This window comes from Populus alba, chromosome 18 (genome assembly GCF_005239225.2).
Source record: "Populus alba chromosome 18, ASM523922v2, whole genome shotgun sequence".
Classification (NCBI taxonomy): Eukaryota; Viridiplantae; Streptophyta; class Magnoliopsida; order Malpighiales; family Salicaceae; genus Populus; species Populus alba.
Genome location: NC_133301.1, coordinates 8853866 through 8925954, shown reverse-complemented (window position 1 = coordinate 8925954; position 72089 = coordinate 8853866). Strand labels below are relative to the sequence as shown.

General features: G+C 30.8%; 5 protein-coding genes across 6 annotated transcripts in view; 2 read left to right on the top strand and 3 right to left on the bottom strand.

Annotated features, from left to right (window-relative positions):
- The window catches only part of LOC118054125 (serine/threonine protein phosphatase 2A 57 kDa regulatory subunit B' kappa isoform), a 4826-nt gene extending 513 nt beyond the window's left edge, over positions 1–4313 (top strand). Inside the window, exons 2-3 of the mRNA XM_035065571.2 lie at positions 1268–2450; positions 3645–4313. Coding sequence (XP_034921462.1) covers positions 1302–2450; positions 3645–3989 — 1494 coding nt within the window. The 5' untranslated portion in view covers positions 1268–1301 and the 3' untranslated portion in view covers positions 3990–4313. The remainder of the gene's footprint in view (positions 1–1267; positions 2451–3644) is intronic.
- Positions 4314–20247: 15934 nt separating this feature from the next.
- On the bottom strand, positions 20248–25472 carry LOC118054124 (protein PGR). Its single transcript, XM_035065570.2, has 4 exons — positions 25101–25472; positions 24801–25023; positions 20790–21038; positions 20248–20678 (listed from the first exon to the last, which is right to left on the bottom strand). The coding sequence occupies exons 1-4, from the start codon at positions 25358–25360 to the stop codon at positions 20547–20549; spliced, it is 864 nt and encodes a 287-aa protein (XP_034921461.1). The 5' UTR covers positions 25361–25472; the 3' UTR covers positions 20248–20546.
- A 4179-nt stretch (positions 25473–29651) lies between these two features.
- On the bottom strand, positions 29652–33879 carry LOC118054126 (uncharacterized). 2 transcript variants are annotated; one of them, XM_035065573.2, is made up of 8 exons: positions 33504–33879; positions 33225–33389; positions 32913–33159; positions 31363–31515; positions 31303–31332; positions 30729–30905; positions 30114–30379; positions 29652–30022 (listed from the first exon to the last, which is right to left on the bottom strand). In XM_035065573.2, exons 1-8 carry the CDS (start codon positions 33774–33776, stop codon positions 29855–29857), a joined length of 1479 nt encoding a protein of 492 aa, XP_034921464.1. In that variant the 5' UTR covers positions 33777–33879; the 3' UTR covers positions 29652–29854. The 2 variants fall into 2 exon arrangements, with proteins under 2 accessions (XP_034921464.1, XP_034921463.1); XM_035065572.2 differs by having other exon boundaries at positions 31303–31515.
- Positions 33880–45337: 11458 nt separating this feature from the next.
- LOC118054122 (ABC transporter G family member 32) lies at positions 45338–56964 on the top strand. The gene is made up of 24 exons (XM_035065568.2): positions 45338–45862; positions 46631–46751; positions 46894–46982; positions 47078–47162; positions 47957–48116; positions 48316–48392; positions 48489–48542; positions 49545–49635; positions 49737–50038; positions 50115–50396; positions 50675–50991; positions 51122–51282; positions 51355–51458; positions 52461–52620; positions 52736–52858; positions 52957–53048; positions 53134–53466; positions 53539–53829; positions 54043–54126; positions 54243–54376; positions 54486–54713; positions 55439–55610; positions 55701–55955; positions 56423–56964. The coding sequence occupies exons 1-24, from the start codon at positions 45588–45590 to the stop codon at positions 56693–56695; spliced, it is 4263 nt and encodes a 1420-aa protein (XP_034921459.1). The 5' UTR covers positions 45338–45587; the 3' UTR covers positions 56696–56964.
- A 9624-nt stretch (positions 56965–66588) lies between these two features.
- Positions 66589–72089, bottom strand: part of LOC118054193 (sodium/pyruvate cotransporter BASS2, chloroplastic) — a 10254-nt gene continuing 4753 nt past the window's right edge. Inside the window, exons 7-13 of the mRNA XM_035065680.2 lie at positions 69908–70035; positions 69061–69142; positions 68665–68716; positions 68432–68529; positions 68160–68318; positions 67016–67105; positions 66589–66843 (exon numbers count right to left, since the gene is read on the bottom strand). Coding sequence (XP_034921571.1) covers positions 66766–66843; positions 67016–67105; positions 68160–68318; positions 68432–68529; positions 68665–68716; positions 69061–69142; positions 69908–70035 — 687 coding nt within the window. The 3' untranslated portion in view covers positions 66589–66765. The remainder of the gene's footprint in view (positions 66844–67015; positions 67106–68159; positions 68319–68431; positions 68530–68664; positions 68717–69060; positions 69143–69907; positions 70036–72089) is intronic.

Genomic DNA, 72089 nt, shown 5'->3' with positions numbered 1-72089 from the left:
CATTGATCATTCACTTATCTTGTTATCATAATTTTCCCAGATCTATGACTTTATATATCCTCTGATTTTCTGCTGTGGGATGATTTGCTACTTTCTTTGTTTCTTGTTTCTCTTTAATAGAATGTTTGCTATGTAAATGTCCCCTTGTTGTGATCACTAGTTTGTTGAGTTCCCCCATTAGTGTTTCTGGTGTCAAAATGATTGTTAGCAGGGTTGATCTGTATACTCTTTTTTTTCCTACTTAGGTTTTTGCAGTGGCTTTCTGAGTGACGATACTGTAACAAAGTATGCTCATAAATTAATCTAGTTGACTGGGACAATTTTGGGATTGTCAGCTTTGATGCCGAAGCTAAATATTAATTGTAAGGAATAGGGAAATGTTGTAATGGTGGTGGGAGGGATCTCATCATCTATGGTTCTATGATAATTCCAAGAGCTGGATATGAAATATTTGGAAAAGATGAGCCAAGTGGAGATGGTCTATGTTTCTAACGAAATAGTAACACAGAATAGTATTTTCAATTTGTTAGGTATGCAATTTATCAATAATGCACCTATAATTTTGTGCTCCAAATAAAACAGAATTGTTAATATTTCCAATTTCAATTTCTACTTGGAATGTCGTTGGCATAATGATGAGTTGTGGCCCTCTCCCAAACAGCTTTTGTGTTTGAACCTCTCCTCTCCTTTGCAACAAAAATAAAAATGTCTTTGGCATCAATCGTAGTGTAGTTCTTGGAGAAATATAACAATGGGGATAGGCTCACCTACCCTGTTTTCCCTTCTATAAAAGCAACAAAATGCTCACCAAACCCTAAGAAAGTCCTTACACTCCAGTTAAAATTAAGAACAGTAGTAACCCAATTTAGAAATACCAAATAATAGGAAAAATACTGCATAATCCCTGATTTTAGTTTACTTCTCCATCAAACTGGATTATATTTGGTGGTTATGAAAATTTTATGTTTTTTTCTTCTTCTTTGGTATCAAATTTGATCTGGATTTTCTTTTTTAAGGGTTTTTTAGTTGCAATTCAAGTGATGAAAAATTTCTTTATAGATTAATTTATTACTTATAATAGTTTTGGAGGTGTTAAGATTTTGAGGTGTATTTTGTTTAAAGGCTTGTTATTACATATAATCATTTACTGCTTGTGGATTATTTCCTAGTTGATTTAAGAAGCAAAGAGCCGATCCTTGCCCTTTCCTCTCTTTTTTTATCTTCATCTTTGTTATATTCTAATAAATTGCTTTTAACTGCAATCCAGGGTTTCGTGTGCCGAAAATTGTTGTATTACTGCCATGCTCAAGCAAATCCTTAGCAAAATTCCCCGCAAGTTCCCCAAATCTGATCCTTTGGATTCTACTGGGATTGATTGTGGCAATGATTCTACCTGCTCGGGCCCACCTACAAATGGTGGGAATTCTTTTTCTAGTCGGTTGAATGTTGTTAAACGGGTTTCTTCAGCAGTATTTCCTGCAAGCATAATGGCTGGAATGGAGGCAGTGGATCCCCATCTATCCTTCAAAGATGTCTCAAACCTGCAGAAGCAAAACCTTTTTGTCAGTAAATTAAACCTTTGTTGTGAGGTTTCTGACTGCAGTGATCCTGATAAAAATGCTGTTCAGCAAGATCTTAAACATCAAGTGCTTATAGATCTTGTTGATTTTGTTTCATCCGGATCTGCTAAGTTTACTGAACCTGCAATTGCTGCAATCTGTAAGATGTGTGCAAATAACCTGTTTAGGGTTTTTCCACCCAAGTATCGTACTGTTAACACAGGTGGGGAAACAGAAGATGAAGAACCAATGTTTGATCCTGCTTGGTCACATTTGCAAAGTGTGTATGATCTACTCCTTAGGTTTGTTAGTTCTGTTGATGCCAAGGCTGCTAAGAAGCATGTTGATCATGCCTTCATTTTGAGATTACTTGAGCTTTTTGATTCTGTGGACCCAAGAGAAAGAGACTGTTTGAAAACCATTCTACATAGAATTTATGGAAAGTTCATGGTGCACCGGCCTTTTATCCGAAAAGCAGTTAGCAATATCATCTATCATTTTGTCTTTGAAACTGAACGTCATAATGGAATTGCTGAGCTGTTGGAAATTTTTGGGAGTGTTATTAGTGGGTTTGCATTGCCATTGAAAGAGGAACACAAAATTTTTCTCTGGCGGGCTTTGATTCCTCTGCACAAACCAAAATCAGTGGGTATTTATCACCAGCAACTAACTTATTGTGTTGTACAGTTTATAGAAAAGGATCCAAGGTTGACTAGTCCTGTGATTAAGGGACTGTTGAAGTATTGGCCTGTGACTAACAGCCAGAAGGAATTGATGTTTATAAGTGAGCTAGAAGAAATATTAGAGATGACTGGTATGGATGAGTTTCAAAAGATCATGGTCCCACTATTTCGGCGAATAAGATGCTGCCTCAATAGCTCTCATTATCAGGTAAAGACCTCTTTAAATGAGTCGTGTTTGTTAAATCTTTTGACTCAATTTTCATGCCATATTTCGCCAATCAGTTAAATTTTTCATGTGATGCTATTTGTTTCTTAGCCTCCTATTCTCAATAGTGTAGAACTGCATTCTTGATAACTTGCTTTAGGTAAAGAAGCCTATGAAATCCATTCAACCGATGGGCATTGTGCCCAGGCCCCATCATAGAAGTACAAATTTTGTGGTGATAAATCTTCAAACTGATGACCTTATTAAATTGTTCATTCAATGAATATTCTCAATATTATGCCTTGAAAAGGACTCAAACGTCCATGCTCTTTAGCACAATGGGAAATGAGGAAGGGATTGTAGGATTAACATTCATTATTTAGTTAATTATTCATGGCTTATATTATTTCTAAAGAATTTTACTAATTTGAGTAGTTTATTAGAAATCTATTTATATTTCCTATTTGGTGGTTTTTCAATTCCTTAATGCAAGATCATGTACTTTGATTGATCCAATGAATGGAGTTTTCAAAGAATTGTTTCTTTTTTGTTTCTGCATTTTCCTTGTCACTTCTTGCTTCTGTGTCAGTTGGATAATTGTATCTGCAATCAGAAAGATCTTTAAAGCTCTGCCACTTGCTCCTTTTACTAAAATGGTAAGACAGGCTCTCTGATAGAGTGGGATAATAGTTCCATTACATAAATAATTTGAAGATAAATGACAGGTTATCCTGGTAGTTGATACTTAACAAGTCTTGCATGTTTCAACAGGATAAAGGGGAACATTATCCGGTACAGCTTATTTTGAAAACGTCTCCAAGTTTACAATGTGAATGATTTTTTATAGTTTCTATTCATGCATCATATCTGTAATTATTCATTGTTGTTTGTATGTTTTTATGTGGAAATTGCAAAAGGAATGGTGCTAAATCAGAGATAGCTAGAAAAATTGCTGCATCAAAGAATAAAAATAACACTGTTTTGGAACATTGAGATTTTTCTGTACTTTAAGTGGTAAAAGGTTACATTTTCATTACGGCAATGGGATGAATTCCTAGTCATTGGCATTTTCTCGGACATTAGCCATTGTCCTATCCTATACTTGATGAGGAATTTTCAAATCCGTGAAGATGTTCTCAAGACATGTTATGTATTTGTGTACAGACAACAATAATGAGGTTACTCTCACCTTTCCAGGTGGCTGAACGAGCTCACTTGCTATGGAACAATGAACGGATCCTTAAACTTATTGAACATAACCGTCAGGTTATTGTGCCTCTTGTCTTCTCAGCCCTTGAGCAGAACACCCAGAATCACTGGAACCAGTCAGTACTTATTCAGACACAGCATATTAGGAAGATGTTCTGTGAGATGGATGAAGAACTAGTGCTAGCCTGCCAACGTAAGTTGGAGGAGCAAGACTCTTTGTCAAGTGTGGAAGCTGAGAAGCGGAGATTGACTTGGGAGCGCCTGGAAAATGCTGCTGATCTACAACCTAGAGCTGATAATATTTTACCTGTCTCGTGCTCTGTTACCTGCTAGGTGTTTGAGGGATGTCATGTGGGAAGCTAAAAAAATACATATATATATATATATATATTAGCAGCTCTCATTGCAATGTTGCAAGAGGAAGGAGTTTGGGATGCTAGAAGGATTGGTCTGTGCTAAGGTGATGTATTATAGTGTTATTAAGTGGTAATACAGCTGCCTCTTGAAGGTTTGTTTGGCACATGGGGGGGAGTTCAGTTGGATTGGAAGAGCCTCGTAGCGTGCAATTATGCATGTGTATTGACACTTCTATCATTATCGAAGGGCTCTTTATTTTGCCTGTATTTTATTCTTTAATTGAAGAGTTGTGTTCTTGTTTCCGAGCTGTCGATCTCGAAATGGAGACCCTATGTCATCTCTGATTGTAGCAAGAGCGAAACCCACCGACAAATTAACAAAAACTAAAAAAAAAAACTAGAAAATGGGGAGATTTTGATGTATTTCTCCTCACAGCTCACTTATTTATTGGGATGGTGATTTGTTTTCTTTAGTTTTTATTTTATTTTATTTTTTAATACTAGTTTATTGAAAGTTTAAACTTTATAAATTTTTTAATTTATTTTTCACAAGGTTATCCAAGTTTAATGATTCTAAACATCAAGTTTTGATAAGTTAATTTGATTAATTTGAGTTTTTTATCTTGTTTTTAAATTTGTTTTTATTTTTTAATTTTATCTTTTAACATTAAGTTATTTAGAAAATATATCTTATGATTTGTTTTGATTTGTTTTTCATAAGGTTATTCTATCTCATGATTTAAATCATGAGTTTGATGGATTAACTGGAGTTGTTTTGTGTTTTTTTAATCAGATTTTAATTTTAATTTCATCTTTTAATATTAAATTTATTAGGGATCAGACTTCATCATTATTTTAATTTATTTTTTATGAGATTATCTTAGTCATGATTCGAACTATAGATTTAACGAGTTAACCCAGTTAACTCGAGTTTTTTTTTTCAATTGATTTTTTTTTTTTAATTTTATCTTTCAACATTAGATTGATTGGGGATTGAGATTTGTGGTTTATTTTAGGTTGTTTTTTATATGGGTTATTTTTATATCATGACTCGGGTCATGAGTAATAAATTAACTCAAGTTGTTTTTTATGTTTGATTTTTAATTGATTTTTTTTTTCAATTTGATTTTATAATACTAAGCTAATTAAAATTTGAGATTCATAATTTATTTTCATTTGGTTTTTATTGGGGGTTAACCTAGGTTGACCTGGGTAATTTTTTTATCATTTTTATCTTTCAACATTAGATTTATTCAAAATGTGAATAGAAATGCATATTGGTATGTTAATACAAGTTGACTCAACTCAATTTAATATATTACCGTTTTAATATTAATAAATAAAAAATAGCATCTTGAATATTTATTTTAAATCAAATTATTTTTTTATTGATCGAGTTTTTTTTAAAACTAGTAAAGTTAACATAATCAAGTTAAAATAATCCTTTACATAATTTAAAATATTTTTTTTGCTATAAAAAATATTAACAATCCTTACATTCTTGTTATGTTAAAAATAAGTTTTGATTATGCACGTGTAGTGGTACAGTGCTTACCTATAGGGCAGCGACTGCAGGAATCGTGATTTTATTTTTTTTTATTTATTTCTTTTCCTTTATAAACTCTTAAGTAATGAACATTTAAAATGGCAACAGGTCATAGAAAGTTGGGAAAAAACTAAGACGTGTCTTAAGGTATTAGTTTAAGTATTGTTTACATGAATTTATAATGAATTATGTTAAAAATATATAAAAAATCAAATATTCAAATAAAAATAATGATATTGATTAAATACATTAAATAATTATTATTTTATATTGTAATGAGTTTAAATGTTTAAATAAATTCTGAAAAAATAATGATGTTTAAGTATCTTAAGTGCATCCAGTGAAAGGTTTGTTTTTTAAGAAATTATGGTTTTAAAAAAGCTCTATGGATCAAAAGAAATAACTAAGAGACATATTAGCAAAATAGTTAAGGTTTTTTAAATAGAAAAATCAAATAAACTACAAATATTTTTTAATAGAGAAAACTTAGAAAAACTAGGTAATACACTAGGTAAACAGTAAATAATGCAATAAAGTGTTGGGTTTATAAATCATATAAACTGTAATCTATTTTTTAAAAGATGAATATAACTAAATTTATCTAACTAAAGTTGATTAATAATTAAATCTAAGAACACAAAGCAATACATAAAAATTAAAATAACATGCCAACAAAAGATATTAAAGACTTAAGATTATTAACAAATTAAATCAAAGCTTATATTATATGATATTACAGAAAGAGTTGATTATTTTGAGAGTTATACCATTTGTACTTTAAAAAAAATTTACATGCCAATTAGTGCAAGTGGTAGATGCAAATTTCCTCATATATTCAACAACCACGCTACTTAGTGTTGATGTACTTAAGAAAGCTTACTCATTTTCTCACACAAAAGACTGGAATAAAAACAAAAATTAAAAATAGAGGAGGATAATTCAGGAAAAAAAAAATTGTTGATATTTCATAAACCAATAAAAGCCTCTAAATATAGACCTTTAAAGAGAAGAATAGTTTCTTTTTTTTCAATGTGCAACAAAGACCATATAAACAAATATATAGACCTTAAAAGACAAGGAGAATTTCTAGTTTTTCAATGTGAGACAAAGTTTGATGGTTGAATTTTGGTATTTGCCAACTCCATCAAAAGTTTTTTAAATCAATTTCTCATTCACTCACAATTGATTTTAGTTATTTTAATATTTCATGTTATATTATTCATGTTGGATAATATTTACTAACAAAGTTTTAACCAGAACAATAGATAGATTCCACTTTTAATTAGGCCTTAAATGTACCTAAAAACCATGTCTAAAAATCAAATTCTTCAGAAGTTTTCTACATGAATGAAAATTGATTGAACAATATACGAATACATATTGAATTGTAGAGACAAAGTGAATCGGTAGGTCATTATATCAGACTAGAAAGCTTTTAGCTTTGAACCTTACCCAATGAAGTACTATCAGATTTACTTGGCTAATTAGAATATGAAGTCTTGAATTATTCAACCTTTTTACATAAATCAAGACAATAATACTCATATAGTTTTTTTTTCCTCATAATTGTGTTTGTTTTGGGCCCAAAACAACTCATGATTTTATGATTGTTTTAGAGAATTTAGCCTTTTATAATTCTTAAAGAAATGACAATATTTTTTTTTCATATAAATAATATTTCATTGGACCTATTTTATTATACTCCACTTGGTATACCAAGATATAAAATTATTAAAAGCACAACCCACCCTCATCACACTGCAACTTACATCCTTTTCATCAAAGGAATAGACATAAAATTATTATTTTTCAGTACTAAAAAGAATGTTATATGACTTATTTTTTCTTTAAACTTGGATCTTAGAATCTCCAATCAACTAGGTAGGGTTTACCATAATAAAACTTTTTCATCTTTAAATATTTTAAAACCATTTGACTTTACATAATAAATAAAAAAATATTCATTTAAGAGCAAGTATGTCTATGATATATATGTCTAGACTTACCTTTATACTATTTTATATCATCCCAATTGCTAATTGATTGTCACAAGAGGCATAAATTAATGGCATTGTTTTTGGTCAACATGGAATATCCTCTAAGAAATTTCAAAACCACATGACTTTCTTTGTATTTTTATCAAGAGCAATAAACTTTGATTTCATCATGGATCTTGTGATGAATGTTTGCTTATAAGACTTCCAAGATACAACTGCTCCATTGAGTATAAATACATATCCACTAGTGGATTTTGAATCATTGGTATTATATATTCAATTCGTATCATCATACTCTTCCAATACCATCAGGTATTCAGTGCTGTGTAACTTATAATCTAAGGTATATCTCAAATATTTGAATACCCTATTTATCACTTTTCAATTATCCATGTTTGGATTACTAGTAAATCTAGTAAACTTGATAACTGAGTATGCAATATTTAGTCTTGTACATTTCATAACATACATAAGCTCCCAATATTTGATAATATTTCAATTGGTGTATTCTTTCACCTTTATTTTTATTTATTTTTTGATAGATCTACACTTATATCTATTAGTGTTTTAAAATTACTATTCATCTTGAAAAATTTATCATAATCTTATGAATCTTATCAACATAAAGAGATTAGGACAATGACAATCCATCAAATGACCTAGGAATTTTTATTCCTAGAATGACATCTGCAATATCCAAGTTTTTCATGTTAAACTTTTAGTTAACATTTTCTTGGTAGATTTGTTCATATAATTATTACTATCCAAAAAGAGACATAATGATGTAACTTTTATCTTTGTTTATATATATATATATATCAACTTTGTTGTTTGTAAACTTATTTTACAATATAACCTGTTAATTTTTTATGATATTGTTTAGGTACTTGTTTCAAACCTTTTAATGACTTGACAAACTTATAGACTTTATTTTCTTGTTCATTAATAATAAGCCCCCTCTAATTGTACCATATAGATATTTTCATCAAGGTCACCATTTAAGAAAGTTGTTTTTGCATCTATTTGATACATTTCAAGCTTGTTAATAGTTGAAAAGGCTATTAATATTGGTATTGAATTAATTTTTAACACAAGTGAATATGTGTCAAAATATTACACACCTACTTGTTGCTTGAATCTTTTTATAAGAAGTCTTGCCTTATATTTTATTAATAGTCCCTTAGCTTTTATCTTCATCTTGAAGATTTACTTATAACCTAATGGCTTATTTCTAGGTGAAAGATACACTAGTTTCCATATATGATTATACATAATAGATTCATTTTCACTATTGATTGTCTACTTCAGTAGGAAACTTCAAGATAGGACATTGCCTCGATGTAGATTCGAGGTTCTTTTTTTAACAAGTACATTAGAAAATCAAGATTGAATATTTTGATTATTTTCACTCTATTAATCCTTCTTAATTCAGTTTTATCATCTTCTAATTGATGATGACTACTTGGGATAGATTTATTTAGCCTTTTAAATGAACAAATTTCTTGTGTTTTCTTCAATGAAAATACATCTTTAAAGAATGTAGCAATCTTTGATTTTATTATTGTTTTGAAATGAATATCTTCAAACTTAACTTGTGCAAAATAAATCAATATGCATTACTAATGTAAGCATATCCATTAAATACATATAATTTTGTGTCCTACATTGATCTTTTTTGGATAAAGTCGCTACTTTCGCAAACCACCCCCACACTTTAAGGTATTTATGAAAATATATTTTACCTTTCTAAAACTTATATAATGTCTTTTCTAACTTTTTGATATTGTACTTTGTTAAGTATATAGCTGGTAGCTAAAATTTCCCCTCTACAAGTTTTAAGGTGCTCTCAAACTTACCAATATGGTATTCATCATTTCATTTAGAGTTTGGTTCTTATGTTCTATAATACCATTTTTTGAATAAAATTAACCAAAAGATGTCTTGTATTCTTCACCTCTATCATTTTTTTATTGCCTTTATTTTCTTATTGAGTTTATTCTGAACTTTATTATTGTAATGGTTAAACATTTCAAAAGCTTCAACTTTTATTTTAATAAATAGGTTTAAAAATACCTTGTGTAATAAATATCTATAAAGTAATGTAATACTTTTTTTTTTCATATTTAGTTTGCATAAATTCTAAATCACAATATCATAGTGAATTAAACTTAGAGATTCACTACTTCTATCAATCATTTGAAATGAAGTCTTTTTTTTATTTTCTTATCTACATAAATTTTACACTTATGATTTTTCTAAAAAAAAAATAGTTGATATAACTCAAGTTTTACCAATTTTTGCGTAGAATTACAATTCACACATCTTAATTTGTCATGTCACGTCATAGACTTAAGCAAATAAAAGGAAGAGGTAATTTTATATACAAGTTAAATAAAATATAAGAAGATTAATATATAGTAAAGAAATTGTTTGTTGAACTTATAAAAGCATATAAGAGAATAAATAAAAATAGTAGATTTACTCCTTTTTTTTAGGCATATGGAAATTGAAATATCTAACATTTAATAATTCTTCTTATAAAATGGAAAATTTAGCCATCTTTCATTGATTTGTCAATATTTCATTTGAGTCAACTAAATATAGAAATAGGATGTTGATCTTTTGGTGATGTAAACAAGATTAGTATTATTGATGGAAGTAGCTTAACTTTTGCTTTCTATTATTATATTGTAACTTAGCATTCAATTTATTCTTGTATATTAAATTAATTATACATGCAAATAAATTATAATTTTTTTATATGTATAATTATTAATGTTATCTTCTAAAGAGTTATAATGTATTTGTTGTATGGATTGGGATGGATAACTTGATGGAGTAGAAGATATCTATTCTTAACTTGTGTTATGAATTGATGAAATTCAAGATGATTGGACAAAATCAGATTATGATGTTGATATGTATGCAAATATCAATAACTTGAGAATATATTGTTTTAAAGAAAACTTTATCAGAATTTCGATAACCTTAAGGAGTTAAGAACCACAAGAATATGGAACTGCAGTTAATTTTAAAAAAAATTATGCTATTTTTCATTGAGTTCAAAGCTCAAAAGCTTTTAGAGTTGTAGGCTATTACAATGCATGTGAACAAAGTATCATCTAAGATTAAAATGAAGTTATGACAATTTAACGGAGTTCTTATTGGGTTTCTCAAAACACATATACACAGTAAAAACAATAAATTTAATATTTTTAGGAGTTCTAAGAATCTCATTACACATATAGAGTTGTTTAGGATTTATACGAAGATTACCTAAATATTAAATATTCTTTTCGGTTTTGAATAATTACTTCAAGGTTGGGTTTATGTAAACCAAAGTCGTCCAAGTGTTCAGCCTTTATGTTAATGTATATGTCATATAGTCAATCAGTTAATTACACATGGTATTAATTTTATTCATGTAAACATATTTAATTTTAATAAAGGTTTTATTTATCTTTAATATTAATAAAGTATTTAATTAATGAGTATAATATTTGATTAGTAAATCTAGAGTAAAGATAACGTTTTTGAGATAAAAATGAATTGCAAAGAAAATTATAAGATTGTTATAATTATAGGATTCATATTGCATCAGAATATTGTTCCTAAAAGTTTCTAATCAATAATCTATCTATATCGAACATTAACTAGAGTTATTCAAACTATAAATGTTATATTATTTCCATTATGAAATGAAGTAGTTGTTCTTATAAAATGAGGTGTAAGGGATACATAAAAGTAATATGTGGATCCTTATTAGATCTTAAACTTGAAATCACTAAGTTATCTTATATATAAAATGTTATGTTTTTCTCCTAGTACACATTAAACTAATCAAGGGTAACAATCTTCACGTGAGTATTTTCATATATACATTTGATCTTTCCATATAGAACTCTCATACAGGTCAGTTTATTGTTTATGTCATCTGATAAGCATATTATTCTTTTTATATATACATATTAATTCTAGGTATCTCTTATACCTCTGCTTATGAGAATAGTTGTTTCTTTTTTATAAAGCAAAGAACATATCATGTATCAATTTCAATAGCTCTAATTAATGTCTGGTTTTAATAAAGCATTGACTATGAGCATTTAGAAACAATGCTTTAATGCAATAAGAACTCAAAATTATAACAACTTTATTAAAAATAAATAAAGCTTTTATTAAAAAATAAATATATTTATATGAACAAAATCAATGTCACACGTAAACAATAAATTAACTACAAGATATATACACTATCACCTCTTACATAACTATTTCTTTCTTTCCTTTTGTCATCTTGCAAATTAATAAAACTATGAACCATTTTTTTATTTTCTAATCTCTCTAGTCTCGACTAATCTTTCTCCTAATTCTCTAAAAAAATCCTAGATTTTGGCATATTTAGACAATTTTAGTATTTGATAGACCTTTCGATTCTCTATTCTTTCTCCACAACTTCATGTCGTTCTAAATAATCATTAGTATTGTTCATAAAGGAAAGGATTCCTTTCTTTTAAGATGTTATAGCACACAAGATGTTCTTGTTAATTCTTAAGGAGTATCTTAATGAATATTGAAGCATACAATCATATCTTACTGAACGTTATAGTGCATACTTTTCATTATGTTTGTATTATTATTATTATTATTATTATTATTATTATTATTATTATTCAAAGACAAGAGTAATTTTAAAGTTAGATGCACACCTTTATAAATAATATGGATGAGTAAAAAAATCAAAAAATCGATTAAACCGAGAAAATAAAAAACAAATTAATTGAAAAAACCGAACTATGAAAAAAACCGATTAAAATATTTAAAAAAACATTTGGTTCGGTTTGGTTTTGATTTTGTAATGCTAAAACCGATAAACCCCAACCAAACCGAACTAGTTCAGATTAAAAGAAAAGGTAATATAAACCCCAACCAAACTAAACCAATTTAGATTAAAAGAAAAGATACTATAAATTCAAGAAAAAGGCTTTCTATTCTAACCTAGTAACCCTAGCAGTCACCCCCTCTGACACGCCACACGATCCACACCTCCTCAATCCTCACAACCTCCCATAGCAGCATTCACAAGTCCACACCCAGTTCTTTAATCTTTAATCTTCATTTCATTCCATAATCTTTGATTCTTCATCAGTCATCACCATATTTACCAAACCAACCACCCCCACCCAAGCTCTCACACACCACACCTAACCTTTCAATCTTCTTAATTTGCATCTCCAAATCTAGTATCCCAGCAACACCCCCAAGCCCCAGCAGCAGTCCATTTAAGCATCCCTTCTTTAGTTCTTTATAGTAAGATTTCTCTTTCTGTTATTTTTTTATTTCACATATGTTTTTTATTTCTTGATATTTCTCCCTAAAAAAGAACTTGATTACTACTTCTTTGCTTTCTTTGATTCCATTTGTCTTTGTCTTCCTTTTTATTATCTCCACCACCAGTTCCTCCTGTCATATCACCTACTATTGAACTTGTAGCAAAAGCAGGCACTAAAGTTGGTGCCTTAGAGATTACCTGATTACTACTCTTTCCAACACTTTTGTCTCTGTTAAATGGCTGGAATACACCTCTAGCCCCATTTATTTTTACTTTTGTCACCATTGCCTTTCTTGGCAAATCTTGCAATTATCAAACACATAAAATAAAACCCTTTTTTTTCATATCATTCTCTAAACTCAAAAGTGTGGTGGTCATTAGATTACCTATTTTTGAGGTGGATTTGGGGATTAATTCCATAACTTGACAAATCTAAGCCAATCATATTTCTTCTTGTGATCATTGTTGTTGATGTTGTTGTTACTCTTGTTTCTCTTATTATTATTCTATGATTCAGTGATTCTTGTTTCTAACTATAGATATGAAACTTTGATTGTTGCTATAGCAATAAATACTTTTCCTTCTTCTCTTTTTTATGCTCAAATATATATGGTATTTAGACATGACTTTTTTGTATATGGAAGAATTGCTTTTTAAAGGTGCTCACCATCTTTACTTTTTAGTTGGATAATTTAGTCAAAGAAAGTTCAGTAGATATGGATTGGAGGCACTCATTTTACTTGAATTTGATGCATATGCATCATACACAATAACTGTGGCAATTTACAGGTATTTCATTCCTCACATCATTTCTTAACGTTCAACTTTATGTATACTACTTGCAGTATTGCTAAATACATAAATATTGCTCTGGAACTAAAGAAAAAGAATTGAAATTTAAGATTTTTCACCTGCTTAATAAAAGTTTGTGATGTTGTAAATTCAAAATAAGTATTATATGATGAAGCATGAGGTGATGAATTGTGTTTAAAATGATGAATTGCTTTACTTAATACTATTTTATTCTTGGCGAATTATATTTGCTTGAAAGATGGAGAGATTGACTTAAGATGTACTCAATTTTGAGTAATGAAACTAACCTTATAAAAAGCATGAGATTGTCACTATGCCTTAGTAAATGTATATGCACTTCACCATGTATCCTTCATAATTAGTTTCTATATAGAAAGCATCTTAATCGTGGAAAGCATCTTAATTATGTTTCCTTCATAATTAGTTTATTCATTAACTAGAATAAAAGCATCTTAATCATGATTAATTTAATTGGAAAGTGCTTTCATTTTCTTTTCGAGTTTAAAATGAAAGGATAGAAATTAAATGTTGTATAATTCATGTCATCCAGTGGGTTGTGAGTATTGTAAGCTTCTTATATAACATTGGCTTAGTTTAGGCCTCTTCTCAATTGACCCATTGAGCTAAATATACTTCGATAAAGAAACTATTTTTACATTTAGCTTTGATTAATATCAATTATTTGTTGCTGTCATGAACTTAATTTAAAGAAAAAAGGACTCAGTATATTATATTAGTTTCTGTGTGTGTGGAAAAGTGTATATTATGTTTCAAAAACTAGGCATGGAACAAGAAAATATAATATTACCTTGTAATTCCATTATTTCAATATGCATAAATATTAACATGTTTTTATTTGGTAATTATAAATGGAAAACCTTCAAAATCAAAATATTTCATCTACTGACACTACCCCCAACATCAACCAATGTCCTAACTTCAAACATTAACCTAACATTAACTACTGCAGGATCCGTCATGGATAATAAAGGTAAACAACCTCAAGTCCTTACATCAAGGAAAAGAAATGTTAATGATAGAAAAAAGTCATAAATTTAGAATCCCTTTACAAAACTTGATGGTGATCCTAAAACCCCTAAAGCTTAATGTAATTATTGTGGAAAGAACTATGTATGTCATACTATTCTTAATGGGACAAGTAATATGTGGAGTCATTTAAAAATATGTAAAAAGTTTCCTTTGTAGTTGATAAGAAGCAAAAAAAAAAATATATATAGGTATTAAAACTTAAAAAAAAAAAGGTGAATCAGGGGATGAAAATGGGGGCAATCTTAAGATAATAGGTTATAATTATGATGGATGTAGACAACCACCAATAAAAATGGTTATAATTGATGATTTGCCTTTTAATTTTGTGAAGGGTAAGGGATTTAGATTATTTTCTAGGATCGTGCAATCTAAATTTGACATTCCTTCTCGTTTCACTATTATGAGAGATTATTTGAAATTTTATATTGAAGAGAATGAAAGATTAAGGACAAATCTAAAGGGTCAACAATTATGCTTGACAACATATGCATGGACATCAATCCAAAACATTAATTATATGTCCTTAATGGCCCATTGGATTGATAATGAGTGGAATTTGCATAAAAAAATTCTTAATTTTTATCAAGTTTCCAATTATATGGGTGATATAATTGGTCAAGTTATTGAGAATTGTTTATTAGAATGGAAAATTGATAAACTTTTGACTGTTATAGTAGACAATGCAAGCTCTAATAATATGACTTTTTCATATTTAAAGAATATGATGAAATATTGGCCAACTAATATATTGTCAAATAAGCATTTGCATGTTAGATGTTGTGCACACATTGTAAACCTCATTATGTGTGATGGCTAGGTTTGTGAGATCTTCACCTTCTAGGTAACTTACATGTAAGAAGTGTGCAAAAAAGTTGCATATAGAGTGTAAGAAATCATTGTGTTTGGATGTTGCAACTCAATGGAATTCAACTTATCTTATGTTAGAAGTTGCTGAAAAGTTTGAAAAGGTGTTTATGAGGTTAGGTGAAAGCGAACCTAGGTATATGAGTTACTTTTTAGAGGTTGATTCAAAGGGAAATAAAAAAAAAACAAAAAAAAAACATAGGGCCACCTAGTTTGGGGGATTGGAAAAATGCTAGAACTTTGGTAAAGTTTTTAAAGATTTCTTACATGGTTACATGGAGATTTTATGGCTCATTGCATGTCACATCAAATTCATTTTTCAATGAATTGGTTTATATGCATACAAACTTGTTGCAATTGTGTAAAAGTAAAGATAATATTTTAAATAAAATGGTGATGAACATGATGTTAAAGTTTGAGAAGTATCGGGGTTGTGAAGTAAATAAAAAAAAATTATTGTATGTAGCTAATGTTTTGGATCCATGTCTCAAATTGAAATATGTGCTATTTTATTTTGGTGAGTTATATGATTATGACAAAGCACAATTGCTAACAAAGAAGGTGAAAGATAATTTGGTGAGCTTATATGAGTTTTATTTGAAAGTTGATGAAGTGGTGAATGATAATAGGCATAAACAAGATGTTAATGATGTTATTTATGACATGGAGCTAGATGTTAACACTTTAGCTCGATTCAAAAGGCATTTATAGAAGGAAGATAGTGTGGGAAAGTAAAAATGAGGTTTAGAGGTATTTGGTTGATGGTTGTGAGGATCTCAATGATGATAAATTAGATATTTTGAGTTGGTGGAGAGTAATGCTTCAAAATATAAAATACTTTCGAAGGTTGCATAACATGTTCTAGCTATTCATATATCCATAATGGCTTCCGAATCAGCCTTCAGCACAGGCGGTCGTATACTCAACTAATTTCAAAGTTTTATATCTCCAGCAACAGTTCAAGTACTTATTTTTTGTCAAAATTAGTTGTATTATGGACCAATTTCAACTGATAGTAGAACCTTGATAAATAATTTTGAAACCTACAAAAACCTTGAATCAAGTAATTTTTCTTATAAACCTACACCTTTTATTTTATGATTTATTAATTAACGCATTTTCATTTTAAAATGTCTAATTTTTTATTTTGTAGAGTTTGGTGAAAAGTTACATCTAGCAACGAATAATAATTAATTCAAAAATTGAGATATTTATTGAAAATGTACGGTAAAAATACTACTTTTTTATTCTTATATCTTATAATTTAATTTAGCATATTATAATTCTAAATTTTAAATTCCAAGTTTTGACGTCAATAGCATTAACTATTAAGGAATCAAAGTGCAATATTGTTGATGTACGTTTTGATTGAGATAGTGATTGTTTTTTAAAGTGTTTTTAACTTGAAATTATCAAAATAATATTTTTTTTTATTTTTTTAAATTATTTTTAATATCAGCATATCAAAATGATCTAAAAATATAAAATAAATATTAATTTAAAATATAAAAAAAAAATAGAAAAAAAAAAAAAAAAAAACCTCAGAGTTTGCGTGTTGCATTTGCTTTTATTGGACGCTGCCGTTAAAATTAAAAATAAAGAATGAAGGACGATGCATCTCATCTCTTGGTGATGCGTTTTACCTATTTACCCTTGTTCTTAAAAACCCAAGGGTAAGTTACATGGTCGAGGAAATTTCCAGCTCTTTTTTTTTTTTTAACGCGTGCAGGTGTGGATTTAACCTCTATTGTTACAACTATTCATGGCATACTATTGACCATGGAATATATATTAAAAAAAAAAAACTGTTTTCCTCCCGACAAAATTGCATGAATTATTAAGCCTGCACCGAAATAAATTTCTGGTGGGTCTGACAGTTAGGGCCCATATGTTGCATAAAGTTCCTCGGTCTGCAGCAAAGATTGAAGTCTTTGAATTGGGTGCAGGTCTGCCCTTAAAACTTTTTTTTTTTTTCAGTACATTGTGTAAAAATATTCTGGGTATCTGTAATATTATTTACAATTAAAAATAAATAAATAAAAGAAGAGGAGAATTTGCTGTGCTGCTCTTCCCATAGCACATTATTCATATTTATTTTAAAATTTATTTTTAATGATGTTGTCTTAGGCTTGTAATCAAGGATGAGGATTCGATAAATTAACTCGTTTAATTTAGATTTTTTTAATTGATTTTATTTTTTAATTTTATCCTACAATATTAGATGGATTAAAAATTAAATTTTATGATTTGTTTTATTTGCTTTATATAAGGTTATTATCATCTCATGATTTAAGATCACAAGTTTGACAACCCTAGTTAGCTCGAGTTATTTTAATTTTTTTTTAATTTCATCTTTAAACACCGAGTTAATTAGGAATTGGACTTCAAAATTTATTTTAATTTGCTTTATATTGGATTATCTCAATCTCATGACTCGGATTGCAAGTATGGCAAGTTAATCTAAGTTGACTTGGATTATTTTTTATCATATTTTTTAATTGATTTTTTTTAATTTCATCATTCAATATTGTGTTTATTAAAAATTGAGTTTCATAATTTTTTTTTATATGCTTTCTATAGTGTGATCATGGTTTCATGACTCGGTATATAGATTGAAAAGTTAACCTGGATTAACCCGAATCGATCCAACATGTTGTTGTATTAACATTTATTAAAAAAATCACCTTAAATGTTATTTTGAGTCCAATTACGTTTTCACTCGTCATCTTGGTTATCGTTGGACCTGCAAGATTATCAAGTCTCATAACTCAATATGCAGATTAACAGGTTATCTAAGTTAATCTGAATTGATTCAATATTTTATCATCTTAATGTTTATAAAGTAAATCTCATCTTATATATTTATTTTTATATCAAACTACCGGTCATCTAAGTTAAAAAAAACAAAAAAAATTCTTGATTTGATCTATAATGGAGCACCTATAAGTGTTTAAAAATGCAGTTGAAATCATATTTTTTAAAACATTTAAATTATTTTTTGTATAATTAAATTTTTTTATGTTTTTAATTTTTTTAATATGTTAATATTAAAAATAATTTTTAAAAAATAAAAAATATATATTATAATATATTTCTAAACATAACCTAGATGGAAAAAAGATCACATGAATAATAAGCCCCTCCTCCGTACGGGCGGCCAACCATACATCCCACTTTGCTATTCCCTCGAGAAAGTGACGGACCACTGCCCCTTTCACACGTGGGCGGTCGGTATCAAAGAAAGTTAATAAATAAGCAGCGACGTCCAGGCAATAAGTTAAGTGTATAATAGAGTAAAGGCAGCAGCCTATCCATCCACTTAACACAGTACGAGTAGAAAGCACAGTTAGATATTTAATGATAAAACAATACTGTTGTTAGGTACAAGCCGTTCTCATTCCACACTTATACTTTTTAAGTTTAATGTTTGCTGTATAAAAAATATAATTAGATATTTGATAATACAATAAATTATGTTTTATATTATAAAACCTATTAAAAAATTAAATTTTTTTTTATAAAATAATTTTTACATATTTTTTTAACTAAGTTTGTATTTATGATTCAAAAACATTTTTTTAAAATTTAAATTTTTTTTACTTTAAATTAATTTTTTATATATATTTTCATATCTTTTTAATATGATGATATCAAAAATAATTTTTTTTTAAAAAAAATATTATGATCATTTTCAAATAAAAAATACTTTTAAAAAGCAATCATTATCAAATATTTTATACATATTTTTTGCTCCAAATATTTTGTTATAAATATTTTATACATATTTTTTTCTGTATATAAATCTCAATTATAAATTTTTACCAAATATATATCTAAATCCAACTAGCCACACCTAATCATACTTTTTTAAATTTTATTTTTTAAAAACTATAATGACAAAAATTACCTTAAAAACAAACAACAAACACATTTTTCATTGATGGACCATTCTGCACAGAGTTTCCTCAGACTTCGTTAACTAATAAATAAAAATATGATTTTTATTTTTAATATAATAAATTAAATGACATCTAAATAAAAAGGTTAACCTTTCTAGTTACAAGGAAAAAAAATGTTTTTTTTTTTTATGAAAACTTGTCTTTTTTTCTTTTTTGTTATGCCAGAAATATGGTTTGTTGAAATCTCTCTTCTTTTCCTTTTCAACATCCTTTTCTCTCCTCCCTCAATATCTATGGACCTAAACGTGAGAAGATAAAGTTTTATGACTAAAACGTGAGAATCTATAGCTGTAAGGACTAATATGCAAATAAATCTACAGTGACCACATTGAGCTCTTACAAAACCTTCAAGGACTAATTGAGCTCCTCAAACATCCAAGGACCAAAATGTAAAAAAAAAAACCTTAGGGACTTGATTGAGTTTTTCTGAAAACTTCAAAACCCAAATTAAACTTCTTGCAATATTCAAGAACTGAGATTCCAGAAAAAAATGAAGTTTTATGATTACCAACCAAGACTACAAGGACCAAATCTTGAAAAATAAAAAACTACAGGAATCAAAGCTTAGTTGTGCCTCCGTGAAGAGGTGGGTGAAGAGGAAAAGACCCACCTCATTTAGTAGTAAAGTAAAGGCATGCATGCAAATCAGGTTTTCAAGAGATGTTACCCGGTGATCAGGTTAGAAGTCGCCAAGAGGAGAAAGGCTGCCTCCATGCTTGGTCTGTACCAGCTATTATATTCCATTATTGCTGCTTAATTTGTCTCTGTTTAACAAATGTTCCTTCTTACTTGTTTTGCTTTGCTACTTCTCTCCATATTTTATTTATATTTAGCGCTAACACAACTGTTTGTGGACTAATAAATATATTCATGCCTTAGAAACGACAGTTAATCAACAACCAGTTTCTCAAGTGCCACGAGTAAATTGTAGAGAAGGAATCACCATGACATGCTACCAGATCGGAAAACACATTGTTCAGAAAATGTATGCGCAGCCAACGGAAGTCAGCAAGGCGGTCAGCAGTATAGAGACAAGGTTCACAGCATTGTTGTCGAGAATGTCAAGTCCTGAAATTTTCCTCACTGTTGGTCCAGGTTTTCCAACAACCTGCGTAAGACAGGGTCAAATGTTATTTCTTCATTTAAATGCACATGGTTATGGCATCACACTGCCAGTACCCGAGGAGCTCGATGATAACTAGTAGAAGGAGCAGCTTACTTTGTTCCGAACAGTGCAGAATCCACTGAATTGCAAAGTAGCTCCCAACAGAGAATCTATCAGACTCCCACATAACCCTGCCAGTGCAGCAACCGGTATAACTAAGAGCTGCTTGAGTGCTACATCAAACACACATTTCGTTGTGAAAAACCCTATGAGCACGAATGCAAGCCCAATAACACCTCCTGCTGCTGCAGCTGCTAGAAGACCTGCTAACGTGACTCCACCATTTGTACCCCTCCGAACAGGCTGGTAATCAATTATATAGGAACCTAGTCAGGATACAGTCTCCAAGATTTACAAATTCAATTCCATCAGTCTGCATATCATATGATGATGCAAAATATCTGAACCATTAATGCCACTTATTCTACTTCACTCAAGCAAAGAACATAATATATATATATATAGCTTGTGATACATCATTTACTAAATGACGAAGCAGTGAAAGCAACTTTACATATGGATGGCCAGCATACATCACTCCTTCCTACTGGATCAGAAGATAAACAGACAGGAAAAGCAGGTCAAGCACAAGATGGTTGCTTACATCCAAAGAGTCATCTTTTGTACCAAGGAACTACATAGATGACTAGGCTGGTCTCTCTTGAATTTCCCTTGAGCAAACTCCAAGAATCAAGCTAACGAAACTTACCAATTCAGCCGTATATAGATCAGGCTGGTTTTATTTTGGCATTGTAATGGAATGGGATATTTTGTAGCTGAAGATCAGGCGGATTTCATTTCGGTATTGTAACGCAATGGGATTCTTTGTAGCTGCCATATAAAGATCAAGTCTTGCAGAACACAGGAAGTTAACATCAAGGACAGATTCAAGCCTGGGAAAGCCGTTGGCATTCAAGTAAATACAGAAGCTCGATCTTATGGGATTCTTTCATTTAACACTACTCTGTAAGTAAAGGTAGCTGTTGATGCAGAAGACACTCTATCAAGGAGGGAATCATGGAATTAAGGAGGTTGTTTTTCTCTCAAAACAAGCAGCTAATTTTCTCTGAAGCCATTTATAAATAACTCTTCTTATTATCATTAGGCGGGGAGGCAGAACCACTCTGAGATGCTCTTTTTCATCAAAGCTATATATGAGTTCATCTTTTCTAAATCCCTATTACAAACACATAGTAATTGAGATGTGTGTAACCTTGTGAAAAGTGCTTGGTCTACTGTAACTTGTGTAACATCTTGTTAGCAAGATCTAGAGAAGGTACGGTTTGTGGACAGATTATTGTAACAAAGAATACTTTTTGATACTGAATTTCAACAACTCTCAGAACCACTATAAATCCTGTTTCGCATTATCCTAGTGATAATTTGGAAGAAAATAATATATTTTCTTTCTGTCAAGTTGTTTGCTGTGCACGTAAATCCCTATTTATTGCTATACAAGAGTCAATAAAATCCCTTAATTGACAAACCAATCCCTTAGTTATGCTAATTAATTAAGTCCACCATTATATATCGATTACAATCACAATCCCTAATCAGCCCATCACAATCCCTAATTTATAGCACAAATGTCATCAAATCTGTTGGCACTCCCCCTCAAATTGATGTTGTTCTTTAGTCATCATTGGATTGGCCACTATCTTGATAACATTAGTGTTGTCAGCATAACAGCGAGTTGGATCAAGCAGAGAAAACCCAAGTTCATTAAGTTGACCTCGAAGCCATGTAATCTTCGAACAAGCATAAGACAGCTCAATATTCAACTTCAGTAGATGATTTTAAGAAACGATCTTGTTTCATAGATTTTCAAGAAACTAGGGCTTTGTTAAAAAATAAACACAACCACCCCAATCTAAATTAGCATAAGCAGTCAACTTAAGATCACAATGATGAGGAAAGAAAAGTCCCTATCTAAATTGTCCCATGAATATACTGAACATTATGGTGAGAAGCAGCTAGATGAGGATGACATGGCTAAGTCATAAACTAATTAAAAATGTTACATGCAACAACTACTATATCAGGTCGAGTAATAGTTAAGTAGTTGAGACTCCCAACAATTGTCCAAAAATGAGTTGGATCCCCATCATACAAAAAAAAAAGTTTAACATTGAGCTTCATAGGAGTATCAAATGTGGCAAAATCTCAAACTTTGACAAGACCAACAAGATCTTGAGTGTATTGATGCTGATCGACAAAAATACTAGATTCAGAGTGAGAGGCCTCAAGCTTTAGAAAATATATCAATGGACAAAGATATGGAAAGGTTGATGTACGGTTGTCTTCAAATAGTGAATTTTGTTTGGATATCATCACTTGTAATTAAAATGTCATGACATAGACTCAAGAATGGTTATAGTGGTATGATGTGGAAACATAAATGGATTATAAGCACTCTGTTTAAAGTCTGCTGCAAGAAGTGTGCTTTTAAATTTGGCAAACTATGCACATGGGACCTGTTTGAGACCATAAAGTGAAATTTTTAATCGACAAACATGTTTGGAGCTAGCCAACAAATATCCTAGAGGTGGAGTCATTAAAATAATTTCATCTGTCACCATAAAAAAAAAATCATTCTTAACGTCCATTTGGGATAAACTACAGTTATGAGAACCAACGATAGCTAAGAATGGACGCACGATAGTCATTTTGGCAACTGGAGAACATATCTCTTCATAGTCTATATTCTTGAAGATTCCAGGAGCCAATAAATGAGTTTTGCACCTGTCCAAAGAACCATTAGGTTTAAACACTATACACCCACTTGCCCTCAATAGGTTTAACATTAGTCAGACATGGCATAAGATCCCAAGTATGATTTTCAATAAGAAATTTCAGTTCTTCATCCATAGCCTTCTGCCAATATAGGTGTCCTACTACTTGCTTAAAAGAATTAGGGACATGGAAAATACTTAAAAAAAAAAAAGAAGAAGAAGAAGAGAGAGGATATCCATACTGATCTGGAGGGCGTGTCTAATGGGAGGAAAATGACAAACATGAACAGGACTTGGAGATTAAGAGGGTTCTTTAGGAGAAGTGCAACCAATGGTACACTATCATTGTCGATAAACAAACCTAGGTTTAAAACATTCAAGAATAGCCTTGAGTGATTCAAATGAAGGTGGAATAGAGTAGGATGTAGAAGAGGAGGAAGAGAAGGAGAATGATGTTGATAGTAAAACACATTCTTTTTAAACATAACATTACAAGAAACAAGCATTTTTCTTTTTGTCAAGATCATAACACAAGAAACACTTTTGACTTAAGGCATGTCGTAGGAAAACACATTGTGCTGTTTAAGGAGAAAACCTGGTTCGTTCATGAGGAGGAAGATGAACATAACAAACACACCCAAATGTATGCAGTAAAACAAGATTGTGTTGTTTGCATGCAGTTGCCATTGTTATCATTGCTTTTACAAACAATCTGTTACTATGTTTGTTTCTCTTCTCTTCTGATTCCTTGTTTTTTATCATAAGTTACTGGACTCCAGTTTAAGCGTTCAAGGTGTGCCTTAACCATCTTTGATTTTACTTTAGCTTATTCATCAATCTTGCGGTCCTATACATTTTTACACTGTATATTCATATCTCATTGCTTTTGATCCTACCAGTATCCATACAAACATTCTCATTGTCTCATTATTCTAGAGCCCTGAAAGGGGATTAACTTGACTGGTGGTGATTGCGCACGCATATATGCGAGGTTACTTGCATCATCCTTGAAGCTTTTACAATTTCATAGGGAAGAGAGCTAAGGGTTGCTGCTGCTAAGCAGGCTCTTAGTAGCTGTTACTTGCTTATTTATTATAGTCACTACTATAGCTTAGGAGTTAGAAGTAGCTTAAGTGAAAGCAATTGAGAAACTAAATCTACATGAGGAAAACCCATAGTAGTGTAACAAGAAAACACTCTGTATCTGTAACCACCCGCCCACCCTCACTCTCTGTTTAATCCATTTTGTCGAATCTTCCTGTTGAGAAGTGATTTTTTTTCAAATTACCAGAAAATAGTGTGTGTGTGTGAAGGAAAGAAGATATCCATCCACCTTAAAGGTTGTGATCAAACGAGGTTGCGCATCGCTGAGTACACCAAGCTCGGAAGACCAAGTGTCTCCATTGCAGCATGAATACTGACCGATGATCCCTCCAATAAGAGAGGTGATGACGACCGATTCTTTTCCATCCAAGCACTTGTCCTCCCAGCCGGCCAATCTCCAAACAGCCAGGACCAAAACAGAAGCTATACCACTATTAGACAGCACTTGTATCCTAAAAATTACCCACAAAAAACAATTAATTGTATTTTTGGAAGCCAAAAAAATAAAAACAAATAGATAAACAGATACCAGTTTCTTTGTCCACCCTCCTTGAACTCGGCGTCAAAGCGCCTCTTCTTGTCTTCTCCAACCTTGGTAAGCTTGGATGAAGTGAAAAAGAAGACAAGCAATATAGCTCCAAATCTGTAACTAATAGCAAAGTGAAGGGTCATAACAATGAACCCAGCGACTGCTCCTGTTACGTCTAGAGATTTTCTTCTGTAAGCTTTAATCGCGATTACAAAAGAGATTAGCACCGCTACTGACGGTTGGATGAAGACACTTTCCATTTCAGTTTGAGATGGTAGGGCTTCCTCTTTTTCTTTTTCTTTTTCTTTATTTTGAGAGAGGGAGGATGGCTGGAGGGGTCAGGGTATCAGATGGATGTCACACCAGAGTTATCCGGGGTTGACCGGCAAAGGAGTACTTATTAATATAAAAAAAAATTAAAAAATATTTTATGTTTTAATATTTTATATATAAAAAAATAAAAAATAATTTACATAAATATATACTAGTTATAAATAATAAAATTTTCAAAATTATTTCAAAATTTTTTTTATTATACATTAAAAAATCTTATACTATTTTTTAAGTTGAAGTATTTAAATAAAAAAAAAATTTATTTCACATTAAAAATCATAATTTTTTTTTTTCTAAATATAAAGTATATATAATAAAAAAACTTTAAATCCTACATTGAAAAAATAAAATATCATTTCAATATTTATATAGTAAATTTTGAAAATAGTTAATAACCAACTAAAAAATATAAAATTAAATAGATCTCTAGCTATGAAAAAAATAAACACATTTAAAAAAAATGGATATATATCGGATTTTGCTGAGTAGCCCAGGTCACGAGTCAACCCGGCCGATCGACCGGGTTTGATCATTTCTTTACTCTTGTCGGTCTTTCACCTTATCTGGATCAATCCATCCACTAGATCAATTGAATCCCGGGTCGACCCGCCAAACCGGTCCGAGTTTAATAATTATGTGTGATACTATTATCGGGAGTACTTTTTGGTATGTAACTAGTTAATGATAATATATTTTTACATTTTAAAATGTTTTTTTTTTAATTTTTTTTAAAAAATAATTTTAAATAATTTTTATATTTTCTGATTATTTTGATGTGTTAAAATAAAACAATATTATTTTGATTTATTTACAAGCAAAAAGCACTTAAAAACAATCGCTACAACACTTCTTAATATCATCATAATTAAACATATTTTATAATATGAGAAAATTATTAAAAATATAACTTTAATAAATACATTTAATAAAATAAATAAAAATTATATATATCAATAAATTTGAAAAAAGAATTGTTAATATTAAATCGGGATTTTGGATGATTTGAAACAATGATTAAAGAGTATCTCTTTAATTAAAATTCTTTTGTGAGCTAGTGCACCTGATCCATTAAAAAAAATGCAAGACACCTTGGCGCGACTAGCAATTTTTTTTTCTTAAGAAACAAAAAACAAATAACATATCTGTTAACTTTTTTTCAACCACCTAGGTGGTTGAAAAGTCTAGGTGGTTGAAAAGTCCGGCCCTACATCCTGGACTAAAAAATCTTGTTTTTTCTTTTTTACTATGAAGCAAGAAGCCTATAACTTAACCTCCAATTATTAATATAAAAATTATATTGAATCAAAAAATAATTCTCAAGCCTTGATGTATTTGTCCCTGAAAAATGAGTGGTCAAAAACGTCTAAATAAAATTTTTCTCAGAACTCAATTGATATTAAAATTGGTTTTTATGGTTGATGGGATTAGACAACTAGCAACTTTGTCTCTTCTCCTTTATTTCCCATTAATTCTCTCTCCTCATAAAATTCAGGGACTGAAACGCAAAACACATAAAATATAAGACTAAAACATCAAAACCTCAATAAATATGGATAAAAAATGACAAATGACAAAACTTTGGGGACCAAAATTTTTAAAAAATATCTCATGAACCATTAAAAAAGGGGGGGGAATATTGCATTTTTGTTTCAATATCAAATTTAGGCCTAGACATTCCAATTTATCTTTAGCAATAAAATTAAATTCTATATTACTGAAGTGAGCACTAATTTAAGGTTGAATATTTTTTTCGACACAATAAAAAAATTATATCAAGCTAATCAAAATAAATTAGAAATTTTGAATCCTAATCAATACAATGTATAAATATAAAATTATATATATATATATATATATATAGTTTAGGGATTGAAATAGAAAATGTTTCAAGAACAAAAAAAAAAAACATTGTTCAAATCCACAATATTTTCTCTCTTAAGCTACAATGTTTTTCCTAGTCAATTTAATTATTATTTTATGTATAATTGTAATGTAATGTTCTCTGCTACTATTATAATATTATATTATTATAGATTTGGGTTTCTGTTAACAACAATTATAATGTAATGTAAATATTACTCACTGATTCTATTATAATATTATATATTTTTATGGTTTGATAGTTTTTGAATTTGATTAAATCTTCAAATTCTTATTTTTTGGGCTAAATGATAGGGTTTGATAATCCTAACAAATTTAACCATGCAGAAAATAAATAGTGTATTTTTATTCATTACGAGCTTCATGGGTTTGAACGAACATGTCTCCGAATGGCTACAAGAATCACATACTATTGCACATTTTATAATCCTAAAACTTTGATGGCATCCTAGAAAGAACAAAAGAAGAAAAAAATGGATGGGAATGTTCTTTTTTTTTTTTTTTTTTATCCTATACAAATGCGTAGTATTTCTTCACGGGCCAAACTTTTTTTTTTTCCCCGCAAAAAATGATATTGAGATGTTGGAGCTTTATTTAAAAAAAAAAACAAAAATATGTGAATTGGATTATAGACTTGACTAGATCAAATAAATTGGTTTTATTTTATTTAGATGAAAAAAAAAAACAACAATAGATGAATTCAATTTTAAAAGAAAAGTGATTAGAATAACTTGGAGAAAATATATTTAATAAATAAATAATGTATCTCAATTCACAGCCTATTAAACATGAAAGAACGAAATAAGATAAAAATAGACATAAAAAATTGGTTTCGGTTAACTTGAGTTTGTATGACAAACCTATAATTACGATAATCAAAGTTGAGACAACCCGAGATATCCCGTCAAAACCATAGCCTAGATCAAGAGATTGAAATAACCTGATAAAAAAATAAAAATAATTATAAAGTTCTTTTAAAAAAAACTTGTGTTAACTTTTCAAACCTATGATTTTGGTTATTAGATCTGAAGCATCCTATTTAGAAAAATTACAAAATCCAAATTCCAACCAATCAAATATTAAAAGATGAAATTAAAAAAAAAAATAAGTATACCAAAAGATTAAAAAAATATATAAATTAAAAAAATAAGGATTAAAATTGAAAAAACATTGATATTTGATTTAAGGTTAAAATTGTAAATAAAAATTTATACAGTAAAAAGACCTAACAAGAAAAGACACAATAACGCTTCCAATAACATGGTGAAAATATATTTTTAAACACTGGAAAATGCTGCATGCACGTACCCAAAATGCACTAGCATCTACCACGAGGTTCTGAGTGTTGTACAAACACTTGTCCTTTTTCATTTTAGTTTATTTAGTCAAATAATAATTTGCTTATAATCTAATATGGTAATAATAATAATAAAAAAAAAAAAAACTTTTGAGAAAAGATAAAAAATTCCTTTGAATTTTTTGACTTCCAATAGCATCATAGCTTCATAATATTTTTTTATTGTTTTTTTATATTTTTATATTTGATAAAAAAATTGCTCTTTATCATACATGATAATATTGAAAACAACATTTTAAAAGTATCAAATTGCCTCATAATGATATGATTGAAATTTTTGCTTTTAAAAGCATTTCAGTTTTTTTATTTTATTGTGCTTTTGAAAAAAATAAAAAAAATAATTACCCCTAAATAATTTAAAAATAACTAATACGTTCCATGAAAAGATTTTAACACTTCCAATAACTGGTTATAAATTTTGACATTATTAAAATATTCCAACGAGTGCAATTACAATAATTTTCCCACCGGTTTTAGCTTGGTTAATATCTTTAGATCAAGTTAGCTATTTGAATTTAGTCTTGTTTTTATTAGGCTCATCAAATAACATAATATCACTAGATATTATAAAAATATTTACTAATAAATAATTCATAATAATCTATTGGATATTATAAAAATAATATAAATAATTAAACAATACACATGCGAAAGGTATATGTGTATGTGTTTTATAGCTCCTGCAAGCATATAATATTTATCAAAATTCTTAAATCTATCCTTTAAAAATAGAACATGCGGAGGGTAAACAATGGATCGTATGAAACATAGAAATAAAACATAAACAAAAATCTCTATCCTTGGAAAACCAAAAGTTTCAATATATTTTTTTCTAAAAAAAATTCAGGACGACCCTCTCCCTTACAGACTCTTCACACAGTGAGATGGAGGAATTTTAGCACAGCAATTCAACAAAAAAAGGATGTTAATCAATTTTGTGTGATACTAATTAAAGAAAGAACCAAAATATGGATAGGATATATGTAAAATGAAAGCAAACATATACCAATTATAGAAAGGATGCTAGATCACATTGTCTAGGGAAATCATCTTACTCACTCTGGTATATTCTTTTCAAGTTATCAACATCGGCCAGCTATGGCACAAGGTTAACAACCCTGCGTAAGTTTTGCAAGCTCCAAGCTCCAAAATCGTAAACAAACATAATAAGTTTCCACTGAATTTAATTATATCTTCTCCTCCCTCTCCCCTTTCCCCTCCCTCCCCCCCTTCCTCTACCCCTTCCTCTTCCTCCATGTTCCATCTCATGAACCTTGTTGCCATCTCTTTCATAACTAAACATGCTCATTCTAATGTCATCCACCACCGAGTTATGAGTTCTCCTATGTACCTGTAACAACAATGAATTGAATGATTTGAGGACCCAAACAATAGCAGCAACAGTAATACTGAAAACAAATAAAAAATGAAAGGATGTTAACATGAAAATCTTCCACATCAAGTTGGTCTTGAAGCTTTGATGCAAGATCCTCATCACAACTAGTATCCGGAAAATCATTTTTTGTCAGACGCTTTGACCCTGCATTACTCTTTTCCCACTCCTCTAGAGTGAAAACTTGTGATTCTTCTTGTTTATTCTTCACCCTATATTTCTGACCTTTTGAATGCGGATCACCTTGATTGTGATTCATTTTCAAAAGTAACTTTTGAGAAGCTGCTTGATTTTGAACAGGAATTGTTTCAATTACTGCCAAAAATATAGATGTTAAAAGTTAATACAACAGCAAGATAAAGAAACAAAGGAAATTAAAAAATGAGCAATTCAGAAGTGCTGTATCATATCTGATTCTATAAATCATGATGAATCTATCTCACCCTTCTTCTTTTTTCAACTTACAATCATTCAATTTTAAATGATTCTCTAGATAGTATACCCTTCACTGCAGGCTTCAAAACATTATCCCTCATGTTTCACTAACACAAAAGTGAGGATTACAGTACTTCTCTTTCTCACTAGAAAAAGAAGAATTCACCCATCAAGGCCATTACAAAACAGCATGAATACAGTTGCAAATGCAATAAAATTGAACTCGCACCTTCCTTCTGTCTTGCAGAAGAGTCATTTGGCTTTTGTTCAAGACTTTCATTAAGGGAAACTGTTTTTTCCTTATCATCATCTACTTTCTTCTCTGAATCCACTGGCCTTAGTTCAGCATTTCCGGAAGTTTTTGCAACAGTAGGCACATTGCTCTTGGAGGTAGACCCATGGTAATCTACCAATAATTCCAAATAGTTCATTAGTGATTGAAATTGCAATATACAATCTTTAACAGATCACAACTCTTTCCCTCTTTCCCTCTCTCTTTATTAACTCCCCTTCATGTATTTTGCAAATAAAAACCATGCAATTTCATCTGAGTAGTGTCCATGCCTGCATGCTAAATGAAACAGATTCGGCCACCTCTCTTTCATTGTAATTATCAAGAGATAATCCCGCAGAGTCCAATGATAAAAAAAAAAAAGGTTCTAGTTCTTTTTCCCCTTTCCATTACCATTCACATGTAGTGAATGGTAATGGAAACAAAGTTGCATCATACAATATCTGGTGCACCATAACATTTATTGCACAAAATAGGTAAACTTGCAAAGAAAAGGGAAATAAACAAGCACCTTCCTTTGATCTCCACTGAAGGTTTCTAGGGTTTTCTTTGTTACTTGTTCTGAGGGAAGCTACTCTCACTTTGTCATCAACACTATCTGCTTTTCTTTGAGAATCAAGAGGTAGAACTTTGGTGTTTCCAGCAGTTTCTGTGCTAATTTGCACGGTGCTGTTGGAGGTAGACTTAAAGTAATCTGGAATATTTGCCTTCTCTTTATAAGAAACTGAAAAGCAACAAAAATTATCAAATATAGAATCACACAGGTCAGTACAAAGTGCTTGTCCTACTCACATAAGATATGTAGATTGACCATCTAGATACAGTACTAACCCTTAATATCTAAGCAGAAGATCTACTTTCAAGACTAAAACCCATGCACTTGCACTTGACACTGAGCCTACTTAACATGCACATCACGATTACAATAATGAACAGGCAAGTTCATTTTGAAAACACACATATTATTCTATTTCTTCGACCTTGAATGCCTAATTCTCATTTTCTTTTCTTTTCAAAATTCTAGATTGACATTTTTTAACTCTAAAATATTTCATATAGTTCTGTTCCCTTCTGCATCATCAATGCATCTTCTAAATCTACGATCAACTCATCTAGAAATCATTTAAATTGCCATATATCCAAAATCTTAGCAAGGCATTAAAAGCTATAGTTCCTATCAAAATACAAAAAGGGTAGATTTAAACTGCTGTGAAAGTAATAAGAGATTATACAGCTTGACCATTAGGTTCACGGAGGTTCATTTCCCCACTGCCAAAACCAGTGCGGGGATGTCACATAACCAGAGCAGAAGAATGTCATCAAACTCAGAACTGCACAAAATGTTTTGCAGTTTTCAGATTTGCAATGGTGAACTCTAGGGAGTTGTTTAATGTAGTAAACAAGATTACTCCAATTAGATGTCAGGTTCAAATTCAAAATGCCTCAGTGAGGTTGAACTTGCGAACTTTCATGGTTCAATGTGGTTATAGATTTGGGTTTCTGTTTAAGGAAAGTTATTGCATTCAACAAAGGAATGGAAAATAAGTTGAAATTGAGTTGTGCAAGGAAATGCAATCCTCTCTGCCCCCCTGCCATAATTTAAAGGACAAAACATAAGGGGCCTTAGAACATCCACACAAGATAGCCGACTTACAAAGTTTGAAATCTTAAAATAAAGTGTTAGCAAAACCTAGGTAGGCATCAACTAGGATAATTAAGTGAATGCTAATTACAAGAGTCTGGTAAAACAATCAAACATTGCCCGCCTTGAGGCAGGAATAAACAAAATGATGAGAGATTCTTGATCTTTATTGAAATAATTTTGAGAAAATAGATGAGGGCGCTGTTAGATTAGCTTCTTTGCGTGTGGGAAAAGCCATAATCCTAGTAAATGCTAAAAGCTCCAAATTTTTCCAAAAAAAAAAAGAGTTAATGTCCAACTACGTATTTCATTTCACACCCTAAATGCTATCCAATGTCCCAACCCTGTATTTTGTAGCCCTTGCCAGCACCAGAACAAAATCATAGTGCAGGAAAACATTACGGTATACAGCACTAAAAATACTAAGAGGATCTTATTACAGTCAAAAGCAAGCTGCATATAACATCTAGAAGACAAACCCGATCGTATGGCTTGCCGAGAAGACCTATGAGAGGGTGCTCCAATTTGCAGCTTTTCGAAAGGAGGAGGGCCACCATTATCAGTTTCCTGTGATAACCTTAATGATGAACGTGAAAAACCAGAATATTTTTGTTTCATTTGCCATTCTTCATGAAGTGATTGGACACTGCCTCCTATTACAGTTATAACTTTAGGATTCAAACATACAATACAGTTATGTACTGGAGCTTTGTTATCCAACCGAACCTGCCAAAAGCATTGATTAAATTAAAAATTAGAAATGGTAAAAATAAAATAAAATGGTAGATTACCTTAGAACCAGGAGCTATATCATTTGGGATTGAAGGAATATGAAAATATTCGATTGCAGTTATCTCGTTGTGCCCATCAGTGAGACCGAGTTTTAACAGTCGCCGTTTGCTTGAATTCGGAAACCCTTCTATGCTACTAACAGAAATATCTCTCACTGCAGATATCTGTTTTTTATTTTATTTTATTTGTATATATATTTAAAATAAGAGAGAGGGGAAGCAAATTAAGAAAATAATTTGAAATTCGATAAAAATAAAGCGAGGAAATAAATAAATAACCTGAAGGATTTTTGGGCCTTGAAGATAGGAGGTTTTATTGAGGAGGTTTGGGTCGGGTAGGGACTTGACTCCAATGGATCTAAGATCCATGTTGAGGAGCTCGGACTCGACTGCGTTTGCGACGGTGCAAGGGTCGCCGTCATCAGATAAAGCAGAGTGAATTATGATCAAGGCGTTTAATTGATCTATTCCGCCAAGAAACCAGCCCCTGGTCCTCAGGATTTCTAGCACTGCCTCTGCCGCTTTGCTCGAGCACTCTTCCAGTCCATCCATTGCTACCGCCTTTGCCTCTGTGCTTTCAACTATTGAAATATTCTGTCTTGGTTTTGTTGCATTCCTTGCTGGCTGCTGCCCAGGTGTTGTGGTTTCTTTCTTCTTTAGTTCATGATTTCGGGGTATTATACATCGGGCCTTGGGCCAACCAGATATCATATTTGGGCAATGATTCATGGGCTTTGGGCCTTTTGCAAATGCTAGTTCGGTAGGATATAGCTTATTTTGAAGTCCAATATCCAAAATTCAACAGCATCAACACCCACACAAGAAAAAAAAAATGAATGTATTTTTGAAACTTTCCAAAAAATAAAATTATAAACATTAGATTATCTTTACATTGTGTATATTTTGACGAGACGTAAGGGGAAGAAAGTAGTGGGAATGAAATTAAGTCAATTTCATTTGTTTGGGTGTTAAAGTTAGGAATAGAAAGGAAAGGAAGGGAAAAAAAGAGGAAAATAGAACTTTAACTTTTCTTGGTTTATACTCAATTTGAGAGAAAAATAAAAATTTGATAGAAGTTTGCTTATAATATCATAAAAAAAAATGTTTTTCTTTCTTTTTCATCCGTATATGTAGGGGCGAAGCGAGAAAGAAAAATCAAGAAGGGCCAAATTAAAAGAAAGTGGATCCCCCTGAAAAAAATCAACATTGGCTCTGGATAACGCAAGGAGGTGCTGGAAAAAAAAAAGTAGGTCCCCCTGGAAAAAAAATAGTTAAAATTTTAATTATTTTATACAAGGAATGGGTTGAGAAAAATTTCTTTGCAGGGGTCGGGGCCTGCTAGCCCCCCTGTCTCCACCACTACATATATGCAAACAAATAAAACTATATTTCCCTTTAACCAAATAAAAGAAATTTCATTTCCTTTCACTTCATTTTCCTTTTTTTTTTAGTTTAATTTCCCGAGGTTTCAAATGAAGTTTTACCTACCATATAAACTCCTAGATTAAAAAAGTGTTTGGTTTGGAGGTGGCTTTGACTTTTTTTTTTTATGGGATCCACACAAAAAACATGTATTTTTAGCTTTTATGTAATTTATACTTTAAAAAAATTATATATTTTAAAAAAAACTACCACACCTTTAAACCAAATACCCTCTAAATTAAAAATCTTGAACGTATATTTACTTATTAGAAATTAAAATTAAAAGTATGAGAAATTGATATTGAAAATCATAAATGGACATGAAATTAATGTTACATATAACAAATAATGAAGGAAGTAACTAGAGATTTTATAAGAGCCAAGGTTTGACTTAAACCGAAAATATAAAATAAGTAGTGAAATGAAAAGGGAATAAATGATGACAAAAGAATTTAATAAGAAGTAAATGTCATACAGAGAAAGTGATAGAATTCATGATTTAAGGAATTTTATAGTTAATTTCATATCAAAGTAAATGTAATGATATATATGTAAGTGAAAGAAATATGGATTTACAATAAAAGAACTACGTACCTTATGGCTATATATGTAATACGAGTTTATATATGCCAAATCATTATACGAGTTTATAGATTTATACGTGGCTTCTCTTGCATTCAAAGGGAAATGAATGTCTCTTCTCACACTAAACTCTGTGATCCATCACCACTAGAGGCTATTATCCTACATATATAATTACCCTTATTATAGATTATACAGTTTATTCCTATATTTTTCCCACCTCTCCATGCAAGTGGACATGGCTCGTGGGTCCTATAAATCATTAGGTAAGAGGGAGAGAGAACTCACTCACAAACATATATATATATAGAGAGAGAGAGAGAGAGAGAGAGCCATTCTCCTTTTAAATCTCTTAACATTTGTTATATCTTTGTAAATACATGTAACTTTGTTATTATTTTCAGCTTAGTTTATTTTTTATAAAAAGAAATATTTAAATTAAATTTTTTAAAAATTAAAATTAGTTGAAACCAGCTTATTTTAGTTGGGTTTGATTTTACAAAATAAATAATAAAATAAATAGCTCATTGTGCATTGAAAATGACATCTTATTATTTATTTTAAATGTTGATTGTTTATTTTTTTAGATAATAAGAGATTTTTTTTTACTCTCCATGATCATCTTCTTTTTTCTTTTTCCCTACCGCTCTCTCTCTCTCTCTTCCCTCATTATTCCTTTCTCCCTTCCCAATCTATCTTTCACTCTTTCTTCATCATCAATTGTCAATAACAAATGGGACAACAATCCACGCCAAAAATAGCTTTATGTTATAAGAATTCTGAGCTCACAAATTTTTTAAAAAATAAAGAGAATAAAATAATTTAATAAATATTAGGGAAAAATCAAAATAGATTTTTTTAAAAGTTTACAAAATGAATAATAAAATAAGTAGCTCATTGTGTGTTGAAAATGACTGAGGACATAAATAAAATCTTGAAGCTGTCCATGCTCATCCTCTTTTTTCTTTTTCCCTACCGCTCTCTCTCTCTCTCTTCCCTGTCTTCCCTCATTACTTTCTCCCTTCCCAATCTATCTTTCAATCTTTCTTTATCATCAATTGTCACAAAAATCCACGCCAAAAATAGCTTTATGCTATAAGAATTTTGAGCTCACAATTTTTTTTAAAAAATAAAGAAAATAAAATAATTTGATAAATATTAGGGAAAAATCAAAATAGATTTTTTGAAAACTACTCCATGTGAATGACGCAATTAAGTATTATTTTAGGAAAAAATAATATTTAAAAAACTCCATTTCTTCAGTAATCAACCAACCTCATCAAAAGGGCCAGAGTCAGGCGTTTCTCATAACTTGTCTCGCAAAATCACATGTTTCAACTAGTAAACAAAAAGGACCCACAACTTCGAGTCGGTTATTTAATATTTAGAGCATGCATGTTGGAGGATTGCGAAGAACTCTCACGTCGCATGGACCCCATGCTCGAGGGCATAAATAAGATCTTGAAGCTGACGTTTTTCTGCCTGATGCAAACAGCGACAGGGACATGGCGGAGAAAAACACAGAAACAGAGTCTCAGAAGCCCGACGCTCGCTCGATTCCAGGTGTAGATCACTGATCTAAGCAGCTACTAATTAAGAAGCTTTGTTTTCGCAGCTTCTGCTGTGTAGAAAGTTGTTAGTGTGGGACCTTGTGATCATAATGCAGCAATTAATATGCCAGCTCAGGCCAGCCAGTTCACGATCATGGCCAGTATGCTAGCGGAGGGAAATTCTTGTGCAGATCGTGGTGGTTGACCAAAGCCAAGGAAAGAAACACACCAGCTCCGATCCATGGCCCTCCTCGTGATAAGTTGAAACTTTAGACTCTTATTAAACTATGACTTTCAATATAATTAAGATTTTACTATTTCAAACGTTTTCCTTGTATTTAAATAGCTTGTAGGTTATTTCTCATAAAGAAATTTATTAAATATATACTTTTTAGAAACTATTCAAGATTTGAGAGTTTTCTATATAAATAAAGAGTATAACCTTAGGGCATGATAACTCTAATGTCTTTAGACTTACGCAGATCGCGGTGGGTGGCCAAAACTGAGGAAAGAAACATATTAGTTTCACGGTCCTCCGTAATAACTACTATATTTGCCTATGTTCCGTCGCGGCAGTATTGATTTGCAAGACTGAAATGATCGCGGCAGTATTTACTAATATGTTTTAGACAACAAAAATAAATAAGAATTTAACAAAAAGGTTTCAATCATTTGTTATTATTTTTACTTCTTAAAATAAATTCTTTTTATTTGAATTAAATGTTAAAAAATGATAAAAAAAATATTCTCGATGGTAAATAAATTAAAAAATTGGAAAAAATATTTTTACTTTCTTGTTTTTTTTTTTTAATTTCAAATCAATTTTTATTTTCTCTAAAATCAGAACTAATATAAATCTTACATTTCTCTCTCTCTGTCTCTCTCTCTCTCAGAAAGTAAAAAATTTATGGAAAATTAGTTAATTTCAGGTATATTTACCGCCTGATAAACTGAAGCATACCAAACGAGATACAAGTTGCATACCAAATGGAATAATTAAGGGACTTCCCCTAGCAGAAATATATTAAGGATTTGATATTATCAGCTTCATTCATTCGTATACCGAGAGAGGGATGATTGGTGGTTGGCATAGGTTCTGCATAATTGTTTTGATGTAATTGAGATGTATTATCATCATCGGGTAATATGGCAATTTGATATATTTTAGCATGTTTCGAATTATGTTGATATCCATGATAAGTTACATAATATCAAGCATAAGGTAAGGGGGGAAAGAATTGGTTGGTGATTCATATAGCTTACATAGATATTTGAAATGCAATAAATTAACTATTTATGGAGCAATAACAAACAATTGATCTAAATACCTACTTGAGATGATATTTGCCCATAACATGTCAATTTATTGCACCTATATGATCACATTTCCCAAAGCATCCATGTAATTTTATGTGTTATAAGCCTAATATTTGAGGCAGAATCGATTAGTATGCATAATTTTTCATATATAACATTTATTAAATGATGATTACTTTTATTATAGATAATAAATGCTAATATTTTTTTTAATTAATTAGATTCATTTCTTATTATAAAAGGCTTGAAGAGCAACATCCCTTTTCTTTAAAGGCGTTGATGAGATAACATGTACTCTAACCATCAATTCTCAATTTGTGTCATGCTGGAATTAAGGAGGCTAGGTAAGCTAAGTTTTTCGAAGTGGCCTTAACAAAAGATGAAATTGTTTATCGTTGACAAGAATATATAGCTAGGGAGGTAGGTAGGTCCGTCCATGAGCAATCCAGCTCATCCACAAAGGCTATTTTGGTTTTGAACCCTACATGGGCACCGCAAGCTTGTCGTTGAGTTGGATAAGTTGGAGTGGTATAGGCCCATCCACAAAAGCTCCAAGCTCATCCATGAGCGCTCCAGACCCATTCATGACCGCTCTAGCCCTGTCCACGAGTCGAGGTGATTTTTAGATGTAGTTAGATTGCATGCTTTAATATTTTAAGAATTATAAATTTAGTTCAAATTTAATAAAATTTCATGTCATCTTTTATTGTATTTAAGTATGAATTATGGATTGTTATATATAATGAGTTTTGGTGTGTGTTGATTTTTTAATTGTGGTGGGGAGATAAATGAGTTAAGGCTTGTGTTTATGAATTGTGATACATATTTTGTGTTTGTATTAAGTACTTTTATGACAGGGAGTTGAGAGTCTAGAAAAAATTGTCTTTGCTATTTCTTTAGAAGTCACATGCAACTCGTGACTCGTATATAAGGCTTGGGAGTTGTAAATTATAATGAGACTTACAACTCACTAAACTATATTATTTTTCTAAATATTTTTGGTACAATAACACTTGATTTTTTTTTTTAGTTTGTTGACATCAAAAGAAGAAAAAAAAAAAACAACGTATTGATTGTAGCAAAATATATAGACTAGCAGCAATTGCAAACAAGAAAAAGTGAATACTGTTAGCAAGTCAAGTTAATTGGCAGAACTCTGTGATCATCTGAGTGATGGAGGTTGGTTAGACTCGTTTCTTGAAAATAAAAATAAAAAATGATGTTGGATATGCGCAAAAGGAACCATTAGAGAAATGGTTGAGAAAAGTAGAACATCAACCGAGCCACGCCACGGTCCTTGTATTCCTTTGGCCTATGGAAGAACACTCTGCGTTAAGGATTTCTCAACAAATAAAAAGGATCTTACTATAGATTTCAGAATGTGTTCTGAAGGAAAGATAAGAGGGCTGCCCCCCTTGAGCAGAGAGTCTTCGAGGTTAGGTTAATTAGGGTTCCGAGAGGATACGGCAAAAATCTAAGATTTCTAGGTTATAAAGAAGCTTTTTAATATTTTATTTCGATGTAATTATTAATTATTTTCCGATTTAATGGATATGTGGTAAAAAAACATCACAGTTTGAGAATTAAGTGTAAGAACATCTGTTTTCAGGAAAAACAAATTTTAAAAAATCCCCTTATTATGATTTTCGAAGCACAGGCAGAGGGTAATCTGATTTTTAAAAAATGGATTTAAAATTGTGACGTGGATACAAGACAGGTAGGTAGAACCAAATTGGACAGCAAGAAAATATATTGTACTTTAAAAATTCAGAATCTTAGTTGAAGTTGATAACCGAGTTGTTTGATCTGATGGTGCTTCTAAACGCAGGCTGGAAAGCACTCAAAATCAAGCTGTCCAATCAGTCCTTTTTTTTTTTGTTTTTTTTCTTGACTTGGCGTGAAGAGGACAGAGAGCAGATGACCCAATTCACTCAACACTAACAAGTCTTTGTCATCCATACGACACATTTTTCATTTGGTATGGGTTTACGCTAACGAGAATGATGGGGTAATTATTGTTTCGTTAAAGATGTTTGGTAGGTAATTATTTTTTAAAATATTTTTTTTTTGTTTAGAAGTATATTAAAATAATAATTTTATTTTATTTTTTAATATTAATATTAATATATTAAATAATTTGAAAATACTAAAAAAATAATTTAAATTTAATTTTTTTTTAAAAAAACTTAAAAATAAATGAAATTGTAGATGAAGAATGTTAGTATTGATGTTATGACTACTTGTTAAACACTTGAGATTTTCATCCAGAGATCATAGGGACAGACTGGGAATCTTGGGGTTTTTTTCAGAGCTTTAGAATCATGTAGATTAAATGCCATGTTTCTTTTAATTTTTTAATTTGTCAATGATATATTTTGATATTTCTCAAATCTCATGTTTAGGATAAGTTTTAAATATTATTATAATACTACTTTAGATATTTATCTTGATTTTAGTGTTGCCATGTAAGATAGCATTTCAATTATTTTATTTGTTGATAATTTAGTTTTTTTATTAGGATTCTTATTGCTTAAGAACTAATAATAAATTAAAAAATAAATTGTTCCATTATAAGAATAAATTATTTATGCATCCTATATTTGTAAAAAAATAAATCTCAAATCTTATGTACTTGTTCATTTTATATGCCTAATATGTACATCAAGTGCCAAATCACTGACCATATAGCTAATTAAATGAAAAATAAGGGTACCTTATAACTTATCTGGGTTTTGTGATAAGTAAATATACCCTTTTAATTTCTAACATAAAATGATATAAATATCTATAGTTCTTATATAGTAAAACTATAGAATTTCTTTAATACATAAAAAGTGGACATCTCATCCATTTTAATATTAACTGCGTAATTTTTTTATCCTTCCTATTTGCCACATTGGCCTCATGTAAGAAACTCAAAATGGATAAAATTCAAAATGGTGGTATGGTGATGACATGGATTGTTTATGTGTCAATATTTTTTATTTTAGTTTCAGGATATTTTTTTTTAAAAATTCAATTCCAATAGATAAAAAGAAACTTAGATATATCAAGTTGGAGAAAAATAAAACACTGTAAAATTATATAAAAATAAAAGTTACGTTAAACTATTTTATGGATAAAATATCTGTTAATATTTTTATTCGAATTGACTATAATAGCATACAAATAAAATTATGATAGTATATTTAAATTATTAAACAATTGATTATATACAAATAATCATAAATAAATTGTATCACCTATGCAATATAGGAAATACAATTTATTTATTAGTAATTTTATTTCCGTTGCATTTTTTTACAGTTCAAAGAAAATAAGTGACAAGCTTGAAACCTTATAACAAAAATCATCAAACTAAACAATTAGTGGAGGAAAATCTTCTCCATTAAATACATAATTGATATATTAAAACAAGAATTTTTTCAATAAAAAGTTGATATCTCATCCATTTTAATGAATAAAATTCAAAGTGGTTCTATGGTTATGACATGTGGATTGTTTATGTGTCAAAATTTTTAAATTTTAATAAATAAAATCTCGACATTTATTAAAATAATTAAACACATATATTGGGTCCATCTTATCACTTCTACATATGAAAAACTAAAAAAATCAAAATATTGATACCAAGTTGAAAGAAGAAAACAACAGGAGGAAAGTTTTTTAATTAAAGTAAATACTTTGAATCACAATTTCTTGACATAAATTTTATTATAAGTACCTTTTTCTTGAACCAATAGAGATCTTTAATTTAAAATGTATATTGGATATTTATTGGTAAGATATAAAACCAAAAAACTCAAGAAATTCATCTCTTATACTAAACAAGCTAATATCAAGATGTTTCACGTTGTTCAAAAAATTACAATAGTATATAAGTGTAATTATGTATTATTTAATTGCCTATTATTTTTCAATTATATCTTTTTTAATGAGATTATGAGATCAAATGATATCATAGTATTTCTTTAAGAAATAGAGAATAAATAAAAAATTTCAATTCAATATGCATTAAAAAAATAAAATATATGATAGAAGAGAAATAAATACTTTTATCATGTATTTTTATTCAAATACATATAATTATAAAGACTATGATAGAAGAGAAATAAAATTATGATGTAGGTAAATTATTAAACAATTGATGATATATGGAGTAAAAGAAATATGACTTATTTATTAGTAGTGTTATTTTTTTTGGAGATTTTTTGTAGTTTGAAGAAAACAAGGACAGAGCTAGAAAACTAATCACAAAAAACATCAAATTAAAAAATTACTCTAGCAAACAATACTCCATAAATTCATAATTGATATATAAAAACATGATTTTTTTTAATACATAAAAAGTGGATATCTCATCCATTTTATTTTTAAATGCATAATTTTTTTTTTATTTTCTTCTTTACTACATGTAAGATACTCAAAATAGATAAAACTCGAGGTGGTGTACAGTCATGATATACATATTGTTTATTTGTCAATATTTTCAAATTTTACTAAATAAATCTTGACATTTATTAAAACAATTAAACACATACATTGGGTCCATCTTGTCACTTCTTCGTATAAAAATCTAAAAAATCAAAATAATGATACCAAGTTAAAAAAAGAGAAAAACATGAGGAAAACTTTTCAACTAAATTCTTTGAATCATAATTTCTTGACATAAATTTATTATAAATTCTCTTTTCTTGAACCAGAGCTTATATCACAAGCTTTAATTTAAAATGTATATTGAATATTTTTTTTGATATAAGATATAAAATCAGAGAAATCAAGAAATTCATCTCTTAGGCCAAATCGACTTATATCAAGGTATTTCAACTTGTTCAGAAATTTATCATAGTATAAGAGTTTATTTATGTATTAATTTATTGCTTATTAATGTTCAATGAAGTCTTTTTTTAATGAAATGATATAGTAGTATGTCTTTATAAAATAGAGAATAAATAAAAATTTATATTGGATATGCATGAAAAAATTAAATAGATTATATGTTTTTTATATAAAAAAATTACTACATTTTCATTTTAGTTTCAGGATTTTTTTTTAATTCAATTCCAATCGATAAAAAGAAACTTAGATATTGATACCAAGTTAGGAAAATAAATAAAACACTATAAAATTATATATATAAAGTTAGGTTGAACTATTTTATGGATAAGATATCTGCTAATATTTTTATTTGAATCGACTATAATAGCATGTAAATAAAATTATGATAGTATAGTTAAATTATTAGTCAATTGATTATATATGAATAATTGAATAACTAAAATTGTATCATTTATACAATACAGGAAATATGACTTATTTATTACTAATGTTATTTCTTTGGTATTTTGTATAGCTTGAAGAAAACAAGTAAAAATCCAAAAACCTTATAAAAAAAATCATCAATTGATATATAAAACATGATTTTTTTTAAAATACATGAAAAGTGGATGTCTCATCCATTTTAATGTTAAGTGCGTAATTGTTTATTTTTCCATGTCCAACAGTGTGCAATGGACCTGCAACAAATATAATCATAAAATAATAAATGATTTTATAAATTTTTTCAATAGCTTCTCAAACTTAATTCATTAACTTCCCGATAAAAGTCACTTATAGTTAAATAAATCTACTATATTAAAAATACCAGTACCTTTATACATATATAGTTTAAATAAAATTACCTTCCATTAATTTCGAATTTATTCATTTTATTGTTTTTCTCTACATATTACCCATTTTCATACAAACTCTTATATGTTCTAACATAAACTTTACTAACTTATACTTTTAAAATATATATGTTTCGAACATTTCTTCCAATTTATTTTTCTCAATAAACATAATTAACCACATTCATAAAATCCCACAACAATAATCCCAATTTCTAAACAATTTTCTTAACAATTTACAAGAATTAAAATAATTAACCCAATTTCCAAACAATTTTCTTAAAAAACTAATTCTCCTAAACTAACATTTCAACAACAATTGATTTACATTTTCTCACACACCTCCTAAATAATAAAAAAAAGATATGAGCGTAGTAAATTTTTTATAATACACCCAAATATTAATTCACAAACTATAGGATAATCCCATTTTTATTCTTAATTATACGCCTGTTCACAAACTATGTGTATTTCAAGAATTAATAAGCTTTTTAAATCATCATAAACTCGAATTGTAAGACTTCTATTTTATCTCTAAACTTTAACTCCACCGAGCGAAAGGATTCATAAATATTTATCTATATGTGTGAATCATAGTTTAAGTCAGCAGGAACCTATATAAAATTTTCATGGGATATGAATAGATTTTATCAAAAGATGACTTATTTAAATAAAAGAGTTAGTTCATATATATTGTAATGATAATAGATATTGTCGTATAAAAATACATTGCAATTTTATAATGTTAAAATATAAATGTTAGCCTTTGAAATTTAATAATGATTTAGAAAATTTATTTCTCTCTCAAATTTTTCAAGATTTTTTAATTAATTATAGGTATTTACCAAATGCTAATAATAAAAATAAAAAATATTTTATTATTTATTATTATATTTATTTTTACTCTATAATCAAACTAGTTTATATTTAAATAAAAACTCCAAGTAACTCATTTTATTTTCTTTAATTAAAAAAATCTATTCGCATAAAAAAGGAAGCTTTATTCCTTTTTTTTTAAAGAAAAATATGAACTTTTTTTTTATATATAAAAATATGAAGAAATGTTGTTTCAATTTCTACACATGCTTATACGAAAATTAAGAGTTTTTTTAACATTTTCTTTTTGAAATTGTAGTGATATCTCTATGTGTATACGTTCATAATTTTTAATTCCTATAAAATTATAATTATTCTATATATATAAATTAAAAATATAAAAAATAAAATATTTTAATTAATAATTACTATCCAATTTTGTACAAGAAATATTTATATTTCGAGTATCAAAATCTAATTTAATCAAATAAACATGTTGTTTTTAATTTTTATAAAAATTAAATAAACTTATTAAATGTTAATAGAAAAATATGTAATATATAGTTGAATAATATAAACAGTAAGCATGTGATAAGAAACTAATTTATCTAAAAATAAATATTCCAGATACACGTGTAGGGTGGTGAAGGGGAATGAGTAAATAATTGTATGAACGAGCGAGTGTAAGTTACAAATAACTCCTCCAAGTTTGTCTTTCCCGCGGCTATTAATGAGCCATCTCTGAACCACTTTAACGGACACACAAGAAGCGACTCTCACTGGAGATGAGGAAGGGAGAGAGAGCAAGCCATTAATGCGAAGCTCAACTACCAATCTTGTGAGCTACAAGTAGTTCACATTTTCACACACATTCTGACAGGATAAGCACAGCTCACATTCTCTCTCTCTCTCTCTCCCCAAATGAGAAATGTAGGGTTCTGTTTGTTTGTTTGGATTGGTTTGTTTTAGATCTAGAAGCGATCTGATTTTTTGTTATTCTAAGTGAAATGTGGAATTCGGCTGAAAATGCGTTTACGAGAACGGCGTCGTTTAGGGAGGGGGGAGAGGACGAGGAGGCGCTTCGATGGGCGGCGCTTGAGCGCCTGCCTACTTATGCTCGAGTACGGAGAGGCATTTTCAAGAATGTTGTTGGTGATCATAAAGAGATGGATCTAAGTGAACTCGGGGCACAAGAGCAGAAGCTCGTGCTTGAGCGCTTGGTTAGCTCTGTTGATGAAGACCCTGAGCGATTCTTTGACAGGATGCGAAAGCGACTTGACGCGTACGTAAAATCTTCCTCTCTTGTAACGGTTTTCAGAAAACATCAGTGAAAAGAATTGAAGAGTTTTTTTTTTTATTTGTTTTTGATGAGTTGTAGGTTTTGTTAATTAGTTGATCAGTTTTGGATATGGTCTTTTAGTAGTTGAAACAAACTTACAAGACCTTAATTAATAGCTAAGCGTGTCCACCTAACCTAATTCATACGAGTCAGATTTTAATTATGCTCCACTGCATGGAATTTTTTTTATAAGAAAATATATATATATATCTAGAATATTTATTACTTTTCAGTTTTCACATTTGTTAATTAGAGATCTATGGCCGGGGATGCTTATTTTATAATGGTAAATTGTGGGGAGAAGGCGAGAAAGGTTTGCAACTTAGATTAAGATAAATACATTTTCAGGATTGTATATATAAAAATACCAAGAATTTTGTTGATCATAGAGATACAAGAGACTACTAAAAGAAATCGAGCAATTTGATACATACATACATAGATACATACATATACATATATGTATGTATGTATATTTATATGTAATATAGAAAAGAAGTGAAATGAATGTGTTTTTTGAGGATATAAACCATTGCTTTCACTTGTCTAAAACTCTAAAAAAAAACAAAAAAGTATGCCAATATTAATTGCTTATTGGGTTTGATTCTTCTGAACTAAACTGATCATAACTGATTGTTTTAACTTCAACATAAATTATCTTAATTTTTTGGGTGGACACTTGCTATCTTCGATTTGTTATGATTTTCACAGAGTACGTTTGGAATTTCCAAAGATTGAGGTTCGTGTTCAGAATGTGACTGTCGAATCTTTTGTCCATGTGGGAAGTAGGGCACTCCCAACCATCCCCAACTTTGTTTTCAACATGACCGAGGTATAACAATCTTAGTTAAGAAGCTTGTTCGTATACCTTTTCCTTAATTAAGACCAGAGATCTCGCTCTTTGGCTATATCTCTTCTTGTTCAATAATTTTGAATTTCATATAATCTATTTGTATCTATGTTTTGATCAAAAGGGGCTTTTAAGGCAATTGCGGATATATAGAGGAAACAGAAGCAAGCTAACCATTTTGGATGATGTTAGTGGGATTATAAGGCCTTCTAGGTATTCAAGTTTTGAGTTTACATGAGTGGGATCGGTTGGTTATTTTTGAGTCGCATTCTTTCTCTCTGGTCTTAGGTGTGAGTGTTATTTTGTAGATTGACCCTCCTATTGGGGCCTCCAAGCTCTGGAAAGACAACACTACTCTTAGCTCTTGCTGGACGTCTTGGAAATGATTTGCAGGTACTAGGATTTTGTTTATCTTACAAGTAATTTAAATAGGATGACTTCTGGTGCAACTCTCCCATGCCCGAACCTCTGCCGGGTTGACATGATAGGTTTCTTGTAATAATAAATGAAATAATTACATTCTAGCTTAATTTATACCTTTTTTTCAATGGAGCATATGGATTTTATTTTCCTTCAATGCACTTTTTTTTTTTTTTTTTTTTTTAAATTTTTAAATCTCATTATCTTCTATCAAATATTTTTATTATTTGATGACGTGTCATTTACTTTTAAATAGTTACCAGTACTTCAACTTTCATTTTATGTCAATCAAGTATATAATTGTTTTCTGGATTTTGATGCACATACTTTTTTTATTATTAAAATCAAGTACTTTTTTAAAAAGTACTTAATTGGAACAATAAAAAAAATTAGTGATATTTGTCTTTTTTTTTAAAGTTAATTGTAGTCAAACGTTGAAAAAAAGTATATGGTTGGTATAAATTATCCCTATAATAGAAGTGCTAGTGTAAGCACATCGAGCAACCTTGGACTCTCGTATTGCCAAGGTATCATCATTTCATCAATGGAGCTATGCTGCATGATGAAGATGGACCAAATTTTGAGGGCCTATGCAAATATACATCTTTTGCATGGAGAATCACGTTCTCTTTCAGCCATGGAATCATGTGATGATGTGTTTTCCAGTTACATATGATTGAAAGTAATATCTGTGGTTCCATTAATGTGATTTTCTCGCTGAATATCTTCTTGTCTTGTTGCTTATTCACTCTGCATTGCAATTGAAGATGTCTGGGAAAATTACTTATAATGGACACAGTCTAAATGAGTTTGTTGCTCCGAGGACTTCGGCATATGTCAGTCAGCATGATTGGCATGTGGCTGAGATGACTGTAAAAGAAACTCTAGAGTTTGCAGGATGCTGCCAAGGTGTTGGTTCCAAATATGGTAAGATTTAAAAAATCATATCTATGGCTGTGCTGCTTTATTTGTTTTCTTCTTTGTCTCCTTTTTTTTCTCCCGAATCCCCTTAGCTATTGTCACCTAAGACCTATCCCAAAAATTCACACCTGCACCTACTTATGAATATCTGAACTAAGATCTCAGTGCCCAGTTACCTAGATGCTGACACAGACGCTTGTATCAGATATGCTTTTGGAGCTTGCAAGAAGAGAGAAGTTCGCAGGGATAAAACCTGATGAAGATCTTGATATATTTATGAAGGTACTTATAGTTTGTAAACTTGTTCCAGCCAGTTTTTCTTGCCTAATAATTTGTTGCTGATTGGGTTGGATCTTCACTATATTTTTCTCTTTCCAGTCATTAGCTTTGGGGGGAAAGGAAACTATCCTAGTGGTGGAGTACATAATGAAGGTACTCTCTAGATCCTGGTTAATGTTTGTGTATACATTAATCCTGATGCAGTTATATTATTTATAAAGTCCTTGCTCTTTATGGGTACACAAATCTTTTATATTGAAAAACTCAGTCCATCCTCTTAATGATAGTTTTGGAAGAGAAAGCCTTCTTGTTATTTTTATGTATTTTAAAGTTTTTTCAATGATATTCTTGAGAACCATAGAACTTTAAAGAAAATTTACTCTAGCATGGAAATGCAGTCAATGAGGTTGACTATCTTAGATGTTTGAAAGGATAATAATATAGACTGCTAAAACTGTTTCTTGTGCATGCTTTGTGCAGAAATTTACTATCTCAAAGTAGCATAGAAATAATAGTATTGAAAAGTAATGTGAAACTGTTCTTTCGAACATGGATTGAACTTATTGATAAACTGAGTTTATTTATAAAGAGAACATCTACCAACAAGTCTTCTTTTGGACTGCTGCTGGTTATCGTTGTTTTTCTAATTGTTTTGAAGCTCCAACAACTATATTATTTTCTGAATTCAATTTGTTTCATAGTTATCCTGCATTCTTCTGTCAGTGGCCTGTTCATACCAATTGGAGTATGCGATGCTTCAGGTCTTATTTATGCCACTCAGCCCACATAATCAAGAAAAAAGAAAAGAAACCTGTTGTTCTAAAAAGCTCTTAGCATAGCATCCTTGTTTTTCCATCGAAGTTTAGTTTGGGTTGGGAATAAGCAATTGGAATCAATAATTCTGCATTTTCCAAATGAAATGTTGTATGCTGGAACTTTTGACATGTAATTTTATTTGCTCAGGATTAACCATCCATACAGATACTAGTTTGGGTAAAAGTTAATAGCAATTGGGAGGTCGTTAAAAAGGAAAAATTCCTCTTAAATGAAGAATGGGACATTGTTTAGCATGTATGGAGCAAATTTATCTAGCAAGTAGTTGCTTAGAATCATCCCTAAAAACTTTTCTGAAGTACTAAAATATATCTGACAAAGATTTTAGGTTTGGACATATGTGCTGACACATTGGTTGGTGATGAAATGCTTAAAGGGATCTCGGGGGGGCAGAAGAAGCGACTTACAACAGGTCCATATATTGACTGACCTGTGTTTATCTTTTTGTTTTTCTTTGGGTTGTGGTTTCGTGTGTGCCAGAATGCTATATATGCATCTGTGTTTGATTTTCAGGTGAATTACTAGTTGGTCCGGCTAGAGTGCTGTTCATGGATGAAATATCCAACGGGCTCGATAGTTCTACTACATATCAAATCATCAAATATTTAAGGCATTCAACCCGTGCACTTGATGGTACCACTGTCATTTCCTTGCTGCAACCTGCTCCCGAGACATACGAACTATTTGATGATGTTATGCTCTTATGTGAGGGCCAGATTGTTTACCAGGGACCCCGTGATGCAGCTCTAGATTTCTTTTCATCTATGGGATTTAGGTGCCCTGAGAGAAAGAACGTGGCAGACTTCTTGCAAGAAGTAAGTAGTAAAGAGCTTGGATGTGAGTTTATTCTCCATTATTGTTATATTTATCTTATTGTTATTCATTATACAGGTTATTTCAAAGAAGGACCAAGAGCAGTACTGGTCTGTTCCTAATCGCCCTTATCGGTACATACCTCCGAGGAAGTTTGTTGAAGCTTTTCACTCATTTCTTGTTGGTCGAAGTTTGTCTGAGGAACTGGCAGTTCCTTTTGACAAACGTTACAATCATCCAGCAGCTTTGTCAACTTCTCAGTTCGGTGTAAAACAGAGTGAGCTTTTCAGGATCTGCTTTAACTGGCAGAAGCTTCTAATGAAACGGAATTCATTTATCTATGTATTCAAATTTATTCAGGTAATGTTACTGCCTTTTTGGCTGAAATCTCAAAATTCTTTTTTGGTGATAAGCGAAATGATTTCTTTGGGCTTGATAGAAAAAATAATTAATGTTAACTTCTTGACGATGAGAGCTGGTTAATAATCACTCCCTTTTATTTGTTAGACTTTTTATTGTATTCGTCTTCCATTCCCTCCTAATTTAGCTTTTCTGTTTTAATGATCAGGAAGATGGATGTGGTTATGATTTTACCTATTTACCACTAGTTAATACAATTTCTAAGAATTATTTTGCAGCTTCTTCTTGTTGCATTGATCACAATGAGCGTTTTTTTCCGCACAACCATGCATCATGACACGATTTATGATGGAGGTTTATTTGTTGGGGCGATATACTTCTCCATGGTCATTATTCTTTTTAATGGCTTTACGGAGGTTTCAATGCTGGTAGCCAAGCTTCCAGTGCTCTACAAGCATAGGGATTTGCGCTTCTACCCCAGCTGGGCATACACACTTCCTTCTTGGGTCTTAAGTATTCCAACTTCACTCATGGAATCTGGTCTCTGGGTGGCAGTCACATACTATGTGATTGGATATGATCCTAATATTACCAGGTATATTAAAATCTTTCATGGATTTTTCTTCCAGTTTTGAAGTTTGCTTGGAATGTATTTTGTTATTTTAATTTGTTAATCTGCTATAGCTTTTGGCGGTAGTTTGTAATTTTAGTGCTGCAATCTGCAGATTTTTTCGGCAGTTTTTGTTGTATTTCTTTCTGCACCAAATGTCTATAGCTCTCTTTCGTGTAATTGGATCCTTGGGCCGTCATATGATAGTTGCCAACACCTTTGGATCTTTTGCTATGTTGGTTGTAATGGCTCTTGGAGGATACATCATTTCGAGAGGTAATCAATGTTTTGCAGGATTTATGGTTATTTTCATTCCATTTTATTTACTCTTTTTGTTTGCTGTGACAGATTATATCCCAAGCTGGTGGATATGGGGTTTCTGGGTTTCTCCTTTGATGTATGCTCAAAATGCAGCATCAGTGAATGAATTCCTTGGGCATTCTTGGGATAAGGTTGTTATTATATGATCATCTGTTTCCATCTTCCTTAGAAATCAACTAGTTACATTGGCTTTTACTCAGTAAAATTGCAAGTCACTAAGTTGGTTTTTTCATAAACTATTTTCCTTCAATTGTTAGGTTACTTGTGAATGAATTTTTAAAAAGTTTAATTATTGATTGTTGATTTGGACTTAAGGTTCATTGACTCTAGGAAACATGGAAGTATATTTTTGTTACTAGTGTTACGAAGCATATTGTTTGATTGGAAGTATTGTGCTTTAAGTTAACAATTCTGACTTGAGGGAATGATTTTTAGGAGGAAAAATGGATAGGGTGAAGGATGAATGGAGTAAAATGGAAGGGGGGAGAGGAGAAAGGATGGATGATCACTCATCCATCTAGTTTTTTTGTGAGCGACGGGAAGGATGAGAGTCAACCCATCCAATTACAAAGGAGAGGAAGAATGGAAATAATTGGGAGGATTGAAAATAATCATGGATCCTTCTGGTCCTTTCCTACTTCTCCATCCTTCTTGCCAAAGCGAATACCCAGTCCCTCTCTTCTCATTCATATCCTTCTCTAGTCCATCTTGACAAACATGCGTTTAATTTTTTTTTTTTTTAGTTACGACCCACTGTAATGTTCAAGTCAAGTTATATGCAATCTTATTTAGTTCAGCATGATAATTATGTATAGACAAATAAAAAAATGAACCATGACGAGTCATTCACTGCGGTCAGAGCATAAACTATGTGAATATATATGAATCATTTCCTGTCAATTTCTTTTGGCTATGCTCGAGATACGTGTTCTATTTGTCGAAAGGAAAATCTTTTTATTTTTATTTTTTATGATAACCTTGAGGGTAACCCTCGTAACATTTGGAGCTCCTAAATCCAAAATGCAATCGGCTTGGGTTTAGCACCTTGTTCATCTAATTAATTTCTATTAATTAACTGAGCATTCATGCTTTGAAGATATAAACTCATTATTCTTTCTTGTTTGCTGATGTAGAGAGCTGGGAACGACACAGACTCTTCATTAGGTGAGGCAATACTGAGAGCACGCAGTTTATTTCCAGAAAGCTACTGGTATTGGATTGGAATTGCTGCTCTGCTAGGATATACAGTTCTATTCAATCTTCTGTTCACATTCTTCCTAGCATACCTTAATCGTAAGCCATCACTATTTTGAGAACAGTTTTCTAATCCTGTGCTTCCTTTGCATTGATTGTCCAAACAAACAAGTAGAGAGGTAATCACACCAAGGTCTTTGTTATTGTTTAACAGCTTTGGGGAAGCAACAAGCTGTGGTTTCCAAGGAGGAGCTGCAAGAGAGAGACAAGAGAAGGAAAGGAGAAAATGTTGTTATTGAACTGAGGGAGTACTTTAAGCATTCTGGCTCACTGAATGGTTAATAACTTTATTCTGGATTTGTTTTCTTCTAATTTCTAGTAAATGTCAACCACAACTGAATGTTTTAAGTGTTTATTAATTGTAACTTCTGGCAGGAAAATATTTCAAGCCGAGAGGCATGGTTCTACCATTTCAGCCTCTTTCCATGTCTTTCAGCAATATCAATTACTTCGTTGACGTCCCTGTGGTGTGTAAATTCCTCCTCCCATGTATGTAATAAGTTTTCTGGAATATTTTGGAAAGGAAAATATCTCATCCTGATACCTTTCCAGGAGCTGAAGCAACAAGGGATAGTAGAAGACAGATTGCAGTTGTTGGTTAATGTTACTGGAGCATTTAGGCCTGGTGTGCTTACAGCACTGGTTGGAGTCAGTGGTGCTGGAAAAACCACCCTCATGGATGTTTTAGCTGGTAGGAAAACTGGAGGGATCATAGAAGGGAACATACGTATATCTGGTTATCCCAAAAAGCAAGAGACGTTTGCAAGAATTTCTGGTTACTGTGAGCAAAATGATATTCATTCTCCATGTTTAACTGTTCTTGAATCGCTTCTTTTCTCGGCTTGGCTTCGGTTACCAACAGTAGTTAACATGGATACACAGCAGGTAATTATAAACATTTTTGTGCTATTTGATGCGTTTGGTAAAACATAACATTGTGAGGGTTGAACTTTTCAGGCATTTGTTGAGGAGGTCATGGAACTTGTGGAGCTTACTCCATTAAGTGGAGCACTGGTTGGTCTGCCTGGAGTCGATGGTTTATCCACAGAACAACGGAAAAGGTTAACAATTGCTGTTGAATTGGTTGCTAACCCATCCATAGTGTTCATGGATGAGCCCACCTCAGGGTTGGATGCAAGAGCTGCAGCCATTGTGATGAGAACTGTGAGGAATATAGTAAACACTGGACGGACAATTGTTTGCACAATCCATCAGCCAAGCATAGACATTTTTGAATCCTTTGATGAGGTATTCATTTTCTTTTTAATTGGACAATATATAAACTGCATTGATCCGGTGCCACATGACATACCGATAGCTTGAATAGAGCTGGTAAATGCTTCTCTTCTTAAAGATCTGTCCACGCTTCAATTAGATTGGTGAAAAGACTAGAGGCATTAAAGGTTATATTGTTCGTAATATATTTGTCAATATTCTGATCATCCATGTCTTTCTTTACAGCTTTTGTTTATGAAGCGTGGAGGAGAGCTAATATATGCTGGTCCTCTTGGCCCAAGGTCTTGTGAGCTCATCAAGTATTTTGAGGTCAGATTACACATTTTTATTCCTCTTAACATATATGATATGTGGCTTGTTTGTGCTACATATCAAATTTGAACTTGGCTGTATTCATCCATGTGCTATACACAATTGTTTTGTAGGCAGTTGAAGGAGTGCCAAAGATTAGACATGGATACAACCCTGCTGCCTGGATGCTTGAGGTTACTTCTTCAGCGGAAGAAACCCGTCTAGGTGTGGACTTTGCTGAAATTTACCGAAGATCAAATCTACATCAGTACGTCCAGTTCCCAGAACTTTTTGTTTTTATTCAATTTGATGGAGGACTACCCCTATTCTTTTTCTCCTCCTAGCTCATGAAATTTTGATGTCTTCTTTTGTTTCAGACGTAATAGGGAGTTGGTTGAAAATTTAAGCAAGCCAAACAGTAGTGCGAAAGACTTGAACTTTCCAACCAAGTACTGTCAGTCATTTTTTGACCAGTTATTAGCCTGCCTTTGGAAGCAAAATCTATCTTACTGGCGAAACCCACAATACACTGCAGTCCGCTTCTTCTATACCGTGATCATCTCATTAATGCTTGGGACAATATGTTGGAGATTTGGTTCCAAAAGGTTTCCTGCTTAAACTTTGTTAAAGCAATCTCTCATAATTTTATGAATTCTTGCACATTGAATGACGTTGGGGCGCAATCATGCTTGGTTACTTTTGGTATTGCAACTGCATAATTTACTACTGTACTTTGTGTTCTCAAACATTTTCTAATGATCTATTTGCTAAAGAGGATGATGATGTAAAATCAATCATGTACATGTTCTTTTACCGGGTCCACGTTGGGAATTGTACCACAATTAGCATAAACTCCCTGAAGCTTGGAAGCAAGTTGAATTTTTTTATTGTTCCTCCCCCTTTATTCTGCACCTTTGTTTCCACTTGATTGCTGTAGCTAGTTTCAGTCACATGAACTTTTAATGGCTACAGTCCCCTAGAAGCGTTTAGAAATCAGAGCAATTTTATTTAGCACTGTTACAAGGTTAATAGGCGCACAAAACTATATGATATGGATGTCGGTCTAAATTGCTGTAATCGTAAGCAACAGAAATGCAAGACAAAGTCATGCAAAGTGAAATTGGTGACTTATGATCATGATGAAAAGAACCTCTATTAATTGTGAGAAAGAGGAGGGATCTTTTCCTCTTTTCATTGATAAACAATTTTGAACACTTGTTTTTGTTTTTCTATTAGTTTGTTCTCTCTCATTATCAATTTCACATTTCCTTGGTCTAGAATTTAAATATGTTATATATCATATTTTAATATTTTAATACTTTTCTTCCAGGGAGAACGTGCAAGAATTATTCAATGCAATGGGATCCATGTACTCGGCCGTCCTATTTATTGGAATAACCAATGCATCTGCTGTTCAACCTGTTGTTTCTGTTGAAAGATTTGTTTCATATCGAGAGAGAGCTGCAGGGATGTACTCAGCTCTACCGTTCGCCTTTGCGCAGGTTTTGTTACTGGCCTTGTTTCCACCTTTCGAAGTAAAAATACCTCTTGATTGTTCAAAAACGACCATTGAATTTCTTCCCTGTGTACAGGTTGTTATTGAATTCCCTTACGTATTTGGACAAACGATTATATACTGCACAATTTTCTACTCCATGGCATCATTTGACTGGACTGCTTTGAAGTTTATTTGGTACTCTTTCTTCATGTATTTTACCATGCTATACTTCACCTTTTATGGAATGATGACGACAGCACTCACACCAAATCACAACGTGGCTTCCATCATTGCTGCTCCATTTTATATGCTTTGGAACCTTTTCAGTGGCTTTATGATTCCTCACAAGGTAAAGAACTAACTGCGTGTCTAGCTTGATTCCCTAGGTGCTCCTTGTATTTGGAGAGACAGGCAAAACTGGGAAAGAACTTGCATCTTGCAATTATGTTTTTGATTTCAGTCATAGCATTTTTTGTCCATTGCTGGAGAGGTCACCTAATAGTGCAGAATGTACCGTGTACCAGCGCCTCTAAATTGCTATAACCACTAACCACTCACTTCTCATTCATGGAAATGTCGTATATCCGTAGGATGACTTCTGAATATCCGAGCCTGTCCTTCCAATGAGCATCTTTGAGTTGTTTGATTGATTGTTCATATTGCGAATGTATGCTATCAGCTAATATAAGTGGTTTTCCAGCATTGATTTAAACCTCAATATCATGATTAAAAAAAAAAAAAAAGACCCTGAACTGTTTGCTATATCCATTACAAGTTCTGCTTTTCTAAATCTGTTGATTTATTTGCTGTGAACAGAGAATTCCCATATGGTGGAGCTGGTACTACTGGGCAAACCCAATAGCCTGGAGTCTTTACGGTCTCTTGACTTCCCAGTATGGCGATGATAATAAACTAATGAAGCTCTCCGAAGGGGATCGCCCGTTGCCTGTGAAGCAAGTTCTTCAGGAAGTGTTTGGATACAGGCATGATTTCTTAGGTGTCGCCGGTGTTATGGTGGTTGGATTCTGCGTGCTTTTTGGAGTGATCTTCGCTTTTGCAATAAAAGCCTTCAATTTCCAAAGGAGATAACAAGGTGACTATTGTCTGTAAGTGATAAAAATCTTGCACCTAATTGTTCATGCAGCGTGCCAAAGCTAAAAGAAGAGCACAACAAACTTGGGCGGGGGAAGTAGAGTGTTGCCAAGACGACTGGATTCAAATAAAACAGTAAAAGTAGAACCCTAAATTCAAATCCAATGTTACAAATAGGAATATCCGTATATGATGATGCTGACATTATAGCAGCCCCCTCAGACTTTCATATGAATATGACTTTAATGGAATGATTTATTTGTTTTTATCTTCTTGAAAATAAATTCTTATTTGTTGGTGTAAAACAATATTGGCTTACAGTCTGCGTCCAATTTCTTAACAAGAAATATTTACTGAACTGTAGTTGCATCATTGAACTGTAGAGCCTGCACTGACATTTTCTGTTTACAGTTAATTTCACACGCACATTTGTGAACATGGTAGCTAAATAATGCCTGTCTATATACTATATTATATTTTAGGAGGTCGAGAAAGTGCTTGGGACAGTTGGCTAGGCATGAGAGAATTTGAGCATCTTGGACGGGTGAATGTAAAAATAGAGTTTTTAATACTGGCAGGCAAGCTAAAACAGTGCGGAACTTCTCGCCCTGCAGATTAAAACGAAAGCTTCAACAGTAGTGTAATGGAAGAGCGTCTTCATTAGGATATGTTTTTTTTAAGAAAGGTATTAAAACAATAATTTTTTTATTTTTAACATTAAAATAATTTAAAAAATAAAAAAATATTAACCTTTTTTAAAAATAATTGTCTAAAAACACTGTTTGAAACAATTTAATTAAACTATGCAAAATTTTTAAATAACATCGTAGAAGCAGTAGCGGACACATGTCAGTCCAACTGACATTACGGTATTAAATTTAATCATCATTGCACTGACTTAAAAGGTGATCAGCCTCCACTCGCCAACTCAAGAAATAGCGAGGATAACAATTTAGGTGGTGGCCTAGTGGTAAGAGTCTGGGATCAAGAGGTTTGCTCCCTCTATGGTCTCAGATTCGAGCTCTAGGTTGCTCATATGATGGCCACTGGAGGCTTACATGGTCGTTAACTTCAGGGCCCGTGGGATTAGTCGAGGTGCGCGCAAGCTGGCCCGGACACCCACGTTAAACTAAAAAAAAAAATAGCAAGTATAGCACTTGAGGGCCGAGTGGTAAGAGCCTGGGATCAAGAGGTTTGTTCTCTCTGTGGTCTCAGGTTTGAACTTTAGGTTGCTCATATGATGGCCACTGGAGGCTTACATGGTCGTTAACTTCAGGGCCTGTGGGATTAGTCGAGGTGCACACAAACTGACCCGAACACCCATGTTAAACTAAAAAAAAAAGAAAAAAAGAAATAGCAAGTATAACACTTGAGGGCCTAGCTGGTGTGGTCAACTGCAAGTTCAATCCTTGTGAACGTTCCGGGTTCGACCTTCTATGTGTACTCTGTCACCCCCACGGTGTCTTACCTGCTCACTAGGCTTGCAGGATGTTCAGTGGGCCCCGAGGATTAGTTGTGGTGCGCGCAAGCTGACCCGGACACCTCGAGTTATCAAAAAAAAAAAAACGAAATAACAAGTATAAATCTAGAGTTGAGTTTATTTTTTTTTTAATAGTCATGATGTTGAGTATTTTTGAGATTATTAAAGATTTATATTGTTATTAATTTTATTGTTTGTGAAATTAATTAAGATGTGTGTAAGTTTAATTAAGATGTGTGGAAGGTGATTTAAAAATTTATGTTAATAATAATAATAATAATAATAAAAATAACAAGTGTATAGTGGTCCCTTCCATTTTAAATGTAATCATTTCTGCTCACACATGCTTACCCAATCGCCTATTTTAGGGGAGAAAAATAAAACCACAGAGATGCTAGTTTGTCACAATCATCATTTCTAATTTTAATAATAATAATCGTGCATGTAGTATATTTATAAGTAATGTCATATAAACAGATTTAATATAAAATTTTCATACAAACATATGCCATGTTTTTTTATTACTTATTTATTGACATATAAATCTGCATGTGAATTTAATATATATATATATATATATATATATATATATATATATATTTGTTCTTAAATCGTTTCCATGTATAAAATTCAAGAAAAAAGAAATCTTAAAAAGTATGAAATTCAAACCTAATTGAAATTGTAAGAAAAAATAAAGGTGAAAGAAAACAATAAAAGTAAGTAAATCAAGTTATAAAAGAAAGCAAGTAAATACATGAAAGAAAGGTAGACTGAATGAACGAAATTACATTTGTGGGGCTAGTTATAGCACTTGAATGACTATTTATATTTGTACAGGATATTAAATTCCTAGTAATATCTTAAACTTAATCCTATACAAATTGTTCATGTAAAATAAAGAGATTAAAGAATGAATTATAATATAAACAATACTCTAACTAAATCATTTCTTTTAGATATATAAATCTTAATTTGTTATGGAACCTAACTAGTTACATAGATGATTTCTATCTCTATATGTCTAGAAATTTTAGTTGATTACATAAACTTTTTTTATTGTTCCCTTCATCATAGTCAATTTTCGTGACTCCCTTCTTGTGGTTGACCAGTTTCTTCTTATTAATTGTTGTCTTGTCTTTTTTATTTATGTTTGATCTTGAACTTGTTAGTCGATCATATTATTCATGATCAATTTCATCTTATCTTTTCTTGTACAATAATGAACAATTATTATTCTTATCTAATTAATGTATGGATGTTTATTTTTAGTATAAACAATGCCTTTTTTATTCTTTTATTTCTTAAATAAATGAATATTTCACCAATTATATTTAATTAAATTGATCAATCAAGTCTATCAAATAAATGGGACAAGTGACATTGTTCATCTAAATTTGTTGATCATGTTTTAACACGTATCTAACATGCCAATCATGCTATCTAGTGCTATTTAGTCAATGCAATTTAAAATAGAACGTGCTCTAGTCCTTAGGCATGATGTTTAGGTTTTCACAGCATGCAATGTTTAAGTCATAATTGATTTACTAGCTACAAGCTCATTTATTTCATAAAAATCTCAATTCCCTTCAACATAAACCATAGGTACTTGACAGAGAAATAATCCAAAAAACTTGAATTCTTCTTTCATTAACCCTAGTAATGACACCACTACATTATATTTTTTTTATGGCTTGGACATTGGCTAGCATAACATAATTCAACAACACTTTGGTAAAGAATGAAAATGTCAGAAGGTTTTACTGAGATTCAATTGTCTAAAATACAAAAATATTGTTGGCTACCATTTCTCTATTTCATATTTATATGCAGGGACTTCATGATTTTCTAGGTTTTATTCAACAAAGAAATAAAGAAGTTCATAAACATTTGAAAATTCTAAAATATCTTCTCATCTTTAATATTATATTTACAAATAACAATACTTATATCTTTCTACAATTGAAACTTCACAATTATTTTGGTCTTATCACCTTGGGATGCCAATGAACAAATAAAAAGATGAATTTGTTTAGAAACTAGAACCTTTACAATATATGGAAATATAAACTAGATGAAGAAACTTAGTATTGACTTTAGAAATAATTTTTTTTCCTAGGCTTTTCTACTATTATAACAAAAAATATGTGTCCTTTTTATACTTCTGACAATTTAATCATTGAAATTTGTATTTCATAGTTTCTTTTAATGAAATCCAACTTATTTTCACCTTAGTATATTAATTCTTGAACAAAAAAGCTCTAGGTTTACTTGAACAATTTTTGAACAAAACTGTCCTTTTAGCTTAAACTACTAATTATACTAAACTAACAACTCAAATCTTTTTTATAATAGAGAAATAGAAATTTAATTTGTATTGTGAAAATAGCCTAACTCATATTAGTACATTGTATTTGAAACTAAATAAAGAATAATTTTTGTATTAGTTTTTTATTCTTTAAATAATATTATTCATCTATATTGATTTACAATACTTGAAATAGCAACTTAAATTCATGTTAAAAGTCTAGAAAAATAAATTCAAACTAATAAACAAAATCAAGCCTAAGCATTAAACCTTAAGCACAAACAATGTGTTTAGAGTAATATCGTTCCTATGATATTTTGATTGATCTTATAATTCTTTTAAAGATATCAACTTCTAGTGTTGTCTTCATATGATGGTAATAACTATTTAAATATTAATCATTGATAAATTAATAGTGAATTTACATAGCTTGATTTATTGATGATATGTACCTACTTTCAGAACTTTTGCTACCATATATGGACACTCCCATTTAAGAGATCATTTGCTATATTTTTTTATGTCAATATTGTGATGCTTGTTTCTTTGTTTAAGAATTTTATGTGGTACCTTAGCACATCAAATAACTTTATCTTGTGTTTTTTTTTTTTTTTTTTGACATCTAGTCTTATGTTGGCATTTGGTTTACTCTTCACTTATTTAGCTCTTGGATTATTATTTTTCGTAGACATCTTGTCTATCATAATAATAACCTTTATCTATTTTTCTAGAGATCTTTTTAGTAATATATCTCTTTAATATATTATAGTCTATTACAACCTTTTGATATAAATTTGGTGTTTAAGTAGGAACCCTTTCTATTTTTTCTTCAAGGAATTATATCATTTTGTGATTCTATTTTTATTTTATTTTAAATAATGATAGTTAATCATCATTATTGGTTTATATAGGATTAAAAGCAATCTTGTTTTCATACATTGAATTTGAGTGCTTCTTGAAGATGTTTATTATAAACTATTTTATTGGTCTATTCAACATCAAAAATCTTTTTCTTTGGTAAAATGTATGGTTGTGCATCATCTCCTCTTATTAAGGTGTTTAGGTGTTACATTCTTCTAGATTGAGTTTTAGACAACTGTACTTATTTCATCTCCATTCTAAATCTAAAGTATATTGATGGTTGATGATAAGATTCTCATCCTCCTCATTATTTGGTTTGGATAATTTATGTTGTGGTTGGTATTTACGCCTATCATTGTAATCTTGTCTTTTAGGCCTAAATTTTTTAAAAAGCTACTAAGTTATTATTGAATCAGCATTACCTCATAATTTTATTCACCCCTTAGGATTTATAATAGTATATGTACCTTTTTTCTATTCCTACTATTCATGACCAATTCTAACATTTATCGTGATTGATCAAGCATTACCTTTTATAATTCACCATCATAAAAGAGTCTTTATAAATTATAGATAATCATTGTAGTTGTTACCATAGGGTACAAATCATTATCCATTTTCATCCTTTTTATAGAAAGAGAATATAACTCATTTCTAATGCCTTGTGAATCTAGTTCATGAAGAGAACATAATTGTTAGTGTCATGTCCTTATAAATCATGTCACTTATAATACTTTTTTCCTATTAATCATGTTAGCAACAGGGATGGAATGATTGTTAAGGAGCTTAATTTTCCCTTAACATATTAATTGGTTAAAGATTTCCTTAACTATTTTGATTTCATAGGAGTGTTCTTTGTTTTCTTCAACCATTTTGATATCTTTTATATTTTTTCTACTGAGTTTATTAGCCTATTTAAACTTTCTTAATACATCAATTTCAAACATTCTTCCTTTTTTAATTTATAACTAATACAAGTTATTGCTGCACTTCTTCTAACTCTTTATTAGAGTTTGAGTTAGTCATTGAATAAGTGTTTGAAACTTTATTCAAATAGCCAACAAAGTATGCTTTTTTTAATGGTTTTTTTTTTGTTTATTTTATCGATATCTTTTCATAATGAGCATTATCAACTATTAGGATATAGATGTCTAAACATCTAATATCTATGAATTGTTTCCTTATGTTCCACTATATTCTTTCTAGAATTATTTTAATACACTTCTGCTTTGTTATATATATATATATATAGTGTACTTAGTTTTTGAATATCATAAATTAAAGGTCATAACTCTTAATTGACTCTCCTAAGTCTTGAACAATCTTGGGTAAGTCAGGCAATTTTACTTTTAATTTTGTTATATAGAAGTGCTCATTCTAATTATTGATGAAGTTAGGTAATAATGTAGAGAACTGGTGAAAAACTTGTTTTGGTTAGTGATAAACCAAACAACCTTAATTTTACGAAGGGGTTCACTACATCATTGTAACAATGGTCTTAAACCTAGTGATATGTTACCTCATAGATTGGTTGTCTTCCCTAGAGAATTGTTTGATATCTACAATATTTATTCCTTTAAGAATTAGGTGCAATTTGTCAACACATTTTATATATCAATGCTTATATACAAGTCTTATTGTTCATCTAATTTTTAACCACGTCTTCTTTAGGTGCTTGGCTAGTTCAATCATATATGCCATTCCCTTTTCTTGTTAACTAGCAAAAGGTGATTATCGTGTAAGGAGATTGCGACTCTTTTATTGTAAAACTGTTTATGGGGTATTAAGCTACCTAGTAACAGGTTGTTACATAAAAAAAAAGATCGGGGCTATATAATTTGTATGTGGTTGCCTATATTTCTACAAAACAATCAGCGTGTAAAGACTAATATGCCTAGGTTAGGGTATTGTTATTATTGTTATGTCGATACATTGGTATATATCACATTACATGAGACATGATAGTTTCAAACATCCTTACTAAAGTTTTATGTCTATAGAAATCACTGGAACTTACATCTCAAGTGTATAGACTCATATAACTCCAAACATGCTTTGTCGCAATTCATTTTATATATGATTCAATTGATTTGACATGGATCGCATAGTTTTATTGACTACCACAATATTATTATAGCATGTTATGTTTGTTATGTTCTCCATCTCTATCTAAATGACATTTATATCAACATTAGAGAGGTTTAAAAGATAATAAAAAGTTGTTCATTTACTAGTAGCTATAATTGACTAACTAGTACTTGTCATAACTAGTAGTGATTGCCTTATAATGGCGTCTGATATGTAAAAGAGATGTATATAGCTATGTTTGAAGCATAAATACACGTACATGCTTGTCTATAGTTGATGGTGGTGACGTGGTTAAAAGTGGTGAAAACATGAGTGATTGCATGAGGATATGTTCAGATACAATTCTATGTTTTAAATATGAGTTATAAGATGGAGATACTTCTCATATCATATCTAACACTGGTTGATCATAGGAATCTATGGTGATGAAGCAATATTAGGCTCCTCACAACCAAGAAACTAGCCCATCGTTATTGCTTGTAATAATTGTTCATCAAGTGTAGCAGCAACAAGTTTACATGTATTTTTCTTTGGTAATATTTTTTATGGTTAATTGAACAAAAATTAAATAAGTCCCACCAAACATGCCAATCTACTGAAGCTGGTTCAAATGTTTATGGGTCAATTGTGCTACATGTTCTTTGTTCCTTTGTTTCAATAAAAAGAAACTATAACTAAGAACATAATCTTCAGAGAAGGTAGGTAGCAGACTTGTTAAATCAAGTGAAGTATGAAGATACTAGAAATAAAACATTAAGAAAATGTTATTTGTTTTGCCTAACACTATGATTGAAAGAAAACAAGTGTAGAAGAAGAAGAGAAGGAAATTGTAGAAAAAATAAAGTTGCTTGAAAATAATAAAATAAAATAAATAAAGTTGTTAAAAAACAAGTAAATAGTAGAAAGAAAGATGAATAAATAAAATTATATATGTGGGGTTGGCGATCTTTTTTTGATGAATCCTTATACAAAATGTACTTTAATTAAAGTGTTTTTTTTTTTTTTTCTAGATGGATATATAAATCCTAACTTATAGTCATATTGGTAACAAAGTTGTAAAGATAATAAGGGTAAAAGTTGTCACAATAGTTGTTAGTTAGTAATAATAATAATAGTAACTGTTATATTAGTTACAAGTGTCATTAGCTACAATGATGATGAAAAAATTATTGATCATTATATAAAAACTCATCACCTATTTAACCTAAAAATTTTTTTTAACACAATGGAAACAAATATTCAATTATTAAACTATAATAAAACAAAATTATAACATAAAAAACCACTCTATGGGGCATATACTTGTGTAAAAAGTCTATCAATAAAATATAAGCTTATAAAATAAATATTAAAATTAAAGAAAAAAGTGCTGAAATGTTGAAAAAACATTGCAAACTATGCTATCTTGAAAACTTTGGAACCAACCATTGAACCTTCCTACAAAATTCAACATACTTATTTTCTTGATCCATTATAATATATTATATTTTTCTTACAATGTAATCCGATCTTATATCCATATTATCTTATCCCATTTACTTTTATCTTTATTATTACAATTCTCTAATATTCCTCATTTATTATATTGCATGAGTATAAAATTAGATTTTACGACAATAATCTCATTCTAAATATCTTGCTATAATTTATATTCAACCAAAACAAAATGATAAATGGAAAATGCAATACCATCTACTCAGGTGTTAGCTATTAGTGAGTTATTTATTACTATGTATATTAATAAGAAAAACTAAAAGAGAAGGCAATCTTATTGTATCCTTTCTCATTAAATATTATTTATTGAAATAATATATTTCTTTCTTTCTTTCTTTGGTTTTTTTAATCTATGTTTTTTTTAATTACAATTATATCCTTTAATATTAGGTTTATTGAGATTGAGTTTTTTAATTTTTTTTTCAATCTATTTTTTATAAAGTTATCTTAATCTCATGATCCTAATTGCATGTTTAACAATTTGACTCAAATTGTTTCCATCTTTTTCTTATTATTATTTTTTTAATTTCATCATTCAATATTAAATTTATTGAAATTGAGCTTCATAATTTATTTTGATATACTTTTTATGGGGTTATTATAGTTACATGACTCAATATGCAGATTGGCATGTTAATTTTGGTTGATTCAAATTGATCTAAAATATTTTTGTCTGAATATTAATAAAAAAATCTCATCTTAAATATTTATTTTGAATCAAACTATAATTTTTACTAGTCATCTGATTGTCTTTGAACTTGTCAAATTAACTGGATTATATCGAATCAATCTCCACACGATTTTAAATACCTTTTCTATTATAAAAAAAACATTGGCAATACCTAGATATTTTTTCTCATATTAAAAAAAAAAAAAAAAAAAAAAAAAAAAAAAAACCCTCTTAAAATCATGATGTCTCTAATTAAAAATAATAGATACGACTTTCTCTTAATATAAAACAAAAGAATAATCTTTCGCTGTAGCATCCCTTCCTCATATTTTAATTTTGAATCTCAAAAGCTATCTTCTAGTGTCATTAATTCCAACTTAACCTTATAAATCAACTCAATAATTTATTAATCTAGTTCTTGAACCGGATCAAATTAAAAAAAAAAAACAAAATTATAAATTAATCTAATTTAAACTAAGCAACTTATAACCTAGGTTATCTAGTCAAAATCATGTTTGATTTTAAAAAAAAAAATATTCTTAAAATTAAATTGTTTAATATTTTTTTAATATTAAAACAATACCATTTTAAAAATCAACACTCAAGATGATTTATATAAACTATCGATGGATGAAAACAATAACCATGTTAAACCGTAAAAAAAAAAAAAATTTAAAGTAACGAATCAAAACGTAACAAATACATTTTTATGCGCGTAGCAAAATGTCAATATTAGAATTTTGATTTCATCAACTCAATCCTTGAGTTAACGAGTTATTTATGTATGCAAGCGTATGATTAAACTCCATAAAAGGGTGACCTTTTCGTGAGTGCTGGGCTACTAGCCAGCTTAGCTGGTGATCTCATATGGGTTAAACAAGTGGGTATGAAATCGAATCTCACTTCGATATGAGACGATGAATTCTGGGAAAGAAAGAGCTTAACCTAATCTACAAAGATGAGAAGAACAGGAAAATAAAAGGAGGAAGACAGCAGGGTAATATTTTTTTTATTTTTTAAAATTTATTTTTAACATAACACATCAAAATCATTCAAAACCAAAAAAAACAACAAAAAAATTTCAAAATTTTTTAAAAAACATGTTACAACAACAGCTCCAAAACGATGCCAGAGGGCAATCTGTCAGTACCCGACAGGCCCTGTACCTGTCATTCCTTGAAGTCATCTTTGTCATCAACAGGAATTGGCCTGTTCCTCCAAAATACTGCCAAAGCACTCCCTCCAAGCTACAAGGCAGATTGCGGCAAGAAATGAGACAAGCGAAACAACAGTAACGACAACGGCTCAATTCCAAGCTAGATGCATCGAAGTTAAAGGTGTTCTTTCCCAACAAATGAATTGTAGTGAAAAATAAAGCTGGGAATCCAGAACTCCGAGACGTTCAAGTAAAAGTCTTACCGCCATGCAAACAACACTAACAGCTGAGGGTACAGCCACCAGGGGGTTCGTGAAATGTTTCTGGGCAAGCAAAAAGCCAAGTGCGGAGCTCTGCACATTCATGGGAAAAAATTGATTACAAATTGAAAAAAACTAAATCAGCTAGCAAGCCAATACAGACCTAGAGATATTAGAAGCTCCTTGTTATGTTGTGACAATGAACATGTCTAGAGTTTAAACTGGCATGGTATCCACACCTTGCTTGGTGTTCACATGTCTTTTAGATAATAACAAACCATACATTTCTTCATTTTATTTTTAACTAGACTAGTGTGTGTGTGTGTTTTTACTCCATCATTTCTATCATAATTAAGATATTTGCATATATTAATAAAACAATGAAATGATAATCATTAATCATTGATATTAATAATCCAAACATCTGATAGAGAAGATACTCAAAATACATTTGCAATACAAAAAATAAAAAATAAAAAAAATTTATTGAAAACCATATGGGTCACAGGGAAATAATTTAAACAATAAGTATAAAAGTGAAACAGTGCTAAATCTATGATGACTAAGATGTGGTTGCCCCATCTCTTTAATAGTTACTCATTGACGTTGGCAGCTACTTAACCATTGGAAAATGAGATGGCCCCTTTTGTGATAAGAAAAGCCACATCCAGCAGGTATAAGTTCTCTTAGAAACAACAGTGGCGATTTTTTATGTATTTTCTCTTGTTTGGTTGGTGTTATGGACTCCAGTGACGTAGAGGCAGAGCTCCGTGAAATCCTAAAAGCTTTATAGGTTAGTTCTAGTGGGTCTATGTGTGCAAACTTGAACCTCATATTGAATTAGACTCTTCAAATGCTATTGCTAAGATTCAAAGTGGTGCTTTTGGCACTTGGAAATATAGGTCCATCTTGATTTCAATCACCATCCTAAGCAGAGCTTTTAGAGCTGTCAGTTTTCTACACTCGAGACCATCTAGCAAAGTAAGGAGTTGAAAGTGGTACAGAGCTTGTAGCCTATATTTAATTTTCAAATGTTTTGATTACTTTTTAACTCAAGCTTTAAATTGTAAGCATCACATGCAGTCAAATACTATGATAATGGCTATCATGAAGACAACACAAGGATACTCATATTTTTCATATTTACCTGCATCCCGCATTCTATGGATATGGTACGAGAAGTGGATTCACCAAATGACATTCTTGACAGCCAGTAACCAAGAGCAAATGCAGCGACATGTAGGAGAGCCACTGGCATTATCAGTTGTCCTCCTTGGGTTTTCAAGACATCTGATACTTGACCAATCTAAGAAATAGTAAAATATTATCATATGATTTATTTAATAAAAGCAAAAATTGCCACAATCTTGGTAGATTTAACAGAATGCCAAAGATTCAGTAAATAATTTGGGAACTTACGGGGCTTGCACATAGTAGGGTTGTGAGAATAACCCCAACCAAAGGTGTAAATGTGACTATTTTTGAAGTGAACGTCGGGAAGAATTCATTTGAAAGAACTGTCACATGAATAAGGACTTTGGGTTACTTCATTATGTCTATATGCAAATCTTCTGTGGCAAGCCACTAGAGAAATGTCAAACTTTAGTCCAGCCAAATCCAATTCATAAAAAGTTTTAAAACCTTCAAGTTACCTCCAACAATAGTTGGCACCAAAACAACCTGAAAAGTGCTGATAGCCAGGCCCTGAAAAATTGCAGAAAATGAAGGTTATCATTGTAAGTTGATAGGCCAAACATGAAAGTTCCTAATGTGGTTAATGCCAAAACATTTTTCAAACCTTCCTAGTAACTCACTGGACAGCCTAAGTTATTTTTTAGTTGGTTCTACCCAATTATTTCTCACATTTATGTTCATGTAAATCTGTCGATTGAATATTTCACCACATTTTGTCAATGCATGTGAAACTATGATCCTTAAGAGTATAAGCACTCAATGCATGCTCATGGATCTACAATCCCTATGGATGTATCATTTGCACAAGCTTACGGAACATCAAGGCAGGCAATTTTCAAGACTGTCAAACTTACTACAGCATCAACTGGAACAAGCTGGCCAGCAAGAAGCTTAGTAAGGAGAGGTGTCATGATAATGGCTCCAATAGTTGAACATCTGAGAAATTCCACCGAAAATTAGGAAACAAGAGTAACAATGGAATTCAACTTTTAACGAGTATTCTAAGTTCAGCCTTTAAGTTATTATACATCATTATAAGCTGCAGTCACTCATTTTAAAAGGGCAAATGGAAATTATGTCACCCACGCACCTGTTAAATCATGCAAAGAGATATAAATTATGGTCAAAGAATATAGTAATATCTGTGATGTGGGTGATGTGTGAAACGAGCAATCCATAAAGTGTACATTGAAGCATAAAATTGCAAGGAGAGAGAATTTCTTCTTCAACCTTGGCATTTGTCATCTAAAAGAACACTCAGAAGATAATTTTGTTATTTGCTTAATTGAGTATGATTTCAAAGGAATCAATATATAGAAGCAGGACCAGTAAATAAGTGACAGACAGTCATCTATCACTTAGACCCAAATTCTCTCTCGTGATAATAGAACTTAACCTATTACAGTCTTGATTATAGTTACCACGATGAAAATAAATTAAGAAGCCTCAATAAGAACATTTGCCTTGTGAAATGTGCCATAAATTTGATTCTTTGTCAAATCCAACTACAATAGAATATTCTAACAGAAGAAATGAAAGTGAACTACTAACATGAGCCTTACCCCATATGTCGAGAATACAAACTTTGACATGAAATAACAAATAGCACCCAGCATGCAAGACAAATCATAATTGATTGAAAACAATGCCAGAGTTGATCAGCCCAACATAACTGCAGGGATGAACACAAATCACTCTTACGTTGTCATAAGAACTGATAGTGCAACATTCCCCTTCGATATATAGGTTGCAACATTGGATGCCTGACCTCCAGGGCAACAAGAGACCAAAATAAGACCAGTTGCAAGAGGTGCTGACAATTTCAAAGTCTGAAATACACATAGATAGTTGTCAACAATTATAATTTTAAAAATGCATAATAATGTTTCGATATAATACAATTCAAAAGGTTGTATATGGCAGTTTCACATAAGCATCCTGATCAAAAGACGATAATACTGACAATAGAAGTTATTATTAACCCTTTTTTTATATATTTAAAATAGTCTGTATTCATTGTCAAAATGGTCTGAATGCTTCTCAATCAAGGATCTCTTCTTTTTAAATAGTGAAGTATCGACATAATTACTTCCTAAAATCACTCCTAGACCATAATTACAATTGCCTATTAATCAATCTCCCTAGATCAAGCTTTCTAAATCAAGAAATTACATATCAATCAATCTCTCTAGATCAAGCTCCCTAAATCAATTAATTGCACAACAATCAATCAAAGTATTACAACCAACATCCCCCTTAAATTGATGAAGCATAACTTCATTAACCATGAATTGATGTCAATGACAATATAGAGCCATGGTAAGCACATCAGTTAGAATTCAATGAAAATGTAAAGAAGAGTAATCACATGCCGGTCAAGTGATTCATGAATAAAATAACATTCTACTTTAAAGTGCTTGATTCACTCATGAAAGACCGAATTAGTAGCAAATTGAATAGCTCTAGTGTTATTAGCATGAAAAATAGTGGTGAGTTAAGGAATACACAGTTCATCTAACATACCCCGAAGCCAAACAATCTCAAAGCAAGCAGATGACATGGCATGATATTCAGACTTGATTGAGGATTTAGAAACTCGATCATGCTTCTTACTCTTTCAAGAAATAAGAGCATCACCGAAAAACATGAACCAACCAGTAACTAAACGACGAGTATCAGGATAACCAGCCCAATCTGCATCACTAAAAACAATCAATTGTAAAGAAGTCCCAGTAGGAAAGAGTAACCCATGACCAAAAGTACCTTTGAGATAATGAAGGATATGTCATACAATAGCCAAGTGAGAATGGCGAGGAGCTTGTATAAACTAACTTGTTGTATAGCAAAAGAAATATTTGGTCGAGTGATTGTCCAATAACTTAAACTCCCTACCAGCAACCAATGCAACAAGGGATCGGTTAATAACTCATCATCATCTTATTATAGCTTCAAGTTGATCTCAATTGGTGTTAGGACCAAGTTACCATACTAAAGACCTGCTAAGGTGAGATGCTCTTAAGTATACTTGTGCTGGTACAAAAGTGTGATAGCCGTAAAACGATGCACCTCAAGACCAAGAAAATACTAAGATCTTTCATATGAAATGAAGTGTTAAGTTGCGCCTGTAGTTGTTCAATCAACTAAGAATCAGACACTATAATAACAATATCATTCATATATACAAAAAGTACAAAAGTCCTAGTAGCAGTCATTCGGAGAAAGAGAGTCAAACTGACTCTAAATAAAATTGAAGTCAATAAGTGTAGAACAAAACTTCTCAAACCAAGCACGTGATGCCTACTTCAATCCATATATGACCATTTGTTTTAAACAACAAACCTTAGAAGAGGAGTGAGTAGTATGCCAGGAAAAGGAATTGTATATTTCTTGTTTGAGGTCTCCATGCAAAAATACATTCACCATATCCATATGTTGAGTTGACCATTTCAAGGTAGCAATAGTCATAACAGTGTGAAGAGTAGTCATCTTGGCCACAAATGCAAACATCTCCTCATAATCAAGCCCATACTCTTGTCAATTTCTAAGAGTCAACAGACAAACTTGATATCTTGCAATAGAACCATCAAGCTGTAGCTTTCTGGTATAAACCCATTTACAACAAAGAAGTTTAACGCCATTAGGACAAGGAACTATATCCCAAATGAGATTATCTTAAAGAGATTGAAACTCTTTTTGCATACTTGTTTCCAACATGCTTCAGTGGAAGCTTAAGAGTAAGACTTAGGTACAGTAGCAATATTAAGAGTTGCAGGTTGCAATCAGGCAAGAATTTAATCTATAGTTGATTAGAAAATCATGTGGGTACACAATTTGGGGTTTAATTGCAGAAAAATTAGAAAAACTGGATGAAATTGATCATCAT

Excerpts from the sequence above, each read along its gene's own strand:
- LOC118054124 (XM_035065570.2), bottom strand. The coding sequence starts at position 25,360 with ATGGAAAGTGTCTTCATCCAACCGTCAGTAGCGGTGCTAATCTCTTTT. Across the intron at positions 25,024-25,100 it reads GAGGGTGGACAAAGAAACTG|GATACAAGTGCTGTCTAATA; the intron begins GTATCTGTTTAT and ends GGTAATTTTTAG. Across the intron at positions 20,679-20,789 it reads TCTGCACTGTTCGGAACAAA|GTTGTTGGAAAACCTGGACC; the intron begins GTAAGCTGCTCC and ends TGTCTTACGCAG.
- LOC118054126 (XM_035065572.2), bottom strand. The coding sequence starts at position 33,776 with ATGGATGGACTGGAAGAGTGCTCGAGCAAAGCGGCAGAGGCAGTGCTA. Across the intron at positions 33,390-33,503 it reads AAGGCCCAAAAATCCTTCAG|ATATCTGCAGTGAGAGATAT; the intron begins GTTATTTATTTA and ends AATAAAAAACAG. Across the intron at positions 30,380-30,728 it reads TTCTGCAAGACAGAAGGAAG|TAATTGAAACAATTCCTGTT; the intron begins GTGCGAGTTCAA and ends TATTTTTGGCAG.
- LOC118054122 (XM_035065568.2), top strand. The coding sequence starts at position 45,588 with ATGTGGAATTCGGCTGAAAATGCGTTTACGAGAACGGCGTCGTTTAGG. Across the intron at positions 50,397-50,674 it reads ATGTATTCAAATTTATTCAG|CTTCTTCTTGTTGCATTGAT; the intron begins GTAATGTTACTG and ends ATTATTTTGCAG. Across the intron at positions 55,956-56,422 it reads GCTTTATGATTCCTCACAAG|AGAATTCCCATATGGTGGAG; the intron begins GTAAAGAACTAA and ends TGCTGTGAACAG.